Source organism: Jatropha curcas, chromosome 8 (assembly GCF_041381405.1).
Source record: "Jatropha curcas cultivar XTBG-Jc1 chromosome 8, XTBG_Jcur_1.0, whole genome shotgun sequence".
NCBI lineage: Eukaryota > Viridiplantae > Streptophyta > Magnoliopsida > Malpighiales > Euphorbiaceae > Jatropha > Jatropha curcas.
This window is the reverse complement of record NC_143158.1, coordinates 17,598,420-17,664,682: the sequence shown is the minus strand read 5'-3', so window position 1 is coordinate 17,664,682 and position 66,263 is coordinate 17,598,420. Positions and strand designations below refer to the sequence as shown.

The following is a 66,263-nucleotide window of genomic DNA, read 5'->3' as shown; positions in this document are numbered from 1 at the left end:
CAGACCAGGCGGGGCCTGCCGCCCCACCGACAGGGCGGCACCTGCCGCCCGGGACCCGAAAATAGGCCATTTTCAGCCATTTTCTGGTGCGCCTTGTTTATTTTGATAGACGAAACCTTCTCTCTCTCACGCTCTTTGCGTCCTTCTTTACCGCTTTTTGCATTTTAATTTAATTTTTATTGCATTTTTATTGTGATATTTGACCACTAAAATTAAATAAAATTAAAAATTAATTAATATACCTAAACGAGGAGCTTAACCTGGAGTTAAGAAGTGGTCGACGATTAAATCAGGTACGTAAACGAAACTCTGCCTATTTAATTTTAGCACTTCATGCATACTTCTTTTCTACTCTTAATAATTCTATAATTGCATAAATGCATTCACATCATCATTTAGACAAATAAACCGTCTTAAATTAATTTGATTAAGCTTAAATGCCCGGTTAATCAATAATCGTGGTATTAAAGTTTAAATCCGACAATATTGGCTAAAAGAGCCTAGTTAATTAATAACTACGGTTCAATTGCCTTATTTCGAACAATCTCGCCTAAAAGTCCAATTAATCAATAATTGTGGCTAACGGCCTCATTTAATCACGTTTTTTTTTTGGCAACAAAATTGCCTACATTTAATCAATCAATTTTGGCAACTAATTGCCTACGGTCTAATCGATTTTTAGCAAACGAATTGCTTAAATCAACACTTTTTGGCCAAAGGCCTAAAATCAACCATTTTAGCGACAAATCGCGTTAAATCGACATTCTTGGCAAAATGCCTTTAAAATCAACCATTTTCGGCTCAAAGCCGTAAAATCGACATTTTTGGTAAAATGCCTTAAAATGAACCAATTGTTGGCCAAAGGCCTAAAATCAACCATTTTAGCAACAAATCGCGTTAAATCGACATTTTTGGCAAAATGCCTTTAAAATCAACCATTTTCGGCTCAAAGCCGTAAAATCGACATTTTTGGTAAAATGCCTTAAAATGAACCAATTGTCGGCCAAAGGCCTAAAATCAACCATTTTGGCGACAATCGCCTAAATCGCACATTTTTGGCAAACTAATTGCCTAAAACAACACATTTTGGCCAAAGGCTTAAAATCAACCATTTTGGCGACAATCGCCTAAATCGCACATTTTGGCAACAATTGCCTAAATCAAATCATTTTGGCTAAAAGCCATTAAAATCAACATTTTTGGCAACACGCCTAAATCAATCAATCTTTGGCAGAATGCCTAAACAAAATGCACAAAGCATACACACACCCATGCATTAAGCATACCATTCAAAGCCCTCTAAAAGAGGCCTATCGAACTACGTTGACTTTGATCTTCCATTCACACGGAAGTACGTAGGCACGTTCGGGATTTCACCCCAGGCGGCAAGTCAAAATCACATAAACATTCCATTTGGTCCAATTACATCATTCACCTTGCAAAGCATTCATCCATCGGTTAGTTCATCAGCATGACATAGTCTCGGGATCCATCTCGGGTTCGTAGATTGTGCCTTAATCATTGGGATAATTAATCTAGTAACTAGGTTAATTAAAATTGGAGTCACTTAGGGTTTTTTCCTAGTTTACCCTAAAATAATTAAACAAGGTGGCGACTCACACACTCACGTGCATTTCTTCTCATTCATCATATGCATCACATGCCTATGACATTTGGGGAAGGGGTTCACAAGAAGAAGAATTGTAGGAGTCTATGAAATAGACGCCATTACAGCACTTAATGCCAAGGTAGATAACATGGTAAGAAAATTGGACATGTTAACTACTAATCCTGTGAATTCTGTTATGCAAGTTTGTGATAGGTGCAATGGACAACATGGAATTGGAGAATGCATCATGGACTCTTTAAATCCACAAACTTTGGAGCAAGTGAACTATGTGATGAATCAAGGAAGAAAGAATTACCCTTATTCAAATTTATATGACAACAGATTAAGGAACCATCCTAATCTATCCTATGGTAATCTTAACAATGCCTTAAACGCACCACCAGGTTTCCACCCTCCAGAAAAGAAATCTTATAATGACCTCCTCACTGCTCTTTCTAAATCACACATGGAGTTCATGAACGAAACCAGAGAGAACCATAAAATCCAGCAAGCTGCAATAAGAAATTTGGAGATTCAGCTATGGCAATTTGCAAACATGATGGCATCTCGACCTCGAGGTACGTTACCTAGCAATACTGAAAAGAATCCAAAAGAACAAGTACAGGCTATCACCTTGAGAAGTGGCAAACAACTAGATGAACCACCAAGGAAAGAAAAGGAAGAAAAGGAACAACCAAAGGTGCCCATCATTGACTTAGAGGAACAAGAAAAGGTAAAACCCTATGTTCCCCCTGCTCCCTTTCCACAAAGATTAAAGAAAGCACAAGACGACAAGAGCTTCCTCAAGTTTCTGGATGTATTTAAGAAGCTTCAAATCAATATTCCTTTTGCTGAAGCTCTTGCTCAAATGCCTAGCTATGCTAAATTCCTAAAAGATATCCTAAGCAAGAAACGAAAACACTTCCTATGGACTATGAAGACAGGGAAGGATCTCTAATCCTGGGAAGACCTTTTCTTGCAACTGCAAGAGCATTGATTGATGTCTATGAGGGTAAGTTGACTCTAAGAGTTGGACAGGAAGAGATTGTCTTTGATGTACTTAAATCTTGTAAACTTCCTATGGACTATGGAGACTGTTTTCGAATTGACGTTGTTGATGAATGTGTGGAAAACACTTTGCATGTCGAAAGTAACATTAATGAATCAAGCATCTTGAATGAAAAAGAAAAGGAACCACCTAAGCAAGAACTGAAACAACTTCCAACTCATTTAAAACATGCATTCTTAGGTGAGGACCATTCTTTTCCTGTTATTATTTCTTCTCACTTAACGCTTGATCAAGAGGAAAGGTTGTTGCAGGTTCTACGAAGGCATAAGAAGGCATTAGGGTGGTCTATCTCGGATCTACAAGGAATAAGCCCAAGTGTATGCATGCATAAAATCTTGATGGAAGAAGACTACAAACCTTCAATTGAGCATCAAAGGCGATTGAATCCGAACATGAAGGAGGTAGTCAAGGCTGAAATCATTAAACTTCTGGATGCCGGTATCATTTATCCAATTTCCGACAGTAATTGGGTAAGTCCTATCTAAGTTGTTCCAAAGAAGGGAGGTATGATTGTTATCTCTAATGAAAACAATGAACTAATTCCCACAAGAACAGTCACAGGTTGGCGTGTGTGCATAGATTACAAAAAACTAAATAAAGCAACACGCAAGGACCACTTTCCCCTACCCTTCATTGATCAAATGCTTGAAAGACTTGCAGGTTATCCTTTTTATTGTTTCTTAGATGGCTATTCAGGATACTTTCAAATACCTATAGCTCCTGAAGACCAAGAGAAAACTACTTTCACATGTCCTTATGGTACTTTTGCCTACAGGAGAATGCCTTTTGGGCTATGTAATGCCCCTGCAACCTTCCAAAGGTGCATGATGTCCATCTTTTCTGATATGGTGGAGAAATTTATTGAAATATTCATGGATGACTTTTCTGTGTTTGGTTCTTCTTTCGATGCATTGCAACCATCCAAAGGTGCATGATGTCCATCTTTTCTGATATGGTGGAGAAATTTATTGAAATATTCATGGATGACTTTTCTGTGTTTGGTTCTTCTTTTGATGCATGCCTTCATAATTTATCTTTAGTAATGCAACGATATGAAGACACTAACCTTGTTTTAAATTGGGAAAAATGTCACTTCATGGTTAGTGAAGGTATTGTCCTAGGGCATAAGATCTCTCAAAAAGGGATTGAAGTAGACAAGGCAAAGATTGAGGTAATTGAAAAACTACCTCCTCCTAACTCAGTGAAGGGAATAAGAAGTTTTCTTGGGCATGCAAGGTTCTATAGGAGATTCATAAAAGACTTCTCAAAAATCACTAAACCTCTTTGCAATTTATTAGTTAAAGATGTTCCTTTTAATTTTGACAAAGAGTGTTTAGATGCTTTCAACAGGTTGAAGAAGGAGTTAATCTCAACCCCTATCATCACTACACCATATTGGACTTTGCCCTTTGAGCTCATGTGTGATGCTAGTGATCATGCTGTTGGAGCTGTTCTTGGACAATGAAAGGACAAGAAGTTGCATGTTATTTATTATGCCAGTCGCACCTTGAATGATGTGCAATTAAATTATGCAACTACTGAAAAAGAATTGTTAGCTATTGTTTTTGCTTTTGACAAATTCAGGGCATATCTAATTGGAGCTAAAACAATAGTCTACACAGATCACTCAGCCATCAAATATTTGCTGGAAAAGAAAGATGCAAAACCGAGACTCATTCGTTGGGTGCTTCTATTATAAGAATTTGACCTAGAGATTTGCGACAAAAAGGGGACCGAGAACCTCGTAGCCGACCAGCTTTCCAGGCTAGAATTGGGGGAAGAAGATACGAGCGAGCTACAAATCAATGAAAGCTTCCCTCATGAGCAACTTCTTCTAGTGGCAAATACTCAAACCCCCTGGTATGCTGACATAGTTAATCATCTTGTTTGCAAAATCCCCCCTCCCAATTTTTCTTACCAACAAAGGAAAAAGTTTTTTCATGATATCAAATTCTACTATTGGGAGGAGCCCTTTTTGTTCAAGTATTGCAGTGATCAGCTATTCCGGAGATGTATACCGGAAGCTGAAATGGAAAGTGTCCTTAAATTCTGCCATTCAATGGAATGTGGAGGTCACTTTGGAGCAAACAAGACAGCTGCGCGTATATTAGAAAGTGGGTTGTATTGGCCTAATCTATTTAAAGATGCTTTTAACTATGTTCGTCTTTATGATCGTTGTCAAAGGCTAGGTAACATTTCGAAGAGACATGAGATGCCCTTAAATAACATCCTTGAAGTCGAAATCTTCGATGTATGGGGACTGGACTTCATGGGATCGTTTCCACCATCATACTCCAACCAATACATCCTGGTGGTGGTAGATTACATGTCAAAGTGGGCAGAGGCTGTTGCTCTTCCAAATAATGATGCCAAAAGTGTGATGAACTTCATCAAGAAAAATATTTTACAAGGCATGGCACTCCTAGGGCAATAATCACGGACGGAGGTAAGCACTTTTGCAATAGATATTTAGACTCCCTTCTTGCAAAATATGGTGTTACTCATCGTGTAGGTACTCCATATCACCCTCAAACAAGTGGACAAATAGAGGTCACTAACAAAGAAATCAAAAAGATCCTAGAAACCACTGTTGGACAATCACCGAAGGATTGGTCCAAAAAGCTAGACGATGCTCTATGGGCCTACAAAACTGCGTTCAAGACACCTATAGGTATGTTTCCATATCGCATGGTGTACGGTAAGGCTTGTCATCTTCCTGTCGAGTTAGAACATAAGGCGTTTTGGGCCATTCAATTCCTTAACTTTAATGCAAAGGAAGTTGGTCAAAAGCGATTGCTACAGCTAAATATGATGGATGAAATGCGCCTCCATGCTTATGAAAGTGCCAAAATAGACAAAGATCGCACCAAACAATGGCACGATAAGCATATTATCATGAGGGATCTAAAGGTAGGCCAACAGGTATTGCTCTATAACTCTAGACTCCGGTTATTCCCTGGTAAGTTACGCTCTAGATGGTACGGTCCATTCACAATCAAGGAAATCTTTCCTCATGGAGCAATTGAAATAGTGGATGGTAAGTCAAATCGAAGTTTCAAGGTCAATGCTCAACGTTTGAGAAATTATCACAGTGACAACTTTGAGCCCATCAAGAGCACAATTGGTCTCGTTTAGCCTGAACTAGGTTAAGTGCGTTGAACTTAACGACATTAAACAAAAGTGCTTGTGCGAGACAACCCATATAATTTTCTTGTTAAATTTTTGTTCCATTTATTTCTTTTATTTTTTATTATTTGCAAAATTCCCAAATTTTCTCCATACTTGTTCTTTTGTTTTAGTTAGAGTTTTTATTTGTAGGAAAAAGTGAAAATCCAGAAGTGAGCACGCCCTGGCCGTGCCCCCTAGCACGCCCGTGCTATGGGGTGAGGATCCAGCATGCCTAGGCATGCCCCGCAAGACAGCCATGCGTGTTCAAAGGTGGTGTCACTTGGGAGGCAGAAGCGAGCACGCCCAAGCCGTGCCCCGCAACACGCCCGTGCCGTATAAAAGGGAAAAATTCACTTGAGAGTCAGGGACAAGCACGCCCAAAGCATGCCAGATAGCACGCCCGTGCTATCCACAGGCAATTTTTTTCAATATGGGAGACAGAGGAGAGCACGCCCATGGTGTGCCCAGTAGCACGCCCGTGCTAACTGCGCGAAAAATTTCAGCCCAAGGGTCAGAGAGAAGCACGCCCTAGCCATGCTTGGAAGCACGCCCGTGCCAGGTACGCCTTCTCTTTTATTTTGCAGGTCAGAAGAAAGCACGCCCTGGCCGTGCTTAGAAGCACGGCCGTGCCACGATCAGACCCAAGCATTAATTGGCGCCCCTATTTAAAGAGCACGCCTTCAACCACCTCATTCCCATATCGCACGCCCTAGTCGTCACCCCTCCTCTCTCAAATTTTCTCTCTTCTTCTCCCTTTTCTCTCAAATCAAACACTCTCCACACCAAATTTTCATATCATCAACTCCAACCATGCCTCCTAGATACAAACGCAGCAGACTCGCATCCTCCGTTGCCGCTCGAAAACGTTCAACTGCGCGATCCTCCACGGCTCCTCAACCTCCTTCACCACCTGCACTTCCATTCGAGTTTGCCTCATCCGAGCAATAAGAAAGGTACACTAAACTATCCCTTCGGCCTATTTTACTGAATAGATTTATTGATGAGGCTGCTTTAGCACAAGTGGGTCTTAGAGATATTGTGTTAGAACCACTTAGGCGCATATGATGGGGGCAATTTCTTGAAATGAAGGACTTGGTATATGCACCATTAACTCTAGAATTTTTAAGTTCTTATTCTTCTTTCATCCGGTTTTTGCCTACATCTCCCCCGAGCAAGATTTGCTTTAGGCTTCTTAGTCAAGATTTTGAACTGTCTGTGAATGAGATTAGCCAAATTTTCGGATTTCCCACAGAGAATAGTCAGATACAAATATCTAGTGATTTTAACGCACGAAATACATAGTTCAAATTTACAGGTGAAGTAAATTATAATCCTAGATATTCGAAGGTATCCAAATTAAAAAAACCTTTCTTGCGATACATTCACAAATTTTTGTCTAATACTATTTTTGGAACAAGTGAGAGTGACGGGGTATTAAGTTTGAATGAATTATATTTTCTGTGGGCTATCGAAAATGGACTGTTATTGAATGTTGGATATTGGTTCTGGCAAAGGTGGGCAAGGGTAGCTAGAGCAGACAAAGGAGCTATCATGATGGGGTGTTTTGTGACCCGCATTGCTAGATATTTACCGGTTTGGAACCCGGCTAGGCCAATCTATGATAGCGTAGGAGGGGGGCGTGGTACCAGACTGGATTTAGATGTTATGATACTGTGAATACTCAAATTTTGAGGCTCAAAAAGCTTGTTTTCCCGGACTGCAAATAGTCCGGCCGGACCGGAGGCCATTTTGGAAATTTACTGGAAGTATGCCAATATGGTACTTAAAACGTCCGAAAAATTACGAGGATCGTAGCACTGGTCCCGAAATAATTTTTGGAGGTCCGGAACTTCAGGAAAAGCTTTTTTTTTTTACTGTAAGCAGTCCGACCGGACCGGAATTCATTTTGAAAGTTCACCGGAAGTATGCCAATATGGTACTTGAAACGTCCGGGACGTCGCGAGGATAGCGGAACTGGTCCCGGAATATTTTTCGGAGGTCCGAAACTCCCGAAAAAGCCTCTGGAACGAAAAATTAGCGAACCCGCCGGCCTCGGTGGCTCATGCCGCCGGACACGGCGGCCCGAGCCGCCGGACACGGCGGCCCGAGCCGCCGGGCAGCCGAGCCCGGCGGCCCTGGCCGCCGAACCTGGCTGCCGAGCCCGGCGGCCCTGGCCATCGAACAGTCCGATTTTTTGCGTATAAATTGGCCCCGAAGCCCTCAGTTTTACTCACTCAGTCTGTGTTGACGGACGCTCCTTCTCCCCTACGCTCCTTGCGTTTTCTTTTACTGCTTTTCTGCATTTTTAATTTAGCTTTTATTGCTTTCTTGCTTTAATATTTGGCCACTTAAATTAAATTAATTCTAAATTAATATTCCCTAAACGAGGAGCTTAATCCGGAGTTTTTTTCAAGCTGAAGCTAAGAAGCGGTCATCGGTTAACTCAGGTAAATAAACAAAACTCTGCTCATTTAATTTTAGCACTCCATGCATATTTCTCTTCTACTCTTAATAACTCTACAACTGCATAAACACATTCATGTCATCAATTAGGCAAATAAACTGCCTCAATCAAATATGATTAAGCTTAAATACCCGGTTAATTAATAATCGTGGTATTAATGCTAAATCCGACAATATTGGCTAAAAAGCCTAGTTAATTAATAACTACGGTTTAATTGCCTTTATTTCGAACAGTCCGGCTTAAGTCCAATTAATCAATAATTGTGGCTAAAAAGCCTTAATCAATCACGTTTTGGCAACAAATTGCCTACAATTAAATCAACCACATTTTGGCAATAAATTGCCCACGGTTCAATCAATATTTGGCAAACAAATTGCCTATAAATTAGGTTAACCACTTTTTAGCGGCAAATCGCTTAAATCAGAAGCTTTGGCAAAATGCCTTAGAATTAATCAATCTTTTGGCTAAAAGCCTTCAAACAATCATTTTGGTGACAATCGCCTAAATCACATCAACTTTTGGCAAAAATTGCCTAAATCAATTCATTTTGGCTAAAAGCCTTAAATCAGTCATTTTGGCGACAAACGCCCGAATAATCACTTTTGGCAAACAAATTGCCTAAATCTTTGGCTAAACGCCTTCCAATACCAACTTTTGACACAAATGCCTTAATCACTTTGGCGACAAATCGCCTAACCAATTTTTGGCAATAAATTGCCTAAATCACATCAATTTTTGGCAACAATTGCCTAAATCAATCTATTTGGCTAAAAGCCACTAAAATTAACATTTTTGGCATCAAATGCCTAAAAATCAATCAAGTCTTTGGCAAAATGCCTAAACAAAATGCACGAAGCATACACACACTCATGCATAAAGCATCCCCATTCAAAGCCCTCTAAAAGAGGCCCATCGAACTACGTTGACTTTGATCTTCCATTCAAACGGAAGTACGTAGGCACGTTAGGGATTTAACCCCGAGCGGCAAGTCAAAATCACATAAACACTTTCATTGGTCCAATTGCATCATTTACCCTGCAAAGCATTCATTGTTTTGGTTAGTTCATCAGCACGACATAGTCTCGGGATCCCCCTCGGGTTCGTAGACCATGCCTTAACATTGGGTTAATTAATCTAGCATTTAGGTTAATTAAAATTGGAGTCACTTAGGGTTTTTCCTAGTTTACCCTAAAATAATTAAAAAAGGTGGCGACTCATACATTCACGTGCATTTCTGCCCTTAGTCACATGCATTCGTATGCTTGATGTTTGGGGTGGGGGGTTCACAGTTTGGCGACTCTGCTGGGGAGTTATGTAATCATTTTGAATGAGGAGGACTACAATTGCTATGTAAACTAACCTGCCCTTCTTCAGGGTATTATTTTACAATGCTTTGTTTTGCAGGATACCTTGACACGAATCAAGTATTCTTTCTTTAAGAATACTGGATAAAGAAATTTGGATTTAATTGTAAAGTTTAATGAAAACATTTAAATTTGTTGATTTATTTGCACGATTGAGAATATTTTTCTCCATTGCATAAAAAATGAATTTCCTCTCTCTCTGTTCAAACTTCTGAGTCTGGATAGCAAGTAGCGCTGATCGGCAGGTCTCTTTGATTATGTCGACGGACAGCCAAAGCGTCCTCCCTGCGTCCTCCCTTTTAATGTAAACCATCCCTAATCCTTTTGGGGATGGCCCATGGGCATGCGTACTGTTGGACCCACGCGAAACTCTTTGTTTCACATGTGGTTAGGTAAATCCATGCTCAAGGTTCAAGGGTCTCTTTATAAGCCGATTCTCTATTTGCGTCATAGCCTATAGATCCTATCCCTTAGGACTGTATGCACCCAATGATGTGAAGCATATCATGAACAGATTATGACGTAATGTTGTGCGCATTCACGCATTCATCCCATACTTCACAAAAGGGGTCTGAAAAATGATAAAAAAGAGAATCTTGAAAAAAAACATTCCATTTTAAAGCTGGAAAATCACATTTTGGTCCCTGAGACCTGAAAAATTACATTTTGGTCCCTAAGACCTGAAAAATTACATTTTGGTCCTAAAATTCACATTTCGGCCCCTAAGGCCCAAAAATTCCCAATTTGGCCCCAAAGGCCCAAAAGTTCACATCTTGGCCCCAAAGGCCCAAGAATTCCCAATTTGGCCCCAAAGGCCCCGAAGATTAACATTTTGGCCCCTAAGGCCCTAAAATTCCCATTTTGGCCCCTAAGGCCCTAAAATTCACATTTTGGCCCTTAAGGCCCAAAAATTTCCAATTTGGCCACAGAGGCCCAAAATTTTCCTATTTGGCCACAGAGGCCCAAAAATTCTCAATTTGGCCCCAGAGGCCCAAGAATACCCATTTTGGCCCCAGAGGCCCAAAAATTTCCAATTTGGACACAGAGGCCCAAAAATTTTTAATTTGGCCACAGAGGCCCAAAAATTCTCAATTTGGCCCCTAAGGCCCAAAAATTCTCAATTTGGCCCCTAAGGTCCAGAAGTTCACATTTTGGCCCCTAAGGCCCAAAATTTTTTTTTTCTTGAGAACTTAAGGCCTTTCGAAAAGTCGAGGTGTCCAGCCCTAAGCACTCTACCTTACATATCACATCTCATTGGGTCCTATCCTAGGTGTCCTACCCTACCAACGCTACCCTACATTGTTTGGTCATACCACCCCACATCACAAGGGTCAAGTCCAAATACCTTACCCTTACACTACCCTACCTCACACTATCTCACATACCCTATGAAAACACCTTATATAGGATAGTCTAATCATTTTGACTATGTCCTTTTACAGGTACCCCCCCAAAGACCACTTGTACTCGAAACACCAACTGAGCTCTCACCCACAAGTCCAACAACCCCAACTGCACCAATGGCATCACTGTCTGACATTCAAAGCCTTATGGAACAACTAGAGGCCAGGATGGAGGCCAGAATGAATGAGGCCTTAGCTGCACAGAGGACTGCCCTAATAGCTGAACTAGGTGGTGGTAATGGAAATGGAGCTTCAGCCGGGGGAAGCGAACCTACTACCTCTAATCAGGGTCCTGCTGCTGAACCAACAAACCCTGCCCTTAACCTGGATGACATGCCCTCCAGAATTGCTTCTAAGCTGGAAGCTCAAAAAATGAGAGAGAAACTAGAACTCCTGGAAAGATCTATTACTGCCCTTAAGACACACAAGGAAGTGGTGGACATGGACTCCTTGTCCTTGTTCCCCGAAGCAAGATTACCCACAAAATTCAAGATGCCTAACATGGACAAGTTTGACGGAACCACTTGTCCCAAAACACACCTGAAAGTGTATGTGGGTGCCCTCAACCCGTTTGGCCTAAACAGCAAGCTCCTTGCTCAGTTGTTTCAGCAATCTTTGACTGGTGCTGCAGTCGCCTGTGAATACCCATTTTTTTGAGGCTCGCAGAGCCAATTTTCCCGGACTGCAAACAGTCCGACCGGACCAAAGGCCATTTTGGAAGTTCACCGAAAGTATGCCAATATGGTACTTGAAATGTCCGAAAAATTATGAGGATCGCGGAACTGGTCCTGGAATATTTTTTGGAGGTTCGGAACTCCCGAAAAAGCCTCCGAAACGAAAAAAAAGCACATGGGTCGATGTGCCCGCCCTCAGGGGTGGGCACGCCCGCCCTGGAGGGCGGTCCAGCCCGCCCTCAAGGGGCAGCACGCCCGCCCCCAAGGGGCAGGCACGCCCGTCCCCCTGAGGCGGGCACGCCCGCCCTCGAGGGCGGGCAGGACCGCCCTCGGGTCTTCTTTTTTCCTATAAAATTGGCCCCGGGGCCTCCGTTTTTACTCACTCAGTCTGTGTTGACGAACGCTCCTTCTCCCCTACGCTCCTTGCGATTCTTTACTGCTTTTCTGCATTTTAGTTTAGCTTTAATTGCTTTCTTGCTTTGTTAAGTGGTCATTAAAATCAAATTAATTAATATTACCTTAACGAGGAGGTTAACCAGGAGTTAAGAAGCGGTCGACGATTAAATCAGGTACATGAACTAGACTCTGCCTATTTAAATTTAGCACTTTATGCATACTTCTCTTCTACTCCTAATAATTCTACAATTGCATAAAAGCATTCACGTCAATCATTAGGCAAATAAACTGCCTCAATTATATAAATTTAGGCCGAACGCCCGGTGAATCAATAATCGTGGTGATAAGCTTAAATCCGATAATATTGGCTTAAAATACCTAGTTAATTAATAACTACGGTGTATTTGCCTATTTCGAACAGTTCGGTTAAAAGTCCAATTAATCAATAATTGTGGTTAAAGACCTTAATAAATCACATTTTTTTTGGCAACAAATTGCCTACAGTTTAATCAATCACATTGTTGGCAACAAATTGCCTATGGTTTAATCAATCGCTTTTGGCAAACAAATTGCCTATAAGTAAGATTAACCATTTTTTAGCGACAAATCGCTTAAATCACTCTTTTTGGCTAAAAGCCTTAAAATCAATCAATTTTTGGCGACAATCGCCCAATCATCAGCTTTTGGCACACAGATTGTCTAAATCAACTTTTTTTGGCTAAAAGCCTTAAAATAATCAATTTTGGCGACAATCGCCTAAATCACATCAATTTTTGGCAACAATTGCCTAAATCAATCCATTTTGGCGACAATCGCCCAATCAACATTTTTTGGCAATCAAATTGCCTAAATCACTCTTTTTGGCTAAAAGCCTTAAAATCAATCATTTTGGCGACAATTGCCTAAAATCAATCATTTTGGCAATCAAATTGCCTAGATCACTCTTTTTGGCTAAAAACCTTAAAATAAATCATTTTGGCGACAATCGCCTAAATCACATCAATTTTTGGCAACAATTGCCTAAATCAATCCATTTTGGCGACAATCGCCCAATCAACATTTTTTGGCAATCAAATTGCCTAAATCACTCTTTTTGGCTAAAAGCCTTAAAATCAATCATTTTGGCGACAATCGCCTAAAATCAATCATTTTGGCAATCAAATTGCCTAAATCACTCTTTTTGGCTAAAAGCCTTAAAATCAATCATTTTGGCGACAATCGCCTAAAATCAATCATTTTGGCAATCAAATTGCCTAAATCAATCTTTTTAGCTAAAAGCCTTAAAATCAATCATTTTAGGCGACAATCGCCTAAAATCAATCATTTTGGCAATCAAATTGCCTAAATCAATCTTTTTGGCTAGAAGCCTTAAATCAGTCAATTTTTGGCAATAAAATTGCCCAATCAACATTTTGGCAACAAATGCCAAATCAAATCAATCAATTCTTTGGCAAAATGCCTAAACAAAATGCACGAAACATACACACACTCATGCATTAAGCATGCCCATTCAAAGCCCTTCAAAGAAGGCCTATCGAACTATGTTGACTTTGATCTTCCATTCAAACGGAAGTACGTAGGCACGTTTGGGATTTAATCCCGAGCGGCAAGTCGAAATCATCAAAACACATTTCATTGGTCCAATTACATCATTTACCCTGCAAAGCATTCATTCATCGGTTAGTTAATCAGCATGACATAGTCTCGGGATCCACCTCGGGTTCGCAGACCATGCCTTTAACATTGGGATAATTAATCTAGTAACTAGGTTAATTAAAATTGGAGTCACTTAGGGTTTTTCCTAGTTTACCCTAAAATAATTAAACAAGGTGGCGACTCACACATCACGTGCATTTCTTCCTTAGTCACATGCATTCACATGCCATGATGTTTGGGGAGGGGTTCACAGTTTGGCGACTCTGCTGGGGACTTATGTAATCGTTTTACATAAAGTGGACTACAATTGTTGCGTAAACTAACCTGCCCTTCTTTAGGTTATTATTTTACTATGCTTTGTTTTACAGGGTACCCTAGCAAAGATTAAATGTTCTTTCTTTAAGAACGCTTAATAAGGAGAATTTCGACATAATTGAATTTTACTTTAAATCATTTAAATTTGTTGATTTATTTGCACGAATTGAGAATCTTTTTCTCCATTGCATAAAAAAAATGAATTTCAAATGAATTTCTTCTCTCTCTGTTCAAACTTCTGAGTCTGGATAGCAAGTAGCGCTGATCGGCAGGTCTCTTTGATTATGTCGACGGACAGCCAAAGCGTCCTCCCTGTTACCGCAAACCATCCCTAATCCTTTTGGGGGTGGCCCATGAGTATGCGTACCGTTGAACCCACGCGAAACTCTTTGTTTCACATGTGGTTAGGTATATCCTTACTCAAGGTTCAAGGGTCCCTTTATAAGCCAATTCTCTATTTGTGTCATAGCCTATAGTACATATCCTTTAGGACTGTATGCACCCAATGATGCTGAATCATTCCATTAAAATGAATTATGTTGTGATGTTGTGCTCATTCACACATTCACCCCATACTTCACCAAAAAAAAAAATTTTTCTCAATTTGGCCACTAAGGCCCAAAAATTCTCAATTTGGCCCCAAAGGCCCCGAAAATTCACATCTTGGCCCCTAAGGCCCTAAAATTCCCATTTTGGCCCCTAAGGCCCAAAAGTTCACATCTTGGCCCCAAAGGCCCTAAAATTCACATTTTGGCCCCTAAGGCCCAAAAGTTCACATCTTGGCCCCAAAGGCCCAAAAGTTCACATCTTGGCCCCAAAGGCCTGAGAATTCCCAATTTGGCCCCAAAGACTCAAAAACTCACATGTTGGCCTCAAAGGCCCAAAAATTCACATGTTGGCCTCAAAGGTCCAAAAATTCACATTTTGGCTCCTAAGGCCCAAAAAAAAAATTCTTTGAGAACTTAGGGCCTTTCGAAAAGTCGAGGTGTCCAGCCCTAAGCACTCTACCTTACATATCACATCCCATTGGGTCCTATCCTAGGTACCCCTCCAAAGATCACCTGTACCCGAAACACCAACTGAGCTCTCACCCACAAGTCCAACAACCTCGACTGCACCAATGGCATCGCTTGTTGATATCCAAACCCTCATTGAACAACTGGAGGCCAGACTGGAGGCCAGAATGAATGAGGCCCTGGCCGCCCGAAGGGCAGCCCTGATAGCTGAATTGGGTAATGGGAATGGTAATGGAAATTCGGCCGGAGGAAGTGGACCTGCTGCCTCCAATCAGGGTCCTGCAGCTGAACCAACAAACCCTACCCTAAACCTGGATGATGTACCCTCCAAAACTGCTTCTGAGCTGGAAGCTCAGAGAATGAGAGAGAAGCTAGAACTCCTGGAAAGATCTATCACTGCCCTCAAAACCCACAAAGAAGTGGTGGACATGGACTCCTTGTCTTTGTTCCCCGAGGCAAGACTGCCAACCAAATTCAAAATGCCCAACATGGACAAATTCGACGGAACCACTTATCCTAAAACTCATTTGAAAATGTATGTGGGTGCCCTTAACCCATTCGGATTGAGCAGCGAGCTCCTTGCTCAGTTGTTCCAACAATCTCTGATGGGTGCTGCTTTGAGGTGGTTTGTCAGCTTGGATCGCTTTAAGATGAAAACATGGGAAGATATCTGTAATGCCTTCAATTCACAGTATCACTATAACATGGAGGTGGATGTCACTCGAAGAGAACTAGAAACCACCAAGCAGAAAAACAATGAACCCTTTTCCTCGTTCCTTACGAGGTGGAGGGCCAAGGCCGCCCAGATGATTAACCGGCCCTCTGAACAAGAACAGGTGGACATAATAATAAAGAACCTACAACCTGTCTACCAACACCAACTTCAAACACAGTACTTGCCTACGTTCCAGTCGCTCATTGCTACTGCAACTAAGGTGGAAGACTTAATCCAGTTGGTTCAACTCAAAGAAGACTCATACAAGAAGCAGAATCATGCTGGACTTTGAAAAACCGTTTACAAAACCTGGTTGACAATGGGTCCATCATCCCCAAGAGCAAGTTGAATATCAACCAATCCCTTGCCTAACCATGGGATTAATGCAAAAAAAATTGCTGAATAAGAATCTTTCGATCCTTTCGAACTTTTCTTAGAAATGAATGAAGTTTGTGTCTGAGAAGGTTGAGATCAAACCTGCAAAAGAACAAAGGAATTGTTCAAGACCAACGACAACCTGTCTGATCGATTTAAGCATCGAGAAGAACAAAGTCACTACAGTCAATCCAATCCTAGTCCATCACAGTCCACCTAGAGTCTATCTTTTAGGATCTAGTTTTTTCTTTTCATTTTCATTTCCATTCAAGTTTTCATTCAATTCAAATTTGTAAATCTAAGTGTCTTTTGTACACAAATTTTGTCTTATCAATAAAAAGGGATCAGTTTACGTTCCAATCATGTTTATACTCTTTCCCTATCCTTTCTTGTGAAAGCACCAAAAAAAAAATCAAAAAAAATAATAAAAAATTAAAAAAAAATGATGATAAAAAAATAATAAAAATTGGCAAAGAAAAATGCATTCATCCTTTCATTTGCTCTGCATCAGTCAAAGCTGGGGGCATCCTAAGAAGCACCATCAAAGGGGAAGTTTTGAAGGGTAATCATGGAAAGGATCCAGCAAAGGGTGCGCAAGACTTCAAACAGTACCGAGGCAAAGCCGATTGAAGGGGTTAGGGCCAGAATGGTTTCTCCGAAAACCCAGGAATGGAAGATGCTCCGACAGAGAGGTGTCTGAATTTTGAGCTTAAAAGCGACAGAATAAAGAAGTTATGTTTGGAATTGGGTTGGGTCTGCACGAAGTCGCAATGCTATCCATACATCTCAGAATCAAGTTGCCTCGAAATTCTTTATGGAGAGGCTGCTTCTAAGCAAGCAAAAGGAAAAACGGGACAAAAGGAACCCCTGGTCAAAAGGAAGCAAACAAAGTAAAAGAAAAAAAATGGGTCAAAAGGAATTTCTGCATAAAAGAAAGAAATCAAGGACAAAGCTACAGGAAATCAAGTTGTCAAAAACGGGTCAACTGCTAGCTCTCCGTTAAATTCAAGCCCATCAAGGGTAGATGACAAATCATTTCAGCCATAAGGACAAAGACATCAAGCCGGGAAGGAATCCTGCGAAGAAATCAAGTCAGAAATGAATTCTGCATCAACATCAAGTCGGGAATGAATCTCGTAAAGACATCAAGTCGGGAAGGAATCCCGCAAAGACATCAAGCCGGGAAGGAATCCCGCGAAGAAATCAAGTCAGAAATGAATTCTGCGTCAACATCAAGTCGGGAAGGAATCCCGTAAAGACATCCAGTCGGGAAGGAATCCCGCAAGGACATCAAGCCAGGAAGAAATCCCGCGAAGAAAATCAAGGCAGCAATGAATTCTGCACAAAAACATCCAGCAGGGAAGGAATCCCGCAAAGACATCAAGCCGGGAAGGAATCCTGTGAAGAAATCAAAACAGAAATGAATTCTGCATCAACATCAAGCCGGGAAGGAATCCCGCAAAGACATCAAGCCGGGAAGGAATCCTGCGAAGAAATCAAAACAGAAATGAATTCTGCATCAACATCAAGTCGGGAAGGAATCCCGCAACAACATCAAGTCGGGAAGGAATCCCGTGAAGAAACCAACACATAAATGAATTCTGCATCAACATCCAGTCGGGAAGGAATCCCGCAAAGACATCAAGCCGGGAAGAAATCCCGCGAAGAAATCAAGCCAGAAATGAATTCTGCATCAACATCAATTCGGGAAGGAATCCCGCAAAGACATCCAGTCGGGAAGGAATCCCGCAAAGACATCAAGCCGGGAAGAAATCCCGCGAAGAAATCAAGCCAGAAATGAATTCTGTATTAATATCAAGTCAGGAAGGAATCCCGAAGAAATCAAATCGGAAATGAATTCCACAATCAGCATTAAGGCGAAATTGAATTTTGCCCCAACAGCAAGTCGGAAATAAATTTCGCACCAAGACGGAAAGGAATTCCGCGCTAACATCAAGTCGGAAATGAATTCCGCACCAGCCGAGCACGAAGTTCGCATCCCTGAAGGAACTACGAAAGACCTGATTCTCCCCATCCCCCGAAGAGTTCTTGGAGATACGTAGGCAGCCACAAAGGCGCGGTCACAAACATAAGTCTGCATCATAAAAAGCATTTTCTTTTTGCCAATAAAAAAATAATAAAAAAAATAATAAAAAAAAGAGAAGAAAAGAAAAATAAAAGCTGGAGTTGAAAACCCGAAAGGGCGGCTTCAAGTAAGAATTGAGCCTGCTAGGCTGAAAACCCGAAAGGGCGGTCTAGGCAAAAGTTAGGGCAAAGAGCCTGCTAGAGTCGAAAACCCGAAAGGGCGGCTACTAGGCAAAAGTTAAGGCAAAAAGAAAAAAAAAAGTGCTTTCAAAGGTCTTCTCGGGAGTATATAAATCATTTTTTCCAGGAACCACTGAATTCCTTCAAGTCAAAATTCACTACAAGAAAAATTTGAGTCTCTAAATCGAGTCTCCAAAATCAAGTCTGCATCACCAGTGGTCATTCCACAACGGGTCACAAAGATCGAGTCATTCTCAAAAGTTCGTTTTGAAAGTGTCACTCTTTGAGTCATTCCTCGAAAAAAAAGAAAGAGAGGAAAATGTCAATTCAATCCCCGGGGTTTCCAAAACAACCCTAAAAAAAAATGTCAAACATAATCATTGAGAGGTAATCCTTTAATACCTCGTCTCCACTCGGACCATCGTTTCTTCGATCCTTTCAGACGAGCGATGTCATCCACATTGTCTGTTTTCTCGAGTCATATAAGTGGCTTTGTTCTCTTTGATTCCTCAATCGATTGGACAAGTACAACACCAATGTTGTGAAGTATTCCATGGTCAGCACCATTCTGGGGGTAAGAAGTGATAAGAACCTTCACCATTCTCCCATCACAGAAGTAATCACGGAATTCTTAGTCTTTCATTAAGAAGAAATTCTATGTCAGCTAATAAGGGCATCAACTCTCTCAAGCAGGGGGCAAAATCCTCCAAGTCGGATTCAGGGGCAAGTGTTAAAAAAAAAAACAACATGCACAACCCAGGGTGAAACCCAACCATCGTCAATCTCTTTTACACAAACCCAGGGTAGAACCCGGTTAATGGTTAACGTTTTTTACATAAAACCTAGGGTGAAACCCTAACCAATAACCAACCATTTTTCATCCAAAACCAAGCCATTGGATCATTTCGACTTTAGGTGGACCCTTGGTTCTCATAGAAAAAAAAAAATCTCTTTTCAAGCCCTCATTAAGAGGCAAAACATCTTTTCAAGCCCTCATTAAGAGGCAAAATCTCTTTTCAAGCCCTCATTAAGGGGAAACCTCTTTTTTTCAAGTCCTCCAAGAGGCAAAATTTCTTTTTAAGTCCTCAAAGAGGCAAAAACATCTTTAAGTTGCAAACATAAATCCATGCATTTGATCATTTCATTTCAAAGAAAAAAAACCAACGGCGGGGTTTCCTCCTTTGCCCATCCTCAAAATTTGCTCCTTCAGACGGCCACTGGCTCTCATAAATCATTTTTATGATAGCCAGTGGAGGGCAACTGTGAATACTCAAATTTTGAGGCTCAAAAAGCCAGTTTTCCCGTCCGCGGCGGTGGCGGCCGCCCTTAAAGGGTGCGGTAGCCGCTATCGCCGCTGGCGACAGCGGCTGCAGTCGCCTGTGAATACCCATTTTTTTGAGGCTCATAGAGCCAATTTTCCCGGACTGCAAACAGTCCGACCAGACCAAAGGCCATTTTGGAAGTTCACCGAAAGTATGCCAATATGGTACTTGAAATGTCTGAAAAATTATGAGGATCGCAGAACTGGTCCCAGAATATTTTTTGGAGGTCCGGAACTCCCGAAAAAGCCTCCGGAACGAAAAAAAGCACACGGGTCGATGTGCCCGCCCTCAGGCGTGGGCACGCCCGCCCTGGAGGGCGGTCCAGCCCGCCCTCAAGGGGCAGCACGCCCGTCCCCCTAAGGCGGGCACGCCCGCCCTCGAGGGCGGGCAGGACCGCCCTCGGGTCTCCTTTTTTCCTATAAAATTGGCCCCGGGGCCTCCGTTTTTACTCACTCAGTCTGTGTTGACGGACGCTCCTTCTCCCCTACGCTCCTTGCGATTCTTTACTGCTTTTCTGCATTTTAGTTTAGCTTTAATTGCTTTCTTGCTTTGTTAAGTGGTCATTAAAATCAAATTAATTAATATTACCTTAACGAGGAGCTTAACCAGGAGTTAAGAAGCGGTCGACGATTAAATCAGGTACATGAACTAGACTCTGCCTATTTAAATTTAGCACTTCATGCATACTTCTCTTCTACTCCTAATAATTCTACAATTGCATAAAAGCATTCACGTCAATCATTAGGCAAATAAACTGCCTCAATTAAATAAATTTAGGCCGAACGCCCGGTTAATCAATAATCGTGGTGATAAGCTTAAATCCGACAATATTGGCTTAAAATACCTAGTTAATTAATAACTACGGTGTATTTGCCTATTTCGAACAGTTCGGTTAAAAGTCCAATTAATCAATAATTGTAGCTAAAGACCTTAATAAATCACATTTTTTTTGGCAACAAATTGCCTACAGTTTAATCAATCACATTGTTGGCAACAAATTGCCTATGGTTTAATCAATCGCTTTTGGCAAACAAATTGCCTATAAGTAAGATTAACCATTTTTTAGCGACAAATCGCTTAAATCACTCTTTTTGGCTAAAAGCCTTAAAATCAATCAATTTTTGGCGACAATCGCCCAATCATCAGCTTTTGGCACACAGATTGTCTAAATCAACTGTTTTTGGCTAAAAGCCTTAAAATAATCAATTTTGGCGACAATCGCCTAAATCACATCAATTTTTGGCAACAATTGCCTAAATCAATCAATTTTGGCGACAATCGCCCAATCAACATTTTTTGGCAATCAAATTGCCTAAATCACTCTTTTTGGCTAAAAGCCTTAAAATCAATCATTTTAGTGACAATCGCTTAAAATCAATCATTTTGGCAATCAAATTGCCTAAATCACTCTTTTCGGCTAAAAGCCTTAAAATCAATCATTTTGGCGACAATCGCCTAAATCACATCAATTTTTGGCAACAATTGCCTAAATCAATCCATTTTGGCGACAATCGCCCAATCAACATTTTTTGGCAATCAAATTGCCTAAATCACTCTTTTTGGCTAAAAGCCTTAAAATCAATCATTTTGGCGACAATCGCCTAAAATCAATCATTTTGGCAATCAAATTGCCTAAATCACTCTTTTTGGCTAAAAGCCTTAAAATCAATCATTTTAGGCAACAATCGCCTAAAATCAATCATTTTGGAAATCAAATTGCCTAAATCAATCTTTTTGGCTAGAAGCCTTAAATCAGTCAATTTTTGGCAATAAAATTGCCCAATCAACATTTTGGCAACAAACGCCAAATCAAATCAATCAATTCTTTGGCAAAATGCCTAAACAAAATGCACGAAGCATACACACACTCATGCATTAAGCATGCCCATTCAAAGCCCTTCAAAGAAGGCCTATCGAACTACTTTGACTTTGATCTTCCATTCAAACGGAAGTACGTAGGCACGTTTGGGATTTAATCCTGAGCGGCAAGTCGAAATCATCAAAACACATTTCATTGGTCCAATTACATCATTTACCCTGCAAAGCATTCATTCATTGGTTAGTTAATCAGCATGACATAGTCTCGGGATCCACCTCGGGTTCGCAGACCATGCCTTTAACATTGGGATAATTAATCTAGTAACTAGGTTAATTAAAATTGGAGTCACTTAGGGTTTTTCCTAGTTTACCCTAAAATAATTAAACAAGGTGGCGACTCACACATCACGTGCATTTCTTCCTTAGTCACATGCATTCACATGCCATGATGTTTGGGGAGGGGTTCACAACTATGTCCAGCTAAACTTTTATACTAGGGATTTGATGTAACTTAATTCGATTCTAGTTTATAATATTAGATTTATTTTTCATTGTTCTTGTTATAACTTATTATTGTGCTTAAAGCTTCCAGGCAGAAAATTTCCCCTTGATTGAGTTATTTCAATAATCGCTATCGGGAGAAGGGTTACTGATATGAAAAAGATAATAATTTACTTGAGAATAATAACTTGACGCGGAAGCTATATGGTTTGACTCAAGGGGGGTTTTCATAAGTTAATGATTATTAGGTTATGAACTCACAAAACAACCACAAAACCCAAGGATCTGATTTAAGTTTGATTCCACTATTGGAAGATAGGAAATTATACTAGATTAGAATAGCTAACAATACATCGGGAGAGCTTGTTAGTAACTCTAGGGTTGTTTCTTCTACTTGAACAATTGAAATTGATTAATGAACTAATAGAATAAGCTGGATAGAATTAAGTGAAATCAAATTCCCTCGTAGTTTAATTCCCTGATTTCTTTTCACCTAAATTTTGTGCTTGATCTCTTTCTGTTTTTACTTTAAATTTTATTTTCCTTATAGCAATTCTCTCTTATTATCGTTTAAATAATAATAGGTTAACATAATTTTGGTAATTGATATACAATCCCTGTGGATACGATACTCTCTTACTCTATATTACTTGTTGCGATTTCGTACACTTGCGAAAATCACTGTCAACAGCGATCAGAAGGTCAAATGCTATTTTCTCAGTGGTTTCCTTGGACGGATCGATAAAGAAAAACCATGAATAAAAATCCCTAGCCCTTAAATAGGTTCATGCATACATGAAGAAGTTGCATATTTTATCTCTTTCTGAATGTTGCAGGTGATAAAATGGTCACCCCATCATTTTCAAAAATGTAAATCCTTTTTGTTTCTGTGGTTTTCCTTAGCTTTCGTTTTATTATCTTTTGTCCGTTTTGGAATAAAGAAGATGGGCATTTTTGCCCGCATTAACAAGGTGGACCACTCTTGCAAGTGGGTGGGATGCCTCCTTTTTGTTCCTGTGGTTTTGTTTTCTTTATGCAGGAATAAAGCAAAGTCAAAAAAAAAAAAAAAATTCAATTTAGAGTCGATGTGCGGCTCGTATACTTCAACAATTTCATCTACTCACCACACAGGGGGCAAAATCATCAAAATCATCAAATACCCTCAGATAAGTCTTCTTTCAACACCGCATCAGGAAGGGTATACCAAAAAATTTAGGGTTAGAAAAATTTAACAAAATTTTCAAGGTTTACTTAAAAGATAATATTTTTGGTTCCAGGATGAAATTCCAAACTGGGGGCAAAAATAAAATCTTTTGCCCTGATGCAAAATTTCAAATTTCAAAGTTTATGATTATTAATGCATGGAGGCATGTGATGCTCCAACATTTAACAAAGGCGAGATCTGTTTGTACACAGAAATTGCTCTTTTCTCTCTTGAAAATATTTTCAGGTCAACCAGTGATGGTTTCTCGAAGCCGTTTGATCCCACCAATCAGTGATGGTGTATTGTGAAGCTGTTTGGATTCTAATCCTGATTGGTGATGGTGTATTACGAAGGTGATCAGGACAAGGCAAGATCTGTTTGTACACAAAAATTGCTCTTTTTCAAATCTTCTAAAGCCGATTAAACTGAGCTGAGGAAATGAACAACAAAGCTGATTAAACCGAGCTTTGGACAAGGCCAAATCTATTTGTATACAGAAATTGCTCTTTGGACCCACAAAGCGAAATATGTTTGTATACAGAAATTGCTATTTGGTCCCACCAAGCGAGATCTGTTTGAACACAGAAATTGCTCTTTTTCAAATCTTCTAAAGCCGATTAAACTGAGCTGAGGAGGTGACCAACAAAGCCGATTAAACCATTGGATAAGGCAAAATCTATTTGTATACAGAAATTGCTCTTTGGACCCACAAAGCGAAATCTGTTTGTATACAGAAATTGTTATTTGGCCCCACTAAGTGAGATCTTTTTGTATACAGAAATTGCTCTTTGGACCCACAAAGCGAAATCTATTTGTATACAGAAATTGCTATTTGGTCCCACCAAGTGAGATCTATTTGTACACAGAAATTGCTCTTTTCAAATCCTCTAAAGCTGATTAAACTGAGCGGAGGAGGTGAACAACAAAACCGATTAAACCGAGCTTTGGACAAAGCGAGATCTGTTTGTATACAGAAATTACTCTTTGGACCCACAAACCGAGATCTGTTTGTATACAGAAATCGCTCTTTGGTCCCACTAAGCGAGATCTGTTTGTATACAGAAATTGCTCTTTAGACCTACCAAGGCGAGATCTGTTTGTATACAGAAATCGCCATTTTCAAAAGAATCTTAAACGTAGCCAGATGACTGCCGATGCTTAGAACGCTGATGTAGTCCTACTGGAGCCTTCAGGTCAATTCAAATCTTTCGAGCCAACCAAATTTCAAAGTTTATGGTTATTAATGTATGGGGGCATGTGATGCTCCAACATTTAACAAAGGCAAGATCTGTTTGTACACAGAAATTGCTCTTTTCTTTTTGAAAATATTTTCAGGTCAACCGGTGATGATTTCACGAAGCCGTTTGGTCCCACCAAGTAGTGATGATGAATTACAAAGCTGTTTGGATCCTTTTCTCGATTCGTGATGATGCATTACGAAGCGAATCGAGTCAATCCTTTTCCTATCAGTGTAAGGAGCATTCAACCGATGATTGCTTCAAGTTAAGGCACACCATTCAAGATTTGATAGATAGCGGAAAAATTACGAAACCTTCCGAGAAGAACAAGCCAAGCACAAAGAACAATCCACTACCCTAGTACCAGTACAATTATCCACCCCACAAGTCCCAGTCAAGTAGATTAGTTAATGCAATCGGAAGTGGCTTACCGGAAGAGCTTGTGTTGGCAGAGGCTGAATGGGAAGAAAGAATGTGTGCCATGCTGAATATATGGGATGATTGCAGCAGCGAGGAAGACGAAGAGAAAAGGCCCGTGAAAATAAAGATTGAGAAGAGCATTACTGTAAAGGTGGGCGAGGTACCAGAGAGTGAAGACGAGCAGATTCAGCTCGCAATCCAGAAAAGTTTAGCTGATCAGGAAGAGCAGTGGTATTATAGCAGCGAGGAGGATGTGAATGAAGTGGGCATCTAGAGCTTAACCCGAAGGGGGCGAGTGTATAATCCCTATAGCAGTGTTCAGGCTAAGGGAAAATAAGTTGCCACTGATGGCATGAGAAAGAAGACAACAGAAAAGGGTGAAGAACAGCCCAAAGAAAAGAAGAAAGAAGAGGAAGTGGGAAAAACGCAAAAGAAGACTACCGAAGTGGGTGAGAGCAGCCAAAATACAACACCTGGTGGTGTAACTGCAAATTCAGTGTTGAGCCAGTTGCAGAGGACAAAGGCTGATATTTCATTATGGGATTTGCTAATGGCCTCCAAGGAGCATAGGGAGTCTTTGTTGGAAGCCATGACATTTGTTAGAGTGCCTGCCCAGATCCAGAGCGTAGACATGATTAATGTGTTGCAGCGCAGAATTGGTGAGATCACCTTCTTAGACTTTGACCTACCTCCAGAAGGAAGAAGTCACTGCAAGCCTCTGTACATTCAGATTGCCGTTAACGGCCGTGAAACCCGCAATGTAATGGTGGACAACGGATCGGCTTTATGTGTGTGGCCATTGAAGATGCTATCCAAGTTCAAAATTGAGGAGTCAGAACTTGAACCGTCCAACATGGTGGTTAAAGCATATGATAATACCATGCGCAATGCAAAAGGAACTTTCAAAGCAAAGATCTCCACAGGGGCTATAGAGAGTTGGGTGGATGTGGTCGTTCTAGATATTCTGGCCAATTATGCTCTGTTGTTGGGAAGGCCATGGCTCCATCCTCTAGGTGCAATCCCGTCCACCTTGCACAGAAAAGTTAAGGTTCCATGTGGTACTGAAGTAGTGACCATTAATGCTCAAGAGGATTTGAATGTGGCAGCAGTAGAAGGTCTTGAGTTGACTATCCCTTTGTCTGGTTTCCAAGTGGCTATGATTGATGTGCCAATTAAGGAAAGTAAAAGTGCAGTAAACATAATGAGCCCTTTTTCTAGAAAAATGATGAAAAAGATGCAGTGGCAATATGGCAAAGGGTTAGGCCGGGAGTTACAAGGAAGGTTTGAACCGTTGTCATCAGCACATGGACAACAAGACCGACGTGGGCTGGGATATTCTGAAAGCAGAAAGAAGGAGAAATATGAGATCCAGTCTCTGGTTAGAGAGCCAAATCTGAATCAGATTTTCTTTGTCCCAGTGGCCTCAGGGGAATTTCAGAGTAGAGGAAAGACTTACCCTGGTCTGGAAATCTTCATGACAGACTTTGATAAACAGTTGATCAAGTCTCTTGAATCTACCTTCGAACAGTTGGTTGAAGGCACTCAGTTCATGGTGAGTATGGTTCAAACAAGCAGTGACACTGAATGGTCAAAGAAGATATCTGAGTTCGAAGATTTCCTGGGGATTGGGGATGAAGCTTCCAAGATGGTGCAAGAGCAGAAGGCTAAGGCAAGGATCCTCCAATCAGTACTAGCTGCTGAAGATGCTGAAGAAGCAGAGAAGAAGGTGATGAAGATGGCAGAGCATGGAGAGGCCAAAGTAGAAGCTACCCCGGAAGCAAAGGAAATTGCAGATGCTGATGAAGTAATCCAAGCAATAAAGGCTAGTTATGATGAATGTATTGAACAGGCTATTAATCCTGTCTTTTGTTTTCTGATTTTTGTTTTGAGAACAATTTGGATGGTTTCCCTTTATTATTCCAATCAATGGAAGTGAATTTTGACTATTTGTTTTCTTATTTTCCTGATTGTCACGTTCATGGCATTGATTATACCACGCGTATATTTGACATAAATGCATTACATCATTTTGCATTTAACTTAAGCACCACCGAAGATCCTAAAATAATCGAAATTGGATCGGACTTCAAACCTGAACTTAGATAGGATCTTCAAGAATGTCTTACGAGAAATCCAGAGGTATTTGCCTGGAGCTATGCAGACATACCAGGAATTGACAGATCAATCGCAGAGCACTTCATTCCTACTGATCCAAGTGTTAAGCCGGTGAAACAGAAGAGGAGACGGGTCAGACCAGAATGGCAGGATAAGATCAAAGCTGAGGTCCAGAAGCAGTTGGATGCAGGATTCTTAGAAGTAGTACACTATCTGGAATGGTTGGCTAATATAGTCCCTGTGCTGAAGAAAGACGGGAGGATAAGAGTTTGTGTTGATTACAGGGACTTAAACAAAGCCTCACCTAAGGATGACTTTCCACTTCCGTACATAGATGTTTTGATCGACAGTGCTGCCGGAATGGGATGTTATTCTATCATGGATGGATTCTCTGGATACAACCAGATACTAATGGCCTTAGTCGACAAGCATAAGACTACCTTCACCACGGATTTTGGGACTTTTTGCTATAGAGTGATGCCATTTGGGCTGAAGAATGCCGGGGCGACATATCAGGGAATGGCTACAACATTATTTCATGATATGATCCATAAAGGATTGGAAGTATATGTGGATGATATGGTGATCATGACAAGAACACAGGAAGAGCATGCAGAAATGCTATAAAAGTTCTTTGCACGGGTTAAGCAGTACAACCTAAGACTCAATCCCAATCATACGAGCTCGAGTCAATAAGTTGATTCAACATCATCAAAGTCGGGAATGAATCCCGTAAAGACATCAAGCCGGGAAGAAATCTCGTGAAGAAATCAAGTCAGAAATGAATTCTGCATCAACATCAAGTCTGGAAGGAATCCCGCAAAGACATCCATTTGGGAAGGAATCCCGCAAAGACATCAAGCCGGGAAGAAATCCCGCGAAGAAATCAAGTCAGAAATGAATTCTGTATTAATATCAAGTCGAGAAGGAATCCCGAAGAAATCAAATCGAAAATGAATTCCACAATCAGCATTAAGTCAGAATTGAATTTTGCCCCAACAGCAAGTCGAAAATAAATTCCGCACCAATATGGAAAGGAATTCCGCACTAACATCAAGCCGGAGATGAATTTCGCACCAGCCGAGCACGAAGTTCGCATCCCGAAAGGAACTACGAAAGACCTGATTCTCCCCATCCCCCGAAGAGTTCTTGGAGATACGTAGGTAGCCGCAAAGGCGCGGTCACAAACATAAGTTTGAATCATAAATAGCATTTTCTCTTTGCCAATATAAAAAATAAAAAAAAAAGAGAAGAAAAGAAAAATAAAAGCTGGAGTTGAAAACCCGAAAGGACGGCTTCAGGAAAGAATTGAGCCCGCTAGGCTGAAAACCCGAAAGGGCGGTCTAGGCAAAAGTTAGGGCAAAGAGCCTGCTAGAGTCGAAAACCCGAAAGGGCAGCTACTAGGCAAAAGTTAAGGCAAAAAAAAAAATCCCTTTCAAAGGTCTCCATGGGAGTATATAAATCATTTTTTCCAGGAATCACTGAGTTCCTTCGAGTCAAAATTTGCTACAAGAAAAATTTGAGTCTCTAAATCGAGTCTCCAATGAGTCTCTAAAATCAAGTCTCTATCACCAGTGGTCATTCCACAACGAGTCACAAAAATCGAGTCATTCCCAAAAGTTCGTTTTGAAAGCGTCACTCTTTAAGTCATTCCTCGAAAAAAAAAGAGAGAGAGGAAAATGTCAATTCAATCCCCGGGGTTTCCAAAACAACCCTAAAAATGTCAAACACAATCGTTGAGAGGTAATTCTTTAATACCTCGTCTCCATTCGGACTATCGTTTCTCCGATCCTTTCAGACGAGCGATGTCATCCACATTGTCCGTTTCCTCGAGTCATATAAGTGGCTTTGTTCTCTTTGATTCCTCAATCGATTGGACAAGTGCAACACCAATACTTTGAAGTATTCCTGTAACACCCACCGGCCAATCCCGAAGAACCAGACGGCGGATGCCACAATCGGTGCCGGAGCACCGTCTTATGTCACTTATTAAAGCTAGATCACAAATTAGAAGTGGTTAAATTTTCATAAGGAGGCAAGTAATTAACATTTTGTTTTGTTTTTTTTTTTTTTTTTTACAAAAATAATATTTGAGGAAATTCCTACGAAAATTTCGCAAGAGTTTCCCCTAAAAATTAACTTGCCACACAAAGAAAATATACACACTTCCAATTTTCTCCAAACCCCCAAAACTCCAATTCAACACAACATACTACAAGCACTTCTAAATATCCATCAACATACGCATAAAATTCAAAACACATTCTTTTCAAGGAATCTATAATCATCATACACCAAAAATATAGTAAGATGTTATTTCCTTAAATAATCATAACTCTTAATACATTATAAACTTATTATGTCCAACCTTCACAACACAATATTTATATACATGCCAAAAATCACCATTTACAAAATATCCTACCCAAAATGTGATATCTACTCTGATGCTCGTCCTCTGGTCTTGAAGAACACCCTCCGCTCCTAACCTGCGCGTGATAAAAATCAACGCGCTGAGTGAAAGACTCAGTGGTGCTAAATAACCAACAATTTAATTAACAATAATAGCCAAGGCAAAACTGAAATTACTCAACTATATAAATACTGAAATCGCATGCATTTAATTCAAATACAAAAATAAATACAAATATGTCTTCATTCTTTTATAGCAACAATAAAATTTTATTTTTCGTTAAGGCTCGTACTCATGCAGAATGAACATAAGCAGATTTGATCGTGGCCTATATTAGCGCCACCCCCATCACATACTCGTGGCCTATGAAAGCACCACCGTGGCCTATGAAAGCACCACCCCCATCACACAATCGTGGCCTATGAAAGCACCACCATGGCCTATGAAAGCACCACCGTGGCCTATGAAAGCACCACCCCATCACACAAATAAGCGCGTCCGCCTATTTAGAAGGGCTGATAACCCTAGCATATGATCATAGCTTCACAATAAGAAAATCCATCTCATCATACCACGTTTCAATCATGCATAGTAGAGCCCAAATCAAAATCATTCTTTCACAAAAGCAATAATTATAAATCAAAACCTCTTCATTTCTTAATACTCATTACTCAAAACATTATAGATATATATAAACTTAAGATAGTATAAAAGTACATAAATCAAGAACTTTTCAGCATTTTCATAATCTTTACCTTTGCTGGGTTTTTAACACATAATTTGAGTTATGGGTCTCCAAATTGAATGAAATCAGATTCATTAGAAAGATAAGACAAAATAATACAAATATTCAGAAGGGACCACACCCAGATCAAAGAGTAAGATAGCAAACAAAAGCTCAGAACACAGACCAACAGATCAGACCTGATTCAGCAGAACCAAGTCCAATGTTTCTTGAATTCCTACTTCACAAAACACTCAAATGAAACCAATCCAGAACGAGAGAAGTCTCAAGACACAGGGAAACAACTTTTATGAAGAACTCAGAACCTAATCTTGTCATTATAGTGGTCAAAATGGGCACTCAATTTAGTAATGCATGTGGCCCGACACAACAGAGTCAGTTTGGGTGTTTCAGCCATAAGTTGAGCTATGTATCTCCAATTTGGACAAAAGAGGATGGGTTGGAAAGATAAGAAGTAAATCTATAACCTTTATGAAGAACATAAGACATTATTTTGCCATTTGAGTGGTCAAAATGGGCAATCATTTCGGATAGACAGGTAAGACAGCATAACAGAACCAGTTTTGGTATTTCAATCATAAGTTGAGCTAAAAGTATTGGAATTAGACATAAGAATATGTTCTGGAAAGCTGAGAAATAGAGCTACAACTTTCATGAAGAAGTCAGAAACAAATGGGAAGTGTAAAGGGGTCAAAAATGAGTTCCAATCCCACGGCAGAACACATCTCACATTAAAATCAGCTATTTCAACCAAACATACAAAGTTCCCAAAATATATTCAAAACCCTAACCATGTAAAAACAACTTAAACAAGTGAAATTATGATTGCACTAACCTTATTAACAAGCTTGAATAAGCTTGGAAAGCCTTACTCCTTGGCTTTCTCTTTACCCTTTGAGGATGGTTCTCCAACCTCTTCAAAGCATGAAAAATCAACATTACAAGCAAAACTTGACAAAAGAAATAGTTGGAGCATGATTTAATGCATCAATAACATGTCTAAACCATGAATTCTACTTAACAATTCACAAAACTCAAAAACCACAACTTACTTGCTTCAATGGTAACTTCACTTCTCTTTGCTTTTAATCACCAAACTCAACTTCTACTTCTTAATTCTTAAGAATAAAGTACTAATCTATGGTTTAATTAGGTAGTTTGGTGGTAAATTTGGAGGTAAGAAAATGAAGAAATGAAAGAAAGAGGAAGAAGATGGAGATGGCGTGGATAAGGAGAAGAGAAGAAAGAAATAAGTGTTGTGGTGTTTACTTTAAGTGCCAAAGTCAAATTTGACTTCCAAATTTCATATCAATTGTGTGGCTAAGATCAAGTCCTAAGTAATCTCATCCAATGGCTCTAAATATTCCTCAAATACTCCTCTTCTACTTATTATTTAACTCCACCAATTAATTAAATTAACTCCACTAAAATAATTCCTCATTTATTTCTTAATAGACCACACTAGAAATATTATGCATGTAATACATAAACTCTCCAAAAATATTCATTAAATATTTTCTACCCACCTAAATCATGCAAACATGCTCCAAAAATAGTAAATAAAATATTAACTATGCATAGTAATTTTTCCGGACTAAAATAATACCAAGTCCCGGACCGATGGTACTATTCACAGACCGGTAAATCACTATTGCCGACACTAAAAGAAAAATCAGTCTGTTACAGTTCTCCCCCCCCCCCCTTAAAAGAAATTCGTCCTCGAATTTACCTGGTGTAAATAACTGAGGATGCTGTTGTCTCATAATATCTTCACTTTCCCATGTAGCTTCCTCGGTCTTATGGTTTCTCCAAAGGACCTTTACCAAAGGTATTCTCTTATTCCTTAGTTCCTTGATTTCCCTCGCAAGTATCCTCACTGGTTCTTCCTCATAGGTCAAATCTGGCTCTATGGTAACAGATTCAACTGGTATCACATGCGATGGGTCGGACCGATATCTCCTCAACATAGACACGTGGAAAACATTATGGATCCTATCCAGGTCTGGTGGTAAAGCTAGTCTATAGGCTAATGGACCCACACGCTCAATGATCTCATATGGACCAATGAACCTAGGACTAAGCTTACCCTTTCTTCCAAATCTCAATATTTTTTTCCATGGAGATACCTTAAGGAAAACCTTATCACCCACTGCATACTCTATATCCCTCCTCTTCAAGTCTGCATAGGACTTCTGACGATCTGAAGCTGCTTTCAATCTATCTCTGATAATTCTGACCTTATCCTCTGTGTCTCGAATCAAATCTGGACCTATAATCTTGCCCTCACTCAATTCGGACCAACATAGTGGAGTCCTACATCTCCTGCCATATAGTGCTTCAAAAGGGGCCATCTGAATACTCGATTGATAACTATTATTGTAGGCAAATTCTACAAGTCGAATGTACTTCTCCCAACTGCCCTCAAACTCAATAGCACAAGCTCTTAACATATCCTCCAAAATCTGAATAACCCGCTCTGACTGACCATCAGTCTGAGGATGAAAAGCTGTGCTGAAATTCAGCTTAGTACCCAGGGCCTCATGTAGCTTCTTCCAAAATCTAGAAGTAAATCTCGAATCTCTATCTGAAATGATGGAAGAAGGAACCCCATGTAATCTCACTATCTCATCTATATAAAGCTCTGCATACTGCTCCATGGTGAAGTCAGTCCTAACAGGAAGAAAGTGTGCCGACTTAGTTAGCCTGTCAACTATTACCCATACAGCATCTTTCTTTTTAGGAGTTAAAGGCAATCCAGTCACAAAATCCATAGTAACCTTATCCCATTTCCACTCTGGAATAGAAGTAGGGTGTAACAAACCAGAAGGAAACTGATGCTCTGCTTTCACTTGCTGGCACGTCAAGCACCTCGACACATAATCTGTGATATCCCTCTTCATCGCCGGCCACCAATAGTGTGATTTCAAATCATGATACATCTTATTACTGCCAGGATGCATAGCATAGGGACTACTATGCGCTTCCTTTAAGATACTCTTTCTCAACTCTGAAATTTTAGGCACACAAATTCGATCCCCAAAGTACAAGCAGTCCTCTCTAATCTCAAATCCCTTTTTCTTACCCTCTCTGACTAGACCTTTCCACAAGGCAATAGTCTCATCACCCTGCTGTGCATCTCTAATCTGCTGCAGTAGGCTAGGTTTCACCATAAGCTCTGCTATAAGAGCACCAACTCTAGTCACAGATAAGCGTGCATTCATAGCACGAAGAGCAACTAATGCCTTTCTACTGAGTGCATCTGCCACTACATTAGCTCTACCCGGGTGGTAATCAATAGTGAACTCATAGTCCTTAAGTAGCTCTAACCATCTGCGCTGCCTCAGGTTAAGCTCTCTCTGCGTAAGCAAATACTTAAGGCTCTTATGATCCGTATACAAGTGGCATTTCTCACCATACAAGTAATGTCTCCAAATCTTTAAGGCAAACACAATAGCTGCTAACTCCAAATCATGGGTAGGATAGTTCTTCTCATGTGGCTTCAGCTGTCGGGAAGCATAAGCAATCACCTTGCCCTCCTGCATAAGCACACAACCCAGACCATTATGCGAAGCATCACTATAAACATCATATGGTCTGCCTGGAGCTGGCTGTGTCAAAACTGGAGCCTCAGTAAGCATCGCCTTAAGCTTCTCAAAGCTACTCTGGCATCTATCAGTCCACTCAAAACGGACATCCTTACGAAGAAGTCTAGTCAAAGGGGCTGCGATAAGAGAAAACCCCTTGACAAACCTCCTGTAATATCCAGCCAAACCTAAGAAACTGCGAATCTCTGTGACATTAGTAGGTGGCTTCCAATCAAGCACTGCCTCAATCTTCTTCGGGTCCACCCGAATACCCTCTGCAGAAACAACATGCCCTAAGAAAGCAATCTCAGTCAACCAAAATTCACACTTACTGAGCTTGGCATACAACTATCGGTCTCTCAAAGTCTGCAGAACTGTTCGTAGGTAATGATCATGATCCTCTCTAGTCGGAGAGTACACCAAAATATCATCAATAAAAACCACCACGAACTGATCCAAATAAGGATGGAAGATCCGGTTCATCAGGTCAATAAACACTGCTGGGGCATTAGTCAACCCAAATGGCATCACTAAAAACTCATAGTGACCGTAGCGTGTCCTGAAAGCAGTCTTAGGTACATCTGATCCCTTCACCCTTAGCTGATGATAACCTGATCTCAGATCTATCTTCGAGAATACACTAGCTCCTCTCAACTGATCAAACAAATCATCTATCCGAGGCAATGGATACCGATTCTTCACAGTAGCTTTGTTAAGTTGTCTGTAATCAATACACAATCTAAGTGAGCCATCCTTCTTCTTTACGAACAATACTGGAGCACCCCATGGAGATACACTAGGACGAATAAAACCCTTATCAAGCAACTCCTGAATCTGTATCTTTAACTCTTTCAATTCAGCAGGCGCCATCCGATACGGAGCAATGGATATCGGTGCAGTACCAGGCATAACCTCAATACCAAACTCAACCTCTCTCTCAGGAGGTAAACCAGGCAACTCCTCTGGAAACACATCCGGAAAATCACATACTGTGGGTATATCATGGACACTAGGAGACTCTGACTCTGGAGCAAGTACACAGGCTAAGTAGGCCTCACAACCATGCTGTATCATTCTCCTAGCAGTACTGGCTGAAATAACATTAGAGAGGTAATCCATCCTCTCCCCCACAACTACAATCTCCTCTTCAGACGGAGTCTGAAGCATAATCCTCTTACGTCTACAATCAACAATGACCCCATGTCTAGACAACCAATCCATACCCAATATCACATCATACTCCTGAAAAGGCAACTCTATCAAATCACCCGGAAATACATACCCATGAATGACTACAGGGCAATCTCTATACACCCGATCAACTACTACACTCTGACCCAAAGGGCTAGTAACCTCAACGCTGTGCTCTAATGTCTCAGCATGCATACTACCTAGTCTACCCACATGTGTGCATATGTATGAATGCGTGGAGCCCGGATCAATCAAAGCAAGTACAAAAGTGTCAAAGATAGAGAAGGTACCTGCAATGACGTCCGCCGCATCCCGCTGCTTCCTGGTCCTGATGGCATAAGCTCTCACCTGTGCTCTAGCCTCTGGTCTCTCCACAGTCTCAGAAACTGGTCTCTCACTCCTAGTCCCATATCCCTCACTACGGCCTCTACCTCTGCCTCTCTGAACATAGGGAGCTGGCCTCCCAACCTGCTGAGCTGGACGAGTCACAGTCATAGGACAATCCCTAATTATATGCTCAGTGGATCCACATCTATAGCAAGCTCGCGTAGCTGCCCAACACACCCCAACATGCCTCCTGCCACACTGACTGCAAATCGGTAGACCTGGCCATGTAGCACCTCCACCACTAGCAACAGATGAAGCCGGAGGAGCTGGTCTCGTAAATATACCCCGACCAACTGTCTGGCCCGGTCCCCATCTGCGGTCCGCCTCTAAATCTCTTGCTACTAGACTGGACCCCTGAAGTCTGTCCAGACGTAGCACTCTGAAATCTCTTATACTGACTACTCTGTTGGATCCTCTGACCTCTGGCCTGTCTCTCATTCCGAATAAGCTCAAGCTCTGTAGCAGCCTTCACCAAACCAGCTAATGTAGTGTGGGGCTGGGATGTCAAGTGCATCCTATACTCATCCAGTAACCCCTTCCGAAACCGCTTACACCGATCTGCCTCAGTAGGGACCAACGTAGAAGCATACCGACTCAACCGCAGAAACTCCCGCTCATACTCGGAAACAGTCATCCGTCCCTGCCTAAGCTCAAGGAACTCTGCTATCCTCTGATCTGTGTATAACTCCCCTACATATTTCTCCCGAAAAGCAGAGAGAAAGAAATCCCAAGTAACATCCTCGGCTCTCGCTATCTTAACCATAGACTCCCACCATAGGTAAGCCTCTTCCTTTAGTAAGGAAACAGCACAAATCAATCTATCTGCAGGAGTACACTGCATCTGGTCCAAAACCCTCTCTGTAGCTTGGAGCCAAAATTCTGCTGCAGAAGGATCATCATCTCTCCGACCCATAAAATCCTCAACACAATACTTCCTCAGTCTCTCTACCGGGGTATGAACTGGAACAGGGGCTGGTGCGACTGGAGCCTGGGGAACAGCTCCCGCAGCCTGCCTCAATGCAGCTACCATCTGCTGTACCAAATCACCCTGATTAGGCCCCGCAATAGCCTGCCCTACAGCCGAGGCGCGCTCTGCATTAGAACCCAAAATGCCACCAGCAACACCACCGGCTGGCCTACCGCCCTCTAACATAGCACCCTCTGGAGGGGCATAACTGTCCACCTCCTCATCCGGCAGGCGCTGAGACATCACTAAATACCTACAAAGACCAGCGGATTCGCATCAGAGAGAAATTCCCAAAACAGACTAATGGCATGTATTTAACTTAAATCACTTATATCATTACTCCAAAGCGGATAAACTCTCATACCAAATCATATATCCTAGAATCGTCTAAACCTATGCTCTGATACCACAAAATGTAACACCCACCGGCCAATCCCGAAGAACCAGACGGCGGATGCCACAATCGGTGCCGGAGCACCGTCTTATGTCACTTATTAAAGCTAGATCACAAATTAGAAGTGGTTAAATTTTCATAAGGAGGCAAGTAATTAACATTTTGTTTTGTTTTTTTTTTTTTTTTACAAAAATAATATTTGAGGAAATTCCTACGAAAATTTCGCAAGAGTTTCCCCTAAAAATTAACTTGCCACACAAAGAAAATATACACACTTCCAATTTTCTCCAAACCCCCAAAACTCCAATTCAACACCACATACTACAAGCACTTCTAAATATCCATCAACATACGCATAAAATTCAAAACACATTCTTTTCAAGGAATCTATAATCATCATACACCAAAAATATAGTAAGATGTTATTTCCTTAAATAATCATAACTCTTAATACATTATAAACTTATTATGTCCAACCTTCACAACACAATATTTATATACATGCCAAAAATCACCTTTTGCAAAATATCCTACCCAAAATGTGATATCTACTCTGATGCTCGTCCTCTGGTCTTGAAGAACACCCTCCGCTCCTAACCTGCGCGTGATAAAAATCAACGCGCTGAGTGGAAGACTCAGTGGTGCTAAATAACCAACAATTTAATTAACAATAATAGCCAAGGCAAAACTTAAATTACTCAACTATATAAATACTGAAATCGCATGCATTTAATTCAAATACAAAAATAAATACAAATATGTCTTCATTCTTTTATAGCAACAATAAAATTTTATTTTTCGTTAAGGCTCGTACTCATGCAGAATGAACATAAGCAGATTTGATCGTGGCCTATATTAGCGCCACCCCCATCACATACTCGTGGCCTATGAAAGCACCACCCCCATCACACAATCGTGGCCTATGAAAGCACCACCGTGGCCTATGAAAGCACCACCCCATCACACAAATAAGCGCGTCCGCCTATTTAGAAGGGCTGATAACCCTAGCATATGATCATAGCTTCACAATAAGAAAATCCATCTCATCATACCACGTTTCAATCATGCATAGTAGAGCCCAAATCAAAATCATTCTTTCACAAAAGCAATAATTATAAATCAAAACCTCTTCATTTCTTAATACTCATTACTCAAAACATTATAGATATATATAAACTTAAGATAGTATAAAAGTACATAAATCAAGAACTTTTCAGCATTTTCATAATCTTTACCTTTGCTGGGTTTTTAACACATAATTTGAGTTATGGGTCTCCAAATTGAATGAAATCAGATTCATTAGAAAGATAAGACAAAATAATACAAATGTTCAGAAGGGACCACACCCAGATCAAAGAGTAAGATAGCAAACAAAAGCTCAGAACACAGACCAACAGATCAGACCTGATTCAGCAGAACCAAGTCCAATGTTTCTTGAATTCCTACTTCACAAAACACTCAAATGAAACCAATCCAGAACGAGAGAAGTCTCAAGACACAGGGAAACAACTTTTATGAAGAACTCAGAACCTAATCTTGTCATTATAGTGGTCAAAATGGGCACTCAATTTAGTAATGCATGTGGCCCGACACAACAGAGTCAGTTTGGGTGTTTCAGCCATAAGTTGAGCTATGTATCTCCAATTTGGACAAAAGAGGATGGGTTGGAAAGATAAGAAGTAAATCTATAACCTTTATGAAGAACATAAGACATTATTTTGCCATTTGAGTGGTCAAAATGGGCAATCATTTCGGATAGACAGGTAAGACAGCATAACAGAACCAGTTTTGGTATTTCAATCATAAGTTGAGCTAAAAGTATTGGAATTAGACATAAGAATATGTTCTGGAAAGCTGAGAAATAGAGCTACAACTTTCATGAAGAAGTCAGAAACAAATGGGAAGTGTAAAGGGGTCAAAAATGAGTTCCAATCCCACGGAAGAACACATCTCACATTAAAATCAGCTATTTCAACAAAACATACAAAGTTCCCAAAATATATTCAAAACCCTAACCATGTAAAAACAACTTAAACAAGTGAAATTATGATTGCACTAACCTTATTAACAAGCTTGAATAAGCTTGGAAAGCCTTACTCCTTGGCTTTCTCTTTACCCTTTGAGGATGGTTCTCCAACCTCTTCAAAGCATGAAAAATCAACATTACAAGCAAAACTTGACAAAAGAAATAGTTGGAGCATGATTTAATGCATCAATAACATGTCTAAACCATGAATTCTACTTAACAATTCACAAAACTCAAAAACCACAACTTACTTGCTTCAATGGTAACTTCACTTCTCTTTGCTTTTAATCACCAAACTCAACTTCTACTTCTTAATTCTTAAGAATAAAGTACTAATCTATGGTTTAATTAGGTAGTTTGGTGGTAAATTTGGAGGTAAGAAAATGAAGAAATGAAAGAAAGAGGAAGAAGATGGAGATGGCGTGGATAAGGAGAAGAGAAGAAAGAAATAAGTGTTGTGGTGTTTACTTTAAGTGCCAAAGTCAAATTTGACTTCCAAATTTCATATCAATTGTGTGGCTAAGATCAAGTCCTAAGTAATCTCATCCAATGGCTCTAAATATTCCTCAAATACTCCTCTTCTACTTATTATTTAACTCCACCAATTAATTAAATTAACTCCACTAAAATAATTCCTCATTTATTTCTTAATAGACCACACTAGAAATATTATGCATGTAATACATAAACTCTCCAAAAATATTCATTAAATATTTTCTACCCACCTAAATCATGCAAACATGCTCCAAAAATAGTAAATAAAATATTAACTATGCATAGTAATTTTTCCGGACTAAAATAATACCAAGTCCCGGACCGATGGTACTATTCACAGACCGGTAAATCACTATTGCCGACACTAAAAGAAAAATCAGTCTGTTACAATTCCAGGGTCAGCACCATTCTGGGGGCAAAAAGTGATAAGAACCTTCACCATTCTCCCATCACAGAAGTAATCACGGAACTTTTAGTCTTTCATTAAGAAGAAATTCTATTTCAGCTAATAAGGGCATCAATTCTCTCAAGCAGGGGGCAAAATCCTCCAAGTCGGATTCAGGGGCAAGTGTTATAAAAAAAAAAAAACATACACAACCTAGGGTGAAACCCAACCATCGTCAATCTCTTTTACACAAACCCAGGGTAGAACTCGGTTAATGGTTAACCTTTTTTTACATAAAACCTAGGGTAAAACCCTAACCAATAACCAACCATTTTTCACCCAAAACCAAGCCATTTGATCATTTCGACTTTAAGTGGACCCTTGGTTCTCAAAGAAAAAAACAAAAAATAAAATAAATCTCTTTTCAAGCCCTCATTAAGAGGCAAAACATCTTTTCAAGTCCTCTAAGAGGCAAAATCTCTTTTCAAGCCCTCATTAAGAGGCAAAACATCTTTTCAAGTCCTTTGAGAGGCGAAATCTCTTTTCAAGCCCTCATTAAGAGGCAAAACATCTTTTTAAGTCCTCTAAGAGGCAACATTTCTTTTCAAGCCCTCATTAAGAGGCAAAACATCTTTTCAAGCCCTCATTAAGAGGCAAAACATCTTTTCAAGTCCTCTAAGAGGCAAAATCTCTTTTCAAGCCCTCATTAAGAGGCAAAACATCTTTTCAAGTCCTCTAAGAGGCAAAATCTCTTTTCAAGCCCTCATTAAGGGGAAAACATCTTTTTCAAGTCCTCTAAGAGGCAAAATTTCTTTTTAAGTCCTCAAAGAGGCAAAAACATCTTTAAGTTGCAAACATAAATCCATGCATTTGATCATTTCATTTCAAAGAAAAAAACCAACGGCGGGGTTTCCTCCTCTACCCATCCTCAAAATTTGCTCCTTCAGACAGCCACTGGCTCTCATAAATCATTTTTATGATAGCCAATGGGGGGCAACTGTGAATACTCAAATTTTGAGGCTCAAAAAACCAGTTTTCCCGGACTGCAAACAGTCCGGCCGGACTAGAGGTCATTTTGGAAATTTACCGGAAGTATGCCAATATGGTACTTGAAACGTCCAAAAAATTGCGAGGATCGCAGAACTGGTCCCGGAATATTTTTTGGAGGTCCGAAGCTCCCGTAAAAGCCTCCGGAACGAGAAATCCGCAAATTCGCTGGCTCCGGTGGCTCGGGCCGCCTGCCCCGGCGGCTCCGGCCGCCGGCCCCGGCGGACTAGGCCGCCGGAACAGTCCAATTTTTGCCTATAAATATTGCCCCCGGCACTCAGTTTTACTCACTCAGTCTGTGTTGACGGACGCTCCTTCTCCCCTACGCTCCTTGCGATTCTTTACTGCTTTTCTGCATTTTAATTTAGCTTTATTGGTTTCTTGCTTTGTTAATTGATCACTAAATTTGAATTAATTAATATTCCCTTAACGAGGAGCTTAACCTGGAGTTAAGAAGTGGCCGTCGTTTAAATCAGGTACATAAACTAAACTCTGCCTATTTAATTTTAGCACTTCATGCATGCTTCTCTTCTACTCCAAATTCTACAACTGCATAAATGCATTCATGTCATCATTAGGCAAATAAACTGCCTCAATTAAAAGATTTTAGGCTAAAATGGCCGGTTAATTAATAATCATGGTGTTAAAGCCTAAATCCGACAATATTGGCTAAAAGTACGTAGTTAATTAATGACTATGGTATAATCGTCTTTATTTCGAACAGTTCAGCTTAAGCCCAATTAATCAATAATTGTGGCTAAATAGCCTTAATTAAACGCGTTTTTTCTTGGCAATAAATTGCCTACATTGCAATTCAATTGATCTCTTTTGGCAAACAAATTGCCTATAAGTAGATTAACCATTTTTTAGCGACAAATCGCTTAGATCGAAATTTTGGCTAAAAGCCTTCAATTAATCACTCTTGGCAAATAAATTGCCTTAAATCAATCAATTTTGGCGACAATCCCCCAATCATCAATTTTTGGCAACAAATTGCCTAAATCAACTCATTTTGGCTAAAAGCCTTCAAATAATCAATTTTGGCGACAATCGCCTAAATCACATCAATTTTTGGCAACAATTGCCTAAATCAAACTCTTTGGCTAAAAGCCTTAAATCAACACTTTTGGCAACAAATGCCTAAATCAAATCAATCAATTTTTGGCAAAATGCCTAAACAAAATGCACGAATCATACACACACTCATGCATAAAGCATACCCATTCAAAGCCCTTTTAAAAAAAGGCCTATCGAACTACGTTGACTTTGATCTTCCATTCAAATGGAAGTACGTAGGCACGTTTGGGATTTAACCCCGAGCGGCAAGTCGAAATCACATAAACATTTTCATTGGTCCAATTACATCCTTGCAAAGCATTCATTCATAGGTTAGTTCATCAGTATGACATAGTCTCGGGATCCACCTCGGGTTCGTAGACCATGCCTTAACATTGGGATAATTAGCCTAGACTTAGGTTAATTAAAATTGGAGTCACTTAGGGTTTTTCCTAGTTTACCCTAAAATAATCAAACAAGGTGGCGACTCATACATTCACGTGCATTTCTGCCCTTAGTCACATGCATTCGTATGCCTGATATTTGGGGTAGGGGTTCACAGCAGCAACGACCCGAGCGCGCATAGGAGGGTCCAGCAAATCCCAGAAAGCAGAAGATTCAGTGGAAGATCCGCCAGCGCTGGCCTTGCCCAGATCAACCTGTGTAAGAAAAATTTCAATTTAAATAAGAAATTTAACTAACAATTATCTATTTTTGTTTCATGGCAGGAAAAATAAAATTCAAGCCTCGGGACAAATTGTAGCTGCGTCACGCATCTACACAGCTGCGTTACGCAGCTTGCCCAAGTTGCGCACCCTGAAGAACAGCTGTGTCTCGCACCTCAGCAGTCGCGTCACGCACTCCAACAGTTGCGCCGCGCAACTGTTCAAAGTATTGAGTCCTAAGAACAGATGCGCCACGCATCTCAACAGCTGCGCCACGCATCTCAACAGCTGCGCCACGCAACTGTCCAAGGCCTTGCCTCGCTGATGAACAGTCATGCCACGGAACTGTTCTTCCACAGAACAGTTGCGTGATGCAACTGTCGAAGGTACGCAGAATCTAACTTATGTTCAATTTCTATGTCTATTGTGTTATTTCTATGCATTTTCAGGGCAAAATTACGTCGCATGGAAGGTAAAAACAACTCGCAATCAACAAATCAAGCATTTAATGCATACAAGGGCAATTTTTCCTAAATTCAGAAAGGCTAGGGTTCCATGGCGCTTGGAACAGTTGCGTCACGCAACTGTTCATTTAGAACAGCTCCGTCACCCAACTGTTCACGCAGGAACAGTTGCGTCACGCAACTCCTTCCTATGTGGCGCGACTGTCGACGCACATACAGACAACAATTTTCACAAAATCATCAACAACACACAATTGAAAGCAAGAAATTCGAAAAAATTACTTACCTCAGTCTGGAAACCGCGCATAGCGCTAGTCTCGTAGCGGGCCGGGAACTCGGTGCCCGGCAACGGAAGAAGCTGCGGTGGTCGCATCCCGAAAGTCAGCAGATTACGGCTGACCGGCACCGGCTCGCTCTCGAAGGTCGGGATATTCGGGATCGCCCCCAACGTGTTCATCTCCAGTGTGTAGGCAGAGAAAGGAATCTCGGGGAGTTGAGACATTGTCTTTGGTTGAAAGTTCAGAGAATTCTCAGATAGCTTAGGATTTCAGATAAGTGAAAATGAAATCATTAGAAGAAACTTACTTATAGTAAGCATTGGGCCCAAGCCCATCTCTCCAAGCCCAAAAGAGGGAGGGGCCCATTAACCTTCTCAAGCCCACAAGGCCCGCAGACCCATTTAAAGCCTCTAATGACCCGTTCAAGCAATTTGACGTCGGTATGCGGTTCATACACTTCAGTAATTTTGTCTACTCACCGCACAGGGGGCAGGAGCATCAAATTGCCCAGATTATCCTCAGGTAAATTCTCTTTTAAACACTGCATCAGGAAGGGTAAACCTGAAAATTCAGGCCCAAAATTTTTCTGGCCTAAAATTTTTGCTAAATTTTTTCAAAACTATTAAACTAAATTTTGACAATAAACATTGAAAGATATGCCTAAAAAGCTGATATTTTTTGTCCTAGGTCAGAATTCCGGATTGGGGGCAAAAATATAATCTTTTGCCCTGATGCAAAAATTTAAAATTTATAATTAATGCATGGGGGCATGTGATGTCCCGATATTTTTCTAACAAAAGGCAAGGTCTGTTTGTACACAAATATTGCTCTTTTTCTCTTGAACAATTTTTCAGGCCAACCGGTGATGGTTTTTCGAAGCCGATAGGTCCCACTGAGCAGTGATGGTGTATTACGAAGCTGTTCAGATCATTTTTCTCGATTAGTGATGGTGCATTGTGTTTTTCCCCGCGGATGAAAAATCATATAAAGAGATAATAATATGATGTGGTTTTTATTTATTATTATTTTTGGAAAAGCGGTGATAAAAACCCTTTTTGGATATGCGATGCCGATAAATCGGTCTTATAAATCATTTTTAGTCGCCACCCATTTTTTCGGCAATGGGACCGTTTCCATTTTTTATTTTGTGAAAATGACTCCATTTTAATGCATTTTATTCAAGGCCTTTTATTCAGAAAAACTGGTCAGACGAACCAATGAGGTTCTAGGTAAGGGAATTGGGTACGTCGGCCTGTTGGAAGCCGACGCCCGGAAAACCGGACTCTTTTAACCTACGATTTCTAATTTAATTTTATTTTAGAAAAGCCAAATTATTTAAACCCAACCCGAATAAATCGAACCGAATTCCTATGTGGAAAATTAATTAACCGTCCCAATTAGATTCATTCATTGCATTCATCACAAATAAATCATATCATCCATCATCCATCCGTAATACATATCAAATAAAGTAAAAGACCCGCTCTTGCCTTATGGTTAAAGGCGGGCCACAAACCAAGCATAGTAATGTAATTAATAATAAACGATAGGAAATAAAATCTTGAAAATCTCATAATCATCAATAATTAATTGACTTTGCTTGATTAAAACTCAATTTGCCCACTATTGATAATTTCCCGGATTATATTTAAAGGAAGGTTAATTTACTGAAATGAAACTGCACTAAAAATAATGAAAATGTGCTAGTACTGGAAGATAGTCGCGTCACGCGGGTGTTCTACGAAGAACAGTCGCGTAACGCACCCCTTATCTTTTATTCTTAGAATTGTAATGGTTGCGTCACGCAGCTGTTCTATGAAGAACAGTCGCGTGACGGAACTCTGGTTATGATCTGGAAACTAGAATAGTCGCGTCACACAGGTGTTCTATGAAGAACAGCTGCGTGACGTAACTATTAGCTACGTGACAGCACTGTTCGTGACATTATTAAAATCCTTAGGTATATGGATTTTTTATTTAAAACAAAATATTAGATACGGATATAGAAACAAAATGAAAATGAGTACGCGAACAGCTGCGTCACGCAGGTGGTCTAGTCCAGGTCAGGGGCTTTTTGGACATGAACAGTCGCGTCACGCAGGTAGTAGCTGCGTGACGCGGCTGCTCTGGTCCGCAACTACCTTTCAAACTGGTCCTTTTTACGTTTCTTTTTTGTCCAAAGTAATTATAACGGACCCAGAAAGACTCAACAATAGGCAAACTTACGTTTTGTCAAAGGCAAACCAATTAATCAACGCAAAAATGAGATTTTTAAGATGTAAAATGCTAAAAATAAATGAAAATAAAAAGAATGAAGTTAGAACCGTTACCTAGCCCTCAGATTTGAGGATTGTATGTACTGAAATTGACTCAGAGGTGTTGTTTCACAATTCCAGAGGCGCAATCACCAAGTTCTTTCACAAAAATGAAATTGTTTTCCTCTCTTTTCCTCTTTTTTTTTATCTTTTTGTTATATCTTTCTTTGATTTTAAATCTAAATATCTATGACTTGATCTACCTCAAGTTCACTCATTGGAGTTCTTGAGAAAGAGCTTTAGTCATTTTTTTTTAGATGTCTCAACTTACAAAGTCGTGTTTCTTAGAGGAAAATGAGAGCAAAATGTCACAAGTGTCAAAAGTCCCGTTTTTGCTGTAAAATGTTGTATTTATATGGCTAGGGCAACAGAGCAGTCGCGTCACATGGGTAGAAGCTGCGTGACGCACCCGTCTACCTGCGTAACGCGACTTACTTTTCGTACAGTTGCCGCGTATCCATACAAACAGTGCAGGCCGTTGCACGGGCGCGCGCCAGAGGTGTCAGTCCTGTTAGAGCTGTGTGACGCAGCTGAGAGTGCCGTCACGCAGGTACTAGCTGCGTGACCCAGCCCTAACACGGGTCAGGCTCCTTTGGGCGGTTTGATTCAATTTTTGGTTCAAAACACTTCCGGTTTATTGTGAAACCTTATCCTTTGTCCTCATATCATCATCGGGTCAGGTGGAGGCATAAAATCACGCGTCAACAGTTTGCCCCCCCATTTTATCATTAATTGTATAAACGATTAATGTTAAAGTGGTCCATTGACGCGCCTTCTATCAGGCAATCCTCTCGAAGCTCGGTTTGATCGGCTTGGAAAGATGCTGAATCAATCAACTGGTCACCTCGTAAGCTCGGTTTGATTGGCTTCGTCGGTTTCCATCCAACATGTGAATGACTTCAAAGCTCGGTTTGATCGGCTTGGAAGACACCTTCGGGGTTCGGTTTGATCGGCCTGAAGGGTTTTGAAGATTTGGTCACCTTCTCAGCTCGGTTTGATCGGCTTAGTCGGTTTCCACAGAATCTGAAGAGACATCTTCGAAGCTCAGTTTGATCGGCTTGAAAATGTTGATTTGGTAACAAAGTCTTCGAAGCTCGGTTTGATCGGCTTGAAGGGCTTTGATTTGGCCACCTACTCAGCTCGGTTTGATCGGCTTTGTCGGTTCTAGTCGGTATAGAAAAGGCATCCTAGAGGCTCGGTTTGATCGGCCCGAAAGATGTGGATTTTACCCTGGTCAACTTCGCAACTCAACATCATTGACTGCGGAAGAAATTTTAAACAGCTTCGCAATACATCATCACTGTTTTGAAATTGTTCTGACTAGCTTCGCAATACACCATCACTAATCAGTTGGACCTAGCGGCTTCGAAAAACCATCACCGGTTGGTCTGAAAAATTGTTCAAAAGAAGAAGAGCAATATCCGTGTGCAAACGAACCTTGCCTTCTGTTAGAAACATATTGGAACATCACAATGTCCCATGCAGAAATTTTGGCATAAATGATTTAACAGAGGATTTGTTATCTGCATTTTCAAATACACCTTTTATGATATAGTGGTCGAAAGAAAACTTACCTAAGGGTAATTTAGCAATTTGGTGTTTCTGCCCCCTGTACGGTGAGTAGATAAAAATCGCTGAAGTGTACGTGCCGCGCTTCGACGTTAAATTGCCGAAGCGGACCATTGCGGGCCGTTGAAATGGGCCGTGTGGACCTGCTGGTCTCGGAAAGAGGTGACGGGCCGCACGGGCTTATTGGGCGTTGAAAGAAGGTGATGGGCCCATCGGTCCTTTTAGGTTCGGAAGAATGGGCTTGGGCCCTTTGCTTGAAGAAATGGGCTTGGGCCCAGATATTTACTATAAGTAATTTTCTTCATAACCGATTCAATTTCACTTATTCACAAACCCTAAGCAATTGAAAATTCTCTGAACTTTCAACTGAAAAAGATGTCTCAGCTTCCTGAAATCCCTGCTTCCACCTACACTCTAGAGATGGAGACTTTTGGGGCCCTACCCGATATCCCGACGTTCGATGGCGAGCCGGTGTCGGTGAGCCGGAATCTGCTGACCCCCGGGACGCGGCCGTTGCAGCTTCTTCCGTTGCCGGGTACGGAGTTTCCAGTCCGGTACGAGACGAGTCAGATGCGCGGCTTTCGATCTGAGGTAAGTAAAAATTTCCTTAATTTTGTTGTTTTTACTGCTTTAGATCTATAGTTGTAGTAGATAAACCGCTTTCTTTGTGTTTGCGCCTGCGTCAACAGTCGCATCACGCAGGTAGTAGTTGCGTGGCGTGGCTGTTCTTGAATGAACAGTTGCGTGACGCATCTGTTCTTGTGTGAACAGTTGCGTGACGCAACTGTTCGAGGCGCTAGAAACCCTAGTTTGCCTTGAATCTTAGAATTGACCCCTTTTAACTGTGTTAGGCCTTAATTTGATGATACCTTCTTGTTAGTACTCGTAGGCGACTTGATTTTGCCCTGAAAATTGCATGAAAACAACACAAACATAGTGAAATTAGATTGAAATTGAAACAGTGCGTACCTTCGACAGTTGCGTCACGCGGCTGTTCTTCGGAAGAACAGTTGCGCGATGCGACTGTTCGTCAATCGAATAGGAATCTTGAACAGTTGCGTGACGCTGCTAGCGAGATGCATGGCGCGACTTCGCGGCTGCTTGGCACATCTGTTCTTAGGGCAACATATCTCAAACAGTTGCGTGGCGCAGCTGTGGAGTAGCGTGGCGCGAGTGCAGAGATGCGCTACGCGGCTGTGCTTCTAGGTGCGCAACTTGGGCAGGGTTGCGTGATGCAACTGTGTAGGCGCGTGACGCGGCTTTGTGGTTGCGTGACGCAGCTATGGTTCAAACCGAACTTTGGTTTTTATTTTTCCTGCAATAAAAGAAAATGAACAGTTGTTAGTTTTATATTTAATGAAATTGAAATTTTCTTACAGGTGAATCTGGGCAAGGCCCGCTCGGGCGAATCAGCCACTGATGCTTCTGCCTTCTGGGACTTATTGGACCCTCCTATGCGAGCCCGGGTAGTCGCTGCAGGCTTCGGGGATTACACTGCCGGATTGCGCCGCACACAGCCTCGTTTCCCACCCGCCATGCGATATGCATTGATGGAGTGGTGGAACGACTGCACGCACACTTTCGTGTTCGGGTTTGGAGAGATGACCCTCACACCTGTGGATTATGCTGCCATCACCGGCCTTCGCTTCACTGGCCCGGTTCCTCCACTAGACGCTCGGTATCAGACGGTTGCTATCGGAGCTCAGCTAGTCCATTCCCTACTCGGCGTTACGACATAGACCCGATACACTGTGCAGGGGTGCATGTCATATGAGATGGTCTTCAGGTTCTGGGCCGAGAGGATCAGGACCCGCTTGGAGGCTTGGAGGGAGTTGCCGGAGGAGGTCCGACCTGCTGCTCCTGCTTACACTCGGGAGGAGAGGGACCAGGCTGCTCGGTCCTTCCTATTCTACATTATTTCATCTCAGCTGCTATGCACCTCCCAGAATAAGGGAGATCCGGCGGTGTTGGCATGTCTGCGAGACTTGAGCCAGGTCGGGTCTTTCGACTGGGCCACACTTGGTTTGGCGCATCTCTATCACGGTCTGGATGTCTGGACCCGTGGTAGCGATGAGTCGAACTGGCTATTCATCCGGCCTTTGGAGGTGACACACTTTCACTCTTAACTTTTTTCTCTTCTTTTTTTTTTTTTTTGTGATCCGCCATTCTCAACTGTTCAACTAACTGATGTTATTTTCTGTCTCTGTTACAGGTGTGGTCCTACGAGTACTGCATCTACCCCGGAGGTCCGAGTGGCGACTCTCCTGTCGAGTCCAGGAGGATTCCTCGTTATCTGGCCCACTGCCATCACACTTACGCCAGAGGCGAGGATCCCGAGTACTGGCGGAGCTTCCTTAACGACCGGGAGCTGTCCGATGTAAGTACACACAGATACTCCGAACTTTTAGCTTATCTTCTTTTTCGCTTCTCTTATTTTAGTGCACAACAAATACTAATTTCTTATTTTTAGCTGTCCTTGTCTCCATGGGACTGTGAGGCTTGGAGGACCTATCCGGGCCGGGAGGTGGCTGAGTTGCATACCCGGTCGAGGCTGCTGATGCGAGGATACTGGGCTGACCGGTACTTCCTAGGAGAGAGAGTCTTCGACACTCCGATCGCTCCAGTACAGCGGAGAGTGCCTCATGCCCCTCCTCGGCATATGTGTCTGCTGGAGGGCTTGACTCGGGAGGACCTGGAGGTAGAGTATAGAGGCTTCTCGGCGAACGATTTCCTGTCCGCCGGCGACTTTCCTTCTTACTTTGCCTCTCGGATGCAGGCGCGGCTTCCCGAGGTTCTCGAGTACACCCAGGTAACTCATCTGATCTTCTGTTTGTTTACTGTTATTACTATTCTCGCTGTTTCAAACCACTGACGACATTACTCTCTGTAACTTAATGTAGGAGCCAAAGACGCACAAGACTGCAGCTCACTACCGCGCTGAGGCAGCAGCTGAGGCTAGTGGCGCGGCGGCTCCGGCCGGACCAGCTGGTGTAGTACTGGGCGATGTCCCGTTTTCGCCGGGTATGGAGGTGGTGTTGGATCCTGGCCTTGGCTTGGGATCTGGCATCATTATTCCTGCTGATCTTCGGCAGGCTCCTCCTCCGGTGCAGCTGGACCCTGAGCACACTACACATGTAAGTTATAAACGAAATTTACAAAGTTAAGAGCACTTTACCTGAATATCCTTTTAATGGATTTTTATTGTTTGCAGGTGCTGGCCTAGAGGTATCAGGAGATATGCCAGCGATTTGGGTTTGCCAGATCCTACATCGGTCGGCTCTACTCTGATGTACATGAGCGGGTGAGTACAGTCTTCTTGTGTCTCATCCCTCTTCCTTATTATTTGTTTACCTTTCCTTACAAATTTTGGTTGTTTTACAGGAGCTGGAGAACGGGAGGCTGCGGAGGCATCAGTCCCGTCAGTCTAGTGCCGTGAGCCGACTTCAGGTAGAGGTGGAGCGGCTTCGGACGAGATTAGAGGTCGAGGGCATCCCGTTCGACTCTTCTGATGAGGATGAGGATGGCTCTTCTTCGGATGGTGCACCACCATCTCCACCCCCTCCGACTGTTACTGGTCCTAGCCATAGGCGGCGGTAGTCTTGCTGCACGTCTCCTCCATTTTTGAACATTTTTTGAACATTTTGAACATTTAGCGGTGTTTTACTATTTATTTATTTTTGAATAGTTGTACAGTTATATCATTATTATTATCATCCTATGATTTTTTTTTTTTTTGATATTATTTATATTTTCACAACTTTTATTTTATTACTTTATCACAAGTGTTTATGTTTTATAACTGTGAAGTCTTTTTCCTGCAAAAACAAAACACGAACACAACACCAAACACAAAATAGCGATGTCCCATTTGTTCATAAAAATGGTTCACCTTATTAGCAGTCAGTGAATCGATTTATTGTAAATGAATAAACGAAATGAAATGAATAAAAGAATAAAAATAAAAATAAAAATAAAATAATGAACTTAATACGGAATATGACCAAAAATCGATTTCCAAAAAGGAAGGGTACCGTAGTACCTACCTGATAGGGCGGTCCACTCAGTGAATGCGGACGTAATGGCTCAATCATCCTTTCTCGATTAATGCGATCATAAAGACTCTACTTCCTTATTGTACAGGCCGTCCTTCTTATTGATGCGAGTTTAAATGTTTACCAACCCGAGCGGTCCGTACTTAACTGTTCTTCCAACTACCTCTGACAGTGGTTATTATGTCGGACATTGACAATGGTTCATTCATTGGTCGCTTTATCCTTCTATAAATGGGGTTTCTTCCCACCTTTCTTTCACATCCAGGATTCAAAGCGAACACGTTTCTTGAATAACCTTATTCATGGCTTTCCGACACCAAGTCTCAACTTTCGTCCAATCCATTCCTGAGGACCTATGGGGAGTTTCTCCTATGAACCAACTCACCTGGTTGAAATACTTTAAAGATTTGAAGCCTGATTATGGTTTCCTTTCTTGGCTCGTTGCTCATTTTAATCCTAGCACCATGGTTTTTCGGTTTGAAGACTCTGAAGTAACTCCGACTTATGAGGAAATGTGTGCTGTAATGGACCATCATCCTGAACAAGGTGAAACTCCGGCCTTGCCCCCAGGTCCTAGGTATGATCTAACTGAAATTATGGCCTTGTGCCCAGTTTACCTTCCTGATGGCATAAACGTGGATCAAGATCTTCCTTTGGAACCTTTCTTGAACAGGGTTTTGTCTGCTGATCTAGATCTTCCTTGGATCCGATCTTGCTGCTTCTTGCTATTGAATGTGTATGCCATGAAGAATCGTCAACCCGGAATTGGAGATTTCCGACTTCTGACCGTTGTTCGTGACATGCAATTGTACCATCGTACTGTCTTCATGATGATCATGGGAGAAACGATGTGTTGGGTCAGGATATTGCCCTTCACATCACTGACTTCAATGTTCATCATCGTGGTTGTCCATTGCTACTGCAAGCCTGGGCTCTGGACAAATTAAGCCTGATTCCTCCGATTCCGGCTCGCTTGATTCCAACTTATGGACCTGCCGTTTTTCAATCTCGGTCTCGGAGACGCTTCGATTTTGGTGGTAACCCTACTATTCGGTGGACTTGTCCTTGGTGGAGGGTTAGACTGGTCACGACTGGAAGTATGAATCTCAACTATGTGTTGTATGCTAGTCTAGACCGTTCCATGGCCTATTTCCTAGATAGGATCAGTCGTTAGTATGGGATGATACAGCGTGTTCCCCGAGCCCACAACTTTGAAAGTGGTCTCATAACACCCCATCTGTTGACTAATTTGGCCGATCGTTGGCAAAATCGAAACACCATGTATTTAGATGAAGGAACAATGCAAAATTCTGTGACACCTGCATATGCGAACTGGTTCTTTACCCCACAATGATGTCACGTTCTGTGGAGGTTGACCTTTGCTGGTAGGCCACATCGGAATAAACTGTCGTTTGTTGCTTTTCTTTTGTACTCAAGCCATGAGCTTTTATCTAAATGTATCTGCTTTCCTTTTTAATCAATGATCTTGATGATTCTGTCTTTGTTAATTCCTGCACATATGAACAACGAGAGACAACAAAACTTTTCTTTCGAAATTATTTGTTAGTTATTTGGGCCTCCTGCCCTTGGGTCAATAAATAAAAACTCATAAAGTAAAAATTATTCTATAAAAACAAAAGCTTATGCTTGAAAACAACAAAGAATGGAGTAACTGTTTTATTATCTGCACAAATCAAATAAAAATAACAAATGTGACTCCTTTTATGTATGCATGAACTTATGGAAATGTCAAAGTTTATTCATGGTTTTATTGATCCTTCCAGGAAAATCACTAAGAAAATGGCTTTCGTTCCTCTGATCCACGTTCTACAAGAATTCCTTATTTAGGCAGAGGCCAGCAGCCGAGACATTTCACACCGAATGAGTCGATCTTTGTTTAAATAATCAGAGAGGAAGGTTTTGCATTCTTCGACCACAAACCCCAAAACAAGAAACCAAATTTTGAAATTCAAATCTTTTATTAATCTTACTTCTTTTCAACATTATACAGAAGTAAAGAAAGTTTATTCTAGTTCAATGGTCATTCGCTCTAACTACTTGATTTCCTATTCTCCTTTGAGTCAAGTTGATGGCATTGAGCAACAATCACTAATCTGTCACGAACGCATGGCATGAATTCTGCATTTAAGCTAAGCACCACGCGTTAATCCCAAGATTTTATTTTATTGTCATTATTTTGCATTTTTTTTTACGTGCTCTAACTTTTGCCTAGGCCGCCCTTGCGGGTTTTCAACCTAGCGAGCTCATTTCTTGCCTAAGCTACCCTTTCGGGTTTTCAACTTAGCTCTTCTTTTTTTTTTTTTTTTTTGAAATCATCATCTCAGACATAGAACCTTTTCATTTGATCCTGGTTGACAATCCGATTAACAGGCTCTCCTTCCATAGTGACTAATTCGACGGCGCCTTTAGGTAGCAGCTTCTGAATTCTGAACAGCCCATGCCAGTTGGGCTTGAACTTCCCACCAAGATGATGTTGGGCTTCATGATCCAATAACCTGATCAACACTAAATCTCCATTCTTTAAAGCCCTTGGATGTACCCGCTTGTTGTAGAAACGAGCGATCCTCCTTTTTCTCATCTAATCCTGGAATCGAGCATTCAGTCTCCTTCCGTCTAAGAGTGCCAGATCTTCATACCTCTTCTTGACCCATTCTTCTTCGGTCAGACCAGCTTCTACTATCACTCTGAGAGACTTCTTTTCGAGCTCTACCGGTAACACTGCCTCCATCCCGTATACCAATTCGAAAGGAGAAGCTCCATTTACTGCCTTGAAGGTAGTGCGATGCCCCCAGAGAGCGAAAGGAAGTTTCTCAACCCAGCTTCTATACCTTTCGCACATCTTTGACAGGATTCTCTTGATCTCCTTATTTGTAGCTTCTACTGCACCATTAGCCTGAGGGCGATAAGGAGAGGAATGGTGATGCTCAACCTTATATTTATAAAGCAATTGGCCAACTTCTGCTTGAAAATGAGAACCATTATCTGTAACTATGTGATGGGGGACACCATAGCGACAGAAAATGTTCTGTTCAATAAATCTTGCCACATGCTTGGCAGTTAAGATTCTATAAGATTGAGCCTCGATCCATCTAGAGAAGTAGTCAACTGCAACCAATATATACTGATGACCATTGGATGCTGCAGGTGAGATTTTACCGATGATGTCTATGCCCCATGCAGAAAAAGGCCACGAAGGAGTTGTCGGATGGAGTTCGACAGCAGGTAAGTGGCTTCGATTGTCATGGTATTGGCAAGCTTTGCAACGACGCACATATTGAACACAGTCGCCTTCCATCTGCACCCAAAAATAGCCTTGCCTCATGATTTTTCTCGCTAGGCTCATACCGCTTAGATGAGTACCACAGATTCCTTCATGAACTTTTCTCATTATGTCCTCTCCTTCTTTCTTACTCATGCATCGCAGTAACATCCCATCCCAGGCTCTCCTGTAAAGTTCATCATCGACTATAACATAATTCAGAGCCATTTTCCTGAGGACTGCACGGTCTTCCTTCGTAGCATCTTCAGAAAAAGTACCATCTTTCATGTATCTCAGAATATCCGTGAACCATGGTTCTTCCTCCGGTACTATCTGGTTCACAAAATGATCTTTATAACACGGGATACTGGCTGCGGTAATGATAAATGGCTTCTTCGGAAGTTTAGTCAAATCCTGCCAAGCCGATGCTAAGTTTGCCAAGGCGTCTGGAATCCTGTTATAGGTTCTTCCTATGTGAGTGAAAGTGATCTTGTCAAATAGTGCTGCTTTCTTCAACAAGTACTCGACATAAGGCTTCAATCGGTCTTCTTCTACCTTCCATCTCTCGTTGGCATGCTCAATAACCAATAAAGAATCTCCTATCACCTCAACTTCCTTAGCACCGGATGCAAGAAGGGCTTCCATTCCCATGATGCACGCTTCATATTCTACCATGTTGTTAGTGACCGGGAACAGTAGTCTCTTACACATGGTTGTGACTTCGCCGTTAGGTGCTTCTATAACAATACCAGCCCCAGCTCCGTTTCTGTTGGCTGATCCATCAAAGTATAACTTCCAAGCTCTTGTTTCAACGTACAGCAAGTGTTCATCAGGAAACTCCAATTCCCATGATTCGTTGTCTGTCACAGGGTTTTCTGCTAGGAATTCTGCCACGGCTCGACTTTGACCGTCTTCTTCGTTACGAACTCCGCATCCACACTAGACATCTGAATCAACCACTTAGACAGCCGTCCCTCTAAAGTAGGTGTTTTCTGCAGATACTTCAACGGATCAATTTTGGAGATGAAAGTTACCCTGAAGGAATCAAAACACGGCCTCAACTTCTTTATCAACCATACTACTGCCATGCACGTTTTCTCTATCAGATTGTATTTCTCTTCGATGGGCAGTAGTTTCTTGCTGATGTAGTAAATAGCTTTTTCTACTCCAGCAGAGTCCGGCTGTACCAACATTGCTCCCACTCCTGCATCTTCTATAGATAGGTACAAAATTAGGGGTTCTCCCGGTCTTGGTGAACTAAGCACCGGTGGATTCATCAGGTATTTCTTTATGTGGTCAAAGGCCTTCTGGCAGTCCTCATTCCACTTGACTGGTTGATTCTTCTTCAGTAGCTTGAAAATCGGAGCACAGGTGATGGATAATCTTGAAATAAATCTGCTAATATACTGAATCTTACCCAGGAAGCTTCTCACCTGACGTTTTGTTCTTGGCAGTTCCATATCCTGAATGGCTTTTATTTTGTCCGGGTCAACCTCAATCCCATTAGGTCCAACCACAAAACCTAACAATTTTCCCTTCGTCACTCCGAATACACACTTCTTGGGATTGAGTCTCAAATTGTACTGTTTGACCCGTGTGAAGAACTTCTCCAGCATCTCTGCGTGTTCTTCCTGCGTTTTTGTCATGATCACCATATCATCTACATACACTTCCAATCCTTTATGGATCATATCATGAAATAACGTAGTAGCCATCCTCTGATATGTTGCTCCGGCATTCTTCAGTCCGAACGGCATCACTCTATAGCAAAATGTTCCGAAGTCTGTGGTGAAGGTGGTCTTATGCTTATCTACTAAGGCCATCAATATCTGATTATACCCTGAGAATCCGTCCATGATAGAATAACATCCCATTCCAGCAGCACTGTCTATCAAAACATCTATGTGTGGAAGTGGAAAATCGTCCTTAGGCGAGGCTTTGTTCAGGTCCCTGTAGTCGACACATACTCTTATCCTTCCATCCTTTTTGAGCACCGGGACTATATTTGCCAACCATTCCGGATAGTGTACTACTTCTAAGAATCCTGCATCCAACTGCTTCTAGACTTCAGCTTTGATCTTGTCCTGCCATTCTGGTCTGACCCTTCTCCTTTTCTGTTTTACTGGCTTAATATTCGGATCAGTAGGAATGAAGTGCTCCCTATTGATCTGTCGATCCCTGGCATATCCGCATAACTCCAAGCAAATACCTCCGAATTTCTTTTAATGCATTCTTGAAGATTCTGTCTGAGCTCAGGTTTGAAGTCTGATCCGATTTCAATTATTTTAGGATCTTCAGTGGTGCTTAAATTAAATGCAAAATGATGCAATGCATTTATGTCAAATATGCGAGTGGTATAATCAATGCCATGAACGTGACAATCAGGAAAACAAGAAAACAAATAGTCAAAGTTCACTTCCATTGATTGAAATAAAAGAGGGAAACCATCCATATTGTTCTCAAAACAAGCATCAGAAAAACAAAACACAGGATTAACTGCCTGTTCAATACATTCATTACAAGTATCTTTTATTGCCGAGATTACTTCATCTGGATCTGCACTTCCTTCCTCTTCCGGGGTGGCTTCTTTCTCAGACTCTCCATGCTCTATCATCTTCTCCGCCTTCCTCTCTGCCTCTTGGGCATCTTCAGCAGCTAGAACAGACTGGAGGATCCTCGCCTTGGCCTTCTGCTCTTGCACTGACTTGGAAGCTTCATCCCCAATCCCCAAAAAGTCTTCAAACTCGGATATCTTCTTTAACCAATCAGATCCAGTGTTTGCTTCTGTCATACCCACCATAAACTCAGTTCCGTCCATCAGCTGTTCCAAGGAAGGTTCGGGTGACTTGATCAGCTTCTCCTCATAATCAGTCATAAATATCTCCAAACCGGGATAGGTCTTCCCCCTACTTCGAAATTCTCCCTCGGCTTGTGGAATAAAGAAGACATGATTTAGATTTAATCCTCTAACAGGAGACCGGATCTCATACTTCTCCTTTTTTCTATTCTCAGAATATCCCAATCCGCGCTTGTCTTGCTACCCAGATGCCGATGAGAGAGGCTCAAACCTTCCTTGTAGCTCCCGACCCAAACCTCGACCATACTGCCATTGCATTCTCTTCATCATCTTCCTCGAGAAAGGACTCATCCGATTCACTGCACTCTTGCTCTCGGTGGTGGGCGCATCAATTACTGCCACCTGAAATCCTGATAAGGGCACCGCCAGCTCTAAGCCCTCTACTGTTGCTACACTCAGATCTTCTTGTACATTGACTGTGACCACGTCTGTACCCCACGGAATTTTTACTTTTCTGTGCAGAGTGGACGGAATTGCACCCAATGGATGGAGCCAAGGTCTCCCCAACAAAAGAGCATAGTTGGCTAAGATGTCTAGCATAACTACGTCTACCCAGCTTTCCACTGTCCCTGTGGATATCTTCGCTTTGAAAGTCCCTTTTGCATTCCGCATAGTGTTATCATAAGCCTTGACCACCATGTTTGATGGCTCAAGCTCTGATTCTTCAATTTTAAATTTGGACAGCATCTTTAGCGGACATACACACAATGCCGATCCGTTATCAATCATTACATTACGGGTATCTCTTCCATTGACGGTGATCTGAATGTCCAACGGCTTACAGTGGTTTCTTCCTTCTGGTGGAAGGTCTGAGTCAAAGAAGGTAACTTCACCGATTTTACGCTGTAGCACGTTGATCATATCAACACTCTGGATCCGAGCTGGCACTCTGACAAAGGTCATGGCTTCAAGCAAGGCCTCTCTATGTTCTTTAGATGCTATCAGCAAATCCCATATTGAAATGTCTGCTCTGGTTCTTTGTAATTGACTCAGCACCGAACTGGCGGTCATCCCACTAGGTGTCTTGTTCTGATTGCTTTCTCCAGCTTCGACAGCCTTCTTTTGCCCTTTCACTACCTCTTCCTCATTCTTCTTTTCTTTCGGCTCCTCTCCGCCTTTCTCTGTCATTCTCTTCTTCGCTCCATCAACAGCAATCTCTTTTCCCTTAGCCTGCATACTGCTCCAGGGATTGTACACTCGCCCACTGCGGGTCAAGCTCTGAACACCTACTTCATTCACTTCTTCTTCACTGTTGTAGTACCATTGTTCCTCTTGGTCGGCTAAGCTCTTTTAAATGGCCAGCTGGAGCTGTTCATCTTCATCCTCTGGTACATCACCTACTTTCACAGTGATACTTTTCTCGATTTCAATCTTCACCGGCACCTTTTCTTCCTCATCACTACTACAGTCATCCCATATGTTTAACATAGCGCACATCCGCTCTTCCCATTCTGCTTCAGCTAATACTACCTCTTCTGGTAATCCGCTCCCAATCGCATTGACCGATCCGCCCGACTGAGACTTACGAGGCGGATAATTGTACTGATATTGGGGAAGCGGATTATTCTTGGTGCTTGGTTTGCTCTTGTCCGAAGGCTTAGTAATCTTCCCACTATCAATCAAGTCTTGAATATCGTGCCTTAATTTGAAACATTCATCAGTTGAATGTCCTTTGCACTGATGATAATCGCAATTTCTGTCCATATATCTCCCTCGAACTGGTTTAGTCGGGTCGACCGGTAGCTTCGACAACACCCCATTCTTGATACAAGATCTCAGTACTGTGCTCAAGGGTCTCCCCAAATCAGTGAACTCTCTCCTACACCTTTCATTAACTGATCCCACTATAGCATTGTTATTCCCCGACTGATTCTAATTACTGCTTCCGGCACCTCTGTCACCATAAGAAGTCCGGTAGTTACCAAACCCTCTATTCTTCTTCTTTTCTTCCTTATACAGCTCCTCAATGTTCAATCCAGCGCTTTGAACTAAAGAAAAGTCTGTGAGAGGTTGGGTCAACATCCTTTCCTTGAAAAAGGGCAACAGACTCCTACTGAAGATGCGGATCAATTCTTTATCTTTTGGCCTTGTCTGAACTCTATACAACTTAGTTCTCCATCTCCTATAGTAATCAGAAAAGCTCTCGTCCTTCCCCTGTCTTAAACTCTCCAGATCGCGCAAGCTGAATTCATCACTCTCGTCGGTCTTGAAGTGCTTAAGAAAAGCGGTCTGCAGCTTGATCCAATTCTTCTAAACCTCCTCATCTAGACCATCGTACCACCTCCGATAGTCTTTATGCAGTGTTTGCGAAAATGCACGCAAGACATCTTCCTCGTTATACCGGTTCATCTGTGATACTCGGAGGAATTCAGACAAGTGAGAGCGAGGATCATTGTCTCCTTCAAATATGGTATGCTTGAATGTCTTAAATGAAGCCGAACTGGTCGGGTGCAAAACGTACTCAGTGATGTGAAAATTAGTGACTGGATCTTTCTCTTTTACTGCCGCCATTTTGTCGAATCTTTCTTTCAGATCGGCAAGTTGTTTGAGCACATCATTCTCGACTTGGACAGTGTTTCCCGCAGAAGCTTGGTTATCTGATACAGGTTCTGGAATTGGCCTTTCTTCCACCACAGGCTGACTGCTAGAAGGGGGAGTAGTTTGGTTTTGGGCCCTATCTTGGGCAAGAGCCGCAGCCACAATCTGAGCAATGGTTCTTATCTGAGTCTCAGAAAATCCGGTCTCATTTTTCGTGTTATCCACCGTTTCTACTGAATCTGAGTCAGGCTCTGAATCTGATGAACTTGAATGATTCACTGAACTAATTGGAGTAAACTCGGGGATTGGGGAGGTTCTGACGAGACGCTGACCAGGATGTCGGTTCCAAGCTCTCGAAGCAATTTCTCGGGAAGGATCAATTCTGATAAAAAAATTCTGAGTTAAAGAGGGCCCTGCATGTATGCATGCGAGAATGAAAACACATAGGATGAGAAATGCATTTCTAATGTGCTAAAACCAATATGGAAATAAGATCTCAATTTCGACGACTGGACCAAAAATTCGGTATGAATAATACATCAATAACTTATTTTGTACTTAAACATTTCAGGCATTATCTGTCGTCGATCGTTCCTTTTGGATTTACGATCGGCTATTTTCTCTCAAATCCCTAACTTTTGCCTCGGAATGAAAGAATTTCCGAGCGGGATTTTATTATTCTTGTTATTGTGTATTTTTTTGTATCCTTACTTTTTGCCTTGGAACATATGGTCCCAAGCAGGATTTCATTTTTATTTTATTACAACTGTCATAATCTTTCACTTATTTTCAGATAATGCGAGAAATGTTAAAATACAAAGGAATTGTAACCCCCTTATAACTCCCTTTTCTTTCGGGCAGTAATTCACAATAAGCGATTGCATAATATTATTCGAAACGAATTTGAGGTCCGGTCTCAAAATCAAGGTCAAATGTCCATACCGGACATTAGCTCTTATTAATACATGGCTGAAAAAGGAAAATGTTACATGGTGCATGAATGTCACAACATATGTACAGTTTATAACATATAGGGGAGCGGGAGTTGGGAAATACATGCCTTCCAACCTTATTCCTCCCACACACGGATTCCGTTGGTATAAATTTCGACATCTGTTTCCTAGGAATTGGTCTAATCTCGACAACCAACAGGGGGTTTTGAGATTGACGATATAAACTCTCGGAAATGAATGCAGCATTACAACAGCAAACAGAATCGGGTGCACCTTAGGGGAAGTAACTAAGGCTTTGAACTATGTGCATTGGCTTCGGTCTCATTGGGATGAACAAAGTTTGGGTTCCGCAAATAGGATTCGGGCTTTGTTGGGCCTACTCCTTTCGACGCACCTTTAAGGTACTAGGCTTGCGGTTGGTAGTAATGTTAATTCTCGGATGGATGCGCCTAAATCGCATGGTCTAGGCTAGATCTACCGTCAAATTTAACACTAGTACCGAAGGGTGATACAGGTAGAATGAGGTGAGAAGAGAGAAATGCGAATGAATGCAAAAATCCTAGAAAGAAAATGTAAGCAATTAAACACATACGGACGATTAATAATTTTCCATCGGCTTTCTATTCAATTTTATTTAGAAGATCGTAAGCTTTAGAGTCAATTCCTAATTGCAACCACTAGATTGTTTATTAAAAACAACCGGGGATTAATGGGTGCAAAATTCCCCAGTGAAGTCGCCAAAACTGCTTTTCCCCCCGGATGAAAAATCATATAAAGAGATAATAATATGATGCGGTTTTTATTTATTATTATTTTTGGAAAAGCGGTGATAAAAACCCTTTTTGGATATGCGATGCCGATAAATCGGTCTTATAAATCATTTTTAGTCGCCACCCATTTTTTCGGCAATGGGACTGTTTCCATTTTTTATTTTGTGAAAATGACTCCATTTTAACCCATTTTATTCAAGGCCTTTTATTCAGAAAAACTGGTCAGACGAACCAATGAGGTTCTAGGTAAGGGAATTGGGTACGTCGGTCCGTTGAAAGCCGACGGCCGAAAAACCGGCCTCTTTTAACCTACGATTTCTAATTTAATTTATTTTAGAAAAGCCAAATTATTTAAACCCAACCCGAATAAATCGAACCGAATTCCTATGTGGAAAATTAATTAACCGTCCCAATTAGATTCATTCATTGCATTCATCACAGATAAATCATATCATCCATCATCCATCCGTAATACATATCAAATAAAGTAAAAGACCCGCTCTTGCCTTATGGTTAAAGGCGGGCCACAAACCGAGCTTAGTAATGTAATTAATAATAAACGATAGGAAATAAAATCTTGAAAATCTCATAATCATCAATAATTAATTGACTTTGCTTGATTAAAACTCAATTTGCCCACTATTGATAATTTACCGGATTATATTTAAAGGAAGATTAATTTACTGAAATGAAACTGCACTAAAAATAATGAAAATGTGCTAGTACTGGAAGATAGTCGCGTCACGCGGGTGTTCTACGAAGAACAGTCGCGTAACGCACCCCTTATCTTTTATTCTTAGAATTGTAATGGTTGCGTCACGCAGCTGTTCTATGAAGAACAGTCGCGTGACGGAACTCTAGTTATGATCTGGAAACTAGAACAGTCGCGTCACGCAGGTGTTCTATGAAGAACAGCCGCGTGACGTAACTATTAGCTACGTGACAGCACTGTTCGTGACATTATTAAAATCCTTAGGTATATGGATTTTTTATTTAAAACAAAATATTAGATACGGATATAGAAACAAAATGAAAATGAGTACGCGAACAGCTGCGTCACGCAGGTGGTCTAGTCCAGGTCAGGGGCTTTTTGGACATGAACAGTCGCGTCACGCAGGTAGTAGCTGCGTGACGCGGCTGCTCTGGTCCGCAACTACCTTTCAAACTGGTCCTTTTTACGTTTCTTTTTTGTCCAAAGTAATTATAACGGACCTAGAAAGACTCAACAATAGGCAAACTTACGTTTTGTCAAAGGCAAACCAATTAATCAACGTAAAAATGAGATTTTTAAGATGTAAAATGCTAAAAATAAATGAAAATAAAAAGAATGAAGTTAGAACCGTTACCTAGCCCTCAGATTTGAGGATTGCATGTACTGAAATTGACTCAGAGGTGTTGTTTCACAATTCCAAAGGCGCAATCACCAAGTTCTTTCACAAAAATGAAATTGTTTTCCTCTCTTTTCCTCTTTTTTTTTATCTTTTTGTTATATCTTTCTTTGATTTTAAATCTAAATATATATGACTTGATCTACCTCAAGTTCACTCATTGGAGTTCTTGAGAAAGAGCTTTAGTCATTTTTTTTTAGATGTCTCAACTTAGAAAGTCGTGTTTATTAGAGGAAAATGAGAGCAAAATGTCAAAAGTGTCAAAAGTCTCGTTTTTGCTGTAAAATGTTGTATTTATATGGCTAGGGCAACAGAGCAATCGCGTCACGCGGGTAGAAGCTGCGTGACGCACCCGTCTACCTGCGTAGCGCGACTTACTTTTCATACAGTTGCCGCGTATCCATACAAACAGTGCAGGCCGTTGCACGGGCGCGCGCCAGAGGTGTCAGTCCTGTTAGAGCTACGTGACGCAGCTGAGAGTGTCGTCACGCAGGTACTAGCTGCGTGACGTAGCCCTAACACGGGTCAGGCTCCTTCGGGTGGTTTGATTCAATTTTTGGTTCAAAACACTTCCGGTTTATTGTGAAACCTTATCCTTTGTCCTCATATCATCATCGGGTCAGGTGGAGGCATAAAATCACCCGTCAACACATTGCGAAGCTGATCGAGTCAATTCTCCTACTGATTAGTGATGGTGTATTGCGAAGCTGATCAGGACAATTTAAACCACCGAACAGTGATGGTGTATTACGAAGCTATTTGGATGCTCTTCCCGGTCAATGATGGTGGATTGCGAAGTTGACCAGGGCACTTAAAACCCTTCGAGTCGATCAAACTAAGCCTCGAAGATATCTTCATATCCAAGCAGACCGAATTTTGGAGGTCATTACTGATCCGACTGGAACCGACGAAAGCCGATCAAACCGAGCTGAGTAGGTGGCCAGATGATCAAGTCAACTCAACATCTTTCAAAGCCAATCAAACTGAGCTTTGAGGATGATTGCCAGATTGAAGGCGCGTCAATGGACCACTTTAACATTAATCGTTTATACAATTAATGATAAAGTGGGGGGCAAACTGTTGACGCGTGTTTTTATGCCCCCGCCTAACCCGATGAGGACATAAGGATGCGGAATAAGGAATTAGGGCCAAACAGAAGCCTTTAAACCAAAAATTGATTCAAACCGGTTCAAGGAGTCTGACCTGCGCTAGGGTTGCGTCACGCAGCTATAAGTTGCGTGACGGCACTAGAAGTTGCGTCACAAAACTCTAACCAGGATGACATCACTTAGATAAGCCTGCGTAACTGTTTTTGCTTTTTGTGTGGATACGCGGCAACTATACGAAAAGTGAGCTGCGTCACACAGCTCTCGGGTCCGTCACGCAGCTGTTAGCTGCGTGACGCAGCTCTGTTCTGTTGCCTTACCCATATAAATACAGCATTTTTACGCTTTAAACGGGACTTTTTGCACTGTTGGACTTAGAGAAAATTTAAAGCCGCGGCTAGGGTTTTCTACAAGGACTCCACTGAGTTGTCTTAAAGAAAATCAAGCCATTAGAGATAAAATAGATTGAAACACAAAAACAAAAGTGACAAAAAGAGAAAAAGAGAGGAGAGAAAAGAAAAAGAAAAAGAGTTTTTGGTTAGTACTTTGCAAAAGGGCTTTCTGTGATCCTGAAACAACGTTCTTAAGACATCCAAAACTCGTGCGATCCTCAAATCTGAGGGTTAGGTAATCATCTAAACCCTCCTTGTTATTTTTAGTTGTTAATCTTTTAAATATCTTGTTTTATTAGTATTTGGTTAGTTTGGTATTGATTAAGTAGTATTCTGCCCATTATTGAGTGTTTCTGAGTAATATTAAACAACTGTTGATAAAAAGAACACGTAAAAATGGTAGTTTGAAAGGTAGTTACAGACCAGAGCAGCTGTGTCACGCAACTACTACCTGCTTGACGTGACTGTTCATGTCCAAAAGAAGTTGACTTTGTCCGGACCACCTGCGTGACGGAACTGTTCGTGATTAATAAATTTATTTCGTTTATGTTTTGTTATTTAATATTATGTTTAAATAAGTGATTGATGAATCTGAAAATTTTGATAAAGTCATGAACAGATGCGTCACGGAACTAGGAGTTTCGTCACGCAACTGTTCTTCATAGAACAGCTGCGTGACGCAACTGTTCTAGGGTTCCGGAATAGTTTCATTTTTTTTAATCTAATTTCGTGTAATTAAATAAAAGTTTTATTTTAATTCAAGAAATAATCAATAATGGGCAAATTATGATTAATCATATCAAATAGGTTTGTATTCTATTATGCATGTTTATAGAATTTTAGGGTTTATTATGTTTTAATTAAGTAGAATATATTGCAAATTCGATTTGTGGCCCGCCTTTAACCATAAGGCAAGAGCGGGTCTTTTAATTATTTTTGCTATGGGTGGACGATGGATGTGATTATGAATAGTTATGAATGCAATGAATGGATCTATTTGGGACGATTAATTAATTTCCCACATAGAAACTCGGTTCGATTTATTCGGGTTGGGTTTAATTAAATAAATTGGCTTTTCTAAATTAAAATAAATTAGAAATTATAGGGTAAAAGAGGCCGGTTTTCCGAGCATCGGCTTCCAACGGGCCGACGTACCCAATTCCCTTACCTAGAACCGCACACGGTGCGCCTGACCAGTTTTTCAAATAATTGGCCTTAAATAAAATTGGGTTAAATGAAGTCACTTTTTATAAAATAAAATTGGAAACGGTCCTATTGCCGAAATAATGGGTGGTGACTCAAAAGTTTTATAAGACCGATTTATCGGCACCGCGTTCCAAAAAGGTTTTGTCACCATTTATTAAATAAAAATCACATTTCCACATTCAAAACAAAAAGCAAAAGTTTTCCGAGGTCCTTCCGGGGTTTGGGATCTCTTGGGCGAAAACATTACTAAAATGGAAAAAATAAATTAAAAATTCTTAGATCTTCAAAGAGGATTTTGTTTCCGAAAGAGAAGTGCATAAGATTTATTTTTATTACCAAAATCGTTAGAGACATAATCTCTTTAATTTTAGGTAATTTGATCAATTCGATTTCTTTTAAAGGAATTTCGAAAACAACTTTTTGACGAAAAGATTTATTTTGAAGAATCTATTTTTCAAAAAATTTTGATGAGAGAAGAATTGGTTTTTGTGCTTATAAATGAACTTTCTCTCTATCTACAATGAATCCTAAAGATCTAACCGCTAGGGTCTTCGAATGTCTTCATACACTTTGGATTTGTAGGACTTGCCTTGTTCGTTTATTACTTTCCATATGTATTCTGCATAAAATATT

At 41.1% G+C, this 66,263-nt stretch overlaps 1 long non-coding RNA gene across 1 annotated transcript; it reads right to left on the bottom strand.

Moving 5' to 3' along the window:
* Positions 1-29,446: 29,446 nt before the first annotated feature.
* On the bottom strand, positions 29,447-31,538 carry LOC149494272 (uncharacterized). The gene is made up of 3 exons (XR_016321973.1): positions 31,318-31,538; positions 31,101-31,180; positions 29,447-29,596 (listed from the first exon to the last, which is right to left on the bottom strand). It is a non-coding gene; the product is annotated as an uncharacterized LOC149494272 (long non-coding RNA).
* Positions 31,539-66,263: the final 34,725 nt, after the last annotated feature.